Source organism: Populus nigra, chromosome 12 (genome assembly GCF_951802175.1).
Source record: "Populus nigra chromosome 12, ddPopNigr1.1, whole genome shotgun sequence".
NCBI lineage: Eukaryota > Viridiplantae > Streptophyta > Magnoliopsida > Malpighiales > Salicaceae > Populus > Populus nigra.
The window spans coordinates 12,673,686-12,745,774 of record NC_084863.1 but is presented as its reverse complement, the minus strand read 5'-3'; the positions used below and the strand labels follow the sequence as shown (position 1 = coordinate 12,745,774).

The following is a 72,089-nucleotide window of genomic DNA, read 5'->3' as shown; positions in this document are numbered from 1 at the left end:
ATAACATCTTTCAATAGTCATAGTTATATTGGAGATGATAAACCAAGATGAAGATATGAAGATGTCCTTCAGGTACATCTTTGCTCTCAATTGTTGTCGGGGTTTACTGGATCATAAATTGTTCTTGAACATCATTGCCCTTAATTGATCTGAATGTGCTCATTCACTGATTATCATTCTTTGATTCATCATTTGATCATCTTTACCCCCCAGCTGATTTAAATACTGTTTGTTTTCCTTCTTGAAGGTCATTGTATTGCCCTCAGCAGTGTCGAGGAGAATTGATGTCATTTCTGTCAGGAATTTGCAAACTCGGTCGATGTTTTTCTTGTTTGAAAATCTTTCTTATTTTGGAATCAAATCTCACATTTCAAAGATCATGTCTATTCAAGTCTGATTGTTGAATATGAAATCAGAGAGATGTCAATTTTTGAAAGTATTTTTGGAAATCAAGCTTTGTTGGTCAAAGATCCAACACACGCTATTCAATGTAGTCCTTTGATTGTCTTGTATTTTTTAGAGAAAAGAAATTGACTCGTTGTAAGATTAAAATGGCCTTTTCCATGGTTCTTTGTATCCATTTTAACTCTAATTTTGGGTATATCTTTTGATTGTCTGTGATGAGGTGACCTTTTATGAATTTCAAGAAAAACAAGGTACCCGAGTCAAAACTTGAGGCTTTATCAAGAAAGATTGTTTCTTTTTCTTAGCAACAATTTTATCAGCATGCATAATAATCAGTAGCTTGATTAATGAAGTCACGACCTGTATGAAACAACTCTTCAAGTTTTGAGATCGCCATTTATCGGTTCAGATTGCTTACTTGATTAAAAAGGACTTTCTAAAGCACGTAATGTAGGTTATGGTTCATGGTTATGAAAGAAAGGAATTTCACAATCTCAAAAGGTGTTTGAGGGTTTCAAGAACCTAGGATCACCATCAATTACTAATCTCTTTTCCTCACGTTGTCTTTGTAAAGACAGTGACATATAACCTTGTTAATAGGTCATAACGCAAATCCAACTTTTCTTTGATGAATAGCCAATCTAATCTTTTGAAGATCATAAAGGCTTTATCATAGACACACCAAAAGACATCACACTTGAATTTTTTCGGGTTAACTTTTGGCATTTGTTGTGTCTTTATCAATCTTTGGCTTTCTTCTTCTAGCCCTTTCTCAATCATTGGACTTTTGTTCTAAGCCTTCCCTTTATCCATCGACTCTAACATTGTCTTCGTCTTTTCTAGGAAAAGATTGTCATTGCCCCCAGTGTGGGGTGTGATCCTAGTCAGGGTTTTTTTATGAAAAAAAATATTCTATCAGCTCAAAATGGGACTGCAAGGGATATATATTTCAAGCATTGTGAAAGGATGAAACAAAAATGGCATTTTCTCATTTCAAGCAAGGTCGGTTAGAACCGATAAATTTTGACCTCATCCAATGTAATGGTTGAGACTTGTAAGAATCACAATTCACGAGTCCATAACTACTGAATCCACTACGTGTCATTATGCATACTGCTAAAACTTAGCTACATAGTGTATGGTTCAATTTCATATGTGAGCTCAAAAGTTTCTTGGTCACCTCATGTCATTTCAACAAGCATCGAGTCATTCAAGCAAAATAATTTTAATCTTCAAGATTGACTAATCTTAAACGCATGTTGGAGCTTGATCAAAATATTTTGTAAATAACCTTTGAAAGAAACATCTCATGCGTTCAGAACAACAAAGGGACAAAGAAAAGACATGTTTCGTTAAAAGATGAGATGTGATCCCAAAATAAAATGCAGAATGACAAAACTCATAACAAAAAGGATCGACAGCTTAACACTCTTCTTGGACCAGCTTTTCTGGCAATATCTGTGTTTTGCCAAGCATTTCGATCACTTGTCAATCTGAGGATGTTGAGGTGACAATATGGCCGATGACGTCATTTTGCACAAACTCAACTTGATTCTTTAAATTCTTGCAACTGTTCAACTGAATGGCACAAAATTCCCCAATGATATTCATGTATCTTTTACTAAGGGATGAGGGCTCAAAGGCGCACTCAAAAGGAATTGAGGGCTCAAAGGTGCACTCAAAATGGATTGAGGGCTCAAAGGCGCACTCAAAATGGAGGTAGGGTTAGAAAACATACTACCAAAAGGATGAGGGCTCAAAGGCACACTCAAAATGGAGGTAAGGGCTCAAAGGCGCACTCAAAAGGAGTTGAGGGCTCAAAGGCGCACTCAAAATGAGTTGAGGGCTCAAAGGCGCACTCAAAAGGAGGTAGGGTTAGAAAACATACTACCTAAGGGATGAGGGCTCAAAGACGCACTCAAAATGGAGTTGAGGGCACAAAGGCGCACTCAAAATGAGGTAAATTGGTGGAGTCAGGGCAATAAGTCCAGAGTCTAACAGATACTGGTAGACAAACTCGAGTGGTCGAGGTATGTCAATCTTAGCAAATGTATTTGAGCAATTGATGCTACAGTGAGACCTGGGTGGACCACATAATTAAGGCTTCCCATCGTCAGGGTCATCCTTTGATTCATCTCTCATTATTGTTCTAGAATTCTTGGTAGAATCTTCAATCATTCCCCTCTTCATAGCTTGTTCAATTCTTTCGACAATCCTCACAACATCATGTCAATCTTCCAATGTTATTGTGGTTATTTGTGGATTGGTAGAAACTTTCCAACAGCCAGTGATCTTAGGAACGCACAGAAACATGCAGCACCACCACTGCCGACGTGTGGAATCACGCGTTGTCTCAATTGGAAGAGAAAATGATGAATCTGAAACACTTTTGTCTCCTCTTTGATTTCTCACTGGCAGTGCAGCAAACAAACACCTATAGTGGGAATTCTGCTTTGTTAAAGTTTCAATGTTCGCTCTTGTTTTTTCTCAGAGCAGCATCCGATGCTGCGGGACCGGAATGGTGTTCACAATAGAGATGTCTGGAAAGAAGGCCAATGCACCAGGAACAGAAAGCTAGCAGTTATTATGTGCTCTTAGAATATGTGAAAGCTTTGAACGACTATCAGTGCAGTTGAACGAGAACAAGGGTTGTCGTCATTAATTGATGACTGAAGGCATTGCTGTCATTGTTCATGATGAAAAAGGAGAGGTGCAACTTCAATGGAACGTGGGCAAGTAGTGTTCCCAGCAAGAGACTGTGCAAATGTTCCATTTCCATTCTTGAGGCTCAACACTTATTCAAACAGATTTGTGAGTTGAGCTACTTCATCTTTACTGCTCTCAACTTCCTTTTGATAACGAGCCTCTAGCTAACCCCTGTCTGATTTTCCATCTTCGTCATTCCATTAGACCTCAGGTAGGGGAACGTATGTTTCAACCGTATGCATGCTTGATAAATGAATGAAATGCACAAATGGATGTAAAATGCCATATGTTTTATGCATGTTTGTTATTTGTTTCAAGGTTTCCTTATGACGAGGAATAGACCAGATCAGATTCTCTTAAGAAAGTTCTCACTGAGGACTCCAAACCTACAGGAACTTGAACCGATTTGGGGGAGAAATTTGATGCCATAAATCAGAATCAAAATAAACATTTCTCATAACAAAAAGATGATGAAATTGCCTTTTATTAATTGATATTAAAAGTACAACAAGTCAATCTTTCCAAAACCTTGGACCGTCATATGCTGAGATCTCATTAATTCCATCTCTGATCAAACCAAAAAACTGATGGAATTCATTTCTGGTCATTGGCTCACCATCTGCTACTTGTTGGGCTAGGCCTCGTAATCCTAAAGCATAATTCTTGGCATCATCTGCTTGTACATGATAGCGCATAGCTTCAGAAGCCCAACGTTCTGCTTCTCTTTCTGCATTTTCTTTTTCTGATGATAAGGTTTGCTTAACAGAAAGCAAATGGTCGACATGCTCATCTAAATTGGCAATGACTAAATCTTGATTTTGATGTTGCTCTTGAAGTGATTCATTTTTCTCTTCCAATTTTAATACCATTTTCTCAGCTTTTGATGCTCTTCTAACCCATCTCTTCATGTTGACATCTTGCTTCCTCTTGTCTTCTGATAAAAGTACATATTTTTCTTGTAATTGTTGGAACTGAAGTTGTTGATGTTGTAGCTGAGCTGACAAGTCATCCTTTTCTTGTTTTATGATAGCCAAAGTTGTCTCTCGAGTGGCTAGATTAGATTCTAACTTTCTTTTTTTAGCCCATAACTCTTCTACTTCAGCATTCAAACTTAGGTTATAAGATTCTTGTTGGGCGCGGACTTCTTCGTGTATGTCCTCAGCAGACTGAATCAAAGACCTGGGTGGCCCTTCAAAAGGAGGAACTTTGTACCCTTTCCCTCTCTTCTTTTGCCATATTGGATATCTTTCAGTTGTTTTTCCTTCTACTCTCTTAGCAGAAGTAACCCTACCAGGATGTTTCCATGCCATCTTCACTGACTCCAATAATTTCTTCGAGGTCTTGAAATCTTCATAAAATGTTCCCAGTTTGGTAGTCCTTGGAATAAACTGCTCAAATCCAAACTGTCGTAAGACCATGTTGGGACAGTAACTAATACAGCAGCGGGCTCCTATCAACGGGACCCATGGGTACTCACCACAGTATGCCAGATAAGATTTGAAATAAGAGTATCGACTTCTCCAATGAAATGGAGATTTACTTAGACTCAAGAACATTGATTCCCATGTGGTTCTTCCTACTTTATGCAAGTGTTTTTCAGCAAAATTCTCCAGCTGAGAATAAAGATGCCATGGGGTACCAACCAAACCTGAAATCTTCCCCTCAATCATATGACTCACAGTCCAGACAAACAACAACTGCAAGCAACATCTTAAACGACCCCTTCCGACTTTTCTACAATAATTCAAGGATGAGAAAGTTTCTGCCAATATTGCTGTATAATTTTAAGGGTTGCCATATTTTTGAATACATTAACAGCCTCAAAATCAATCATTCCCTCTGCAGATGGGAAAAGAACCAAACCATATATGCCTAAGGCCAAAATTCTCAATCGAATTTCATTGCTTTCATCGTGTAATCTCCTCTTGAATATGGCTTCTAGTTCATTCCAAAACCAACCCTGGCTATTTCCTCGTTTAATTGCATGTGATTTTGCTAGTTGACAGTCTGTCTGGGTAATCCAAGCAAAGTTAAAAAGTGCATGCTCTACAGGTGTGTAAAAGTACACCTTTTCTGACTTGGGACAATTTAGCAGGGACTCATACTCCTCGATAGTAGGAGTCATATCCACAGTATCAAATGTGAAGCATCGATATTCTGGATCCCAAAACCCTATCATGGCCTGAAAACAAGCATTTTGGACCCTAATATTCAGTAAATGTGATAGATCCCCATATTGTTTCTGAAAAGTGATTTGATCATGAGGGGATAACTTTTCCCAGCAGTCTAGTAGTTGTCCTGTACCAAATGGTCTGTCATCTAATTTAACATGCTCTGGCAACTGAGACTCAAATTCTGATGGCAAACAATCCCCTTCATCATGTTGGCTCAATTCTGATCTGGTCAAAAATTCCTCAATAGTAATGGGTTTTTCCATCTCACACTTCCTGTAAGGATCGGTGGAGACTTAATGAGCATATGAAATGTATATGAACATGTATGTTCATGCATTGACATTTGTTCGTGTCCTAATGGGTATATCCTACTTGATAGGATCTAACTCATAAGGTTTGACTCAGTTTAGTCTATCCTTAAAGATATTTTTTGGTTCTTAGATTGCCCGAATTACGCATGAAGTAATCGGCCTCTTAACCTTATACAACATGAGTAGGGGAGAAAGACTCCACAGTACTAGTTGCATAGGGTGAGTTACAATCCAAGCGAAAGTCCAAATGAGCATCAGTGGACATAAGTCACACTTGCCACTTGAATCTCTCTTTTCTAACCTTAAACAGGACGAGCTCGGGTCCAGAGCTTTTATGGGTTCACCGTGAAGTGTGTGAATACACAAATAAATAACATGTATGCATGTGAGATATGAAAAATTGAAAAAAATCATAGTAAATATTGCATAAAATAAATAATGCAAATAAAATAAATGCCCAAAAATAAATAGCAATAAGAAAGAGCAAATGAAAAGCAAACACAAGCAGTTGGCTCAACCCTAATGTCCCCAGTGGAGTCGTCATTCTGTCGATACACGACGTCGGGCGACGGCTCCCGCTTTTTTTTTTGTTTTAACAAAAATGGTTTTTTTTTTCAATTGGGGGAAAACAAAGATTTTATTGGAGTCGCCATCTAGTAATTTGAGGGAACTAGAAATCCTAAATTAGACACTAGTCCCAGAGATTCGGGTACAGGGTTAGTTATGATTAAGGGAAGGTAGACACCACCCTTAAAACATCCTTTCAAAAGAAAGGTTACCCTTACTTGTGTGTTTTTTATTTGATTCAAATGCGATTATATTTTGGGCTTATTTGTAATTTTTTTAAATGATTAACGTCGGTCCCTAAAAATAGGAGACACGTTAAAAATGACATCAGTCCCTAAAAATTAGGAGACTCGTCTAAAATATTGACGTTTATCCCTAAAAAGAAGAGTTACGTCTGGGTTACCAAAAGAAATAATGGATATAATCCATTATATTTTGGGTTTATTGGTAATTTGTTTTTTTTAAATGATTAACGTCGGTCCCTAAAAATAGGAGACGCGTTAAAAATGACATCAGTCCCTAAAAATTAGGAGACTTGTCGACTTTGGTTTTTGTATTTTTTTACAACATGCAAGAAAATTTACAAGCATTTATATAAAAAAATATCAAAAATACCAGTTGAAACCCAAAAAATTACCTGAGTGTCACTGTATGGGTAAAATACTAAAATACCCTCGAAGTTCTCCGAAAATTACGAAAATGCCACTGGCAGCGCGTGTGGCACACGCGCGGCTACTGTTGGCGGAGGGGAGATTTTACGGCGAGATTTCTGGCCAACCGATGGTCGATCCTGGTAGATATGATGTCGAGGGTTCTGATGGCGGTGGTCTCGACGGCCGTTGATGGCTGACGAGGGAGAATCGTCGGTTTGAAGCTTCGGTGGCCGACTAAATCGCGGCCCTTTTCCGGACAAATGAGGCGGCGAAATCAATGAAAACCACTGGGTATTTCTTTACATCAGGGGAGAAACCTTTCTGTGGTGGTGTGGAGGCTGGAGACGGCCGGAGATGGGAGATCGGGGGAGAGAGAGAGAGTCGCCGACGAGAGGAGAGAGAGACTCTGAGCTGTGCTATGGTGTGAACGCGCGCATGGTTCACCGGTGCATCTGAAGGCTGTGAACCGTTGGATCGTCGTTGAACTGATCCTGCGACTGCGATTGGATGGATCTGCAAGTTGATCGGACGGTCCGGATGAGAGGAGTCTTGATCTGGTGTGGCACGGTGCACCGAAAGCTCGGTACACCGTGTGACGTGGCGCCACCAGATCTAAGGAAGAATTGTTTTAAGGGCTGAGATTGATTTGGGTTTTAATTGGGTGTGGTAAGCCCTATTGTATCCTATTAAATCAACGGTTCAGATCTAAACACTATAGATCTAACGGTTAGGATATATTTGATATTTTTCAAATTGTTTTTTTTGAAAATCAATATCCTACTCGCATGAAGAAATAGTAAAAAAAACGTGAATAGTAAAGTTTTTTTTTTCTTTCTTTCTTTTCTCTCTTTTTTTTTTTCCTCCTCGCGAACTATCACTGGCTATTTATAGCCAATGACAGGAGACATGCAAATCTTCAAATCTTATTTTTTAAATCACCGTTTGCTTTTGGTATTTGTTTAATCGCCGTTTGCTTTCGGCGCAACGCGTTGCGCCGTTTGACAATTTATTTTATATTTTTTTATATATATTTTTTATTATGTATAATAATATATATGTATATAGGTAAAATTAAAAACTCTATTTAGTATTAGAAAAAACCTGATTCAACCACTAAAAATCCATTTTAATGACCGAAAATTATGTTGAAACACTGGGAAAAAAACTTTTGATGGGTATCAACCCAGTGAACCGGGTTTTGGTTGAAAATGATGGTTTTGACCCGAAACAGCTCGAAACTCATTTTTTTACCCTGGTCGACATGGTTTGACCCGTATTGACCCGGTGGACTCGGTTTTGGTTGGAAATGACGGTTTTGACCCGAAATTCATTTTTTACCCTAGTCGACATGGTTTGACCCGTATTAACCCGGTGGACTCGGTTTTGGTCAAAAATGACGGTTTTGACCCGAAACGACCCGAAACTCATTTTTTACCCTGGTCGACATGGTTTGACCCGTATTAACCCGGTGAACTCGGTTTTGATGGAAAGATGCGGTTGACTTGAGAAAAGTATATTTTTGAATTTTTAAACTTTTTTCTTAATTTTTTTGGATTTTTATAAATAATAATAGAAATAAAATAACATTCGAGAAAATCTTGGTGGATCCAAAATTGGGTTACAACAATGCTAATTTCACTTCACCTCCATGAGTACAAATTTTTTGTTGAGGCTTTTGCTTTTAAAATAGATCATAAAAATAAAAATAAGGTATTTGGTTATATTTAAAATATAGATACATGTTTGTAGGATCTATTAAAATTTATGTTAAACCACAAGTTAATAAAAAAACAGCATTAACATATTTTTATTGAGGTGCAAACTCAATCTAACAAAAAACAAATATTATATTTTTTTATATATATGCTATGATCATTTACCCTAACAAAATTGATATCTTTCTTTTTATTGTTTTTATTCTAATGTATTATAATTGTTATGCAAATTAAAAAAAAAAATTAGTATCTTTTTTAGTATTTTAAGTTACACTTTTAATCAACGTTTTTAAATCCTTTACCACCATTCTAATGTTGTTGCTACGCTATACAATATTTTTGTCTCTTTACCACTATAATTTGATGATCTCTCTCTCTTTTCTCTATTAAAAACTTAAAAAAATAAAATTTTTATACCACAATTGAATTGAAAAAATATTGAGGGATCAAATATGTAATATTTTTTAAGTATGAGGACTAAATTAAACTTTTTGTATGAACTTTGAAACCATCACCTATTTATAACACATTTTCTACTCTGGTCCTCTATCTTTTGATTTTATCTTTAGTCAACAAATTTGATTCAATTGCCCTTAAATTTGGTATAAAAATGATGCAATTACGCAAAAACAATTAAAGAACCAAATTGAAAACAAAGCAAAATTTTGAATTGAGGTCCATATTAAAATGTGACATTACGAATAGTGGTTTGTGCATTGGTAAAGTGTGGATTTGCATTAAGCTCATCTCTCATTTAAGCATGAGCATACTAGCTAAATAAAGCACTACTAAACTCTTCGTCATCACACAATAAAAATATAAGAGTACCAGAGTATATTTTTAGATGTTTAACAAGAAAATGTTCAACATAGAAAATTTACTCGAACCTATTGCCTTTAAAACCTAGATAAGTAAAATATACAATTATTATCTATGAAAATGACTATACAATCTTCTTAACATAACTCTTCTTAACATGAAACAAGAAATGGAGAACCATATTTGAGTAAAAGAAGCAAGTATGACCAGATATGTACACCTTTATTTTTAGAGAGCAAAATCTTTCTAACACCATCAATCTATTATGAGGACTTACAAAAAATTACTAAGTGATTCATTTATGATCGCATGACATTTCATAGGATCCTAACCATACCTTTTACCACAACATGTTATGAGGTATTGACTATCATTCAGAGAAAGGATTTTATGTGACATCTATCTTCTATAAAGAGTGGCACAAACACATGAAACCTAATAATTTCACTACGAAAATTATCAATGTACTAAGAAATTCCATGCCCTAAAAAAGATTATAGAAAGATTGATCTTTAGGGGATACCTCCAATAATTTATAAAGAAAGAGATACAACTTGAATAAATAGGAAAATTTCCCCATGATGCACTACCTGAGATCGAATAATTTTTAGAAATCATGTCTTTATTATCTTTTAAAATTTTGAATAAAATTATTAATGTTTTTCCATGTCTTTAATATCTCTAATGAAAATCTTTATGAGGAGATCTTTATATCTCTATAAAAAATCTTTTTTGAAATGTCTATATATCCAAGAGAATTCTTCGTATCTCTAAATGTGTTCCTAATATCTCTAACAAAAAACTTCATGGCAAGATCTATATTGAAATCTTTTTGTCTCCATAAAACATCTCCTTCCACAATGATTTAACATTGCTTTCAAAATCACAAAGCATTCTTTATTTTCTAAGTAATATTGTTCTCTACTCTAAGAAGAACACACAAAATTGATTAAACTCTCATCTCTCTTGCAAAACATTAAAAAAAATTACAAGAAGAACTCTTATGTAAACATGTAAAGGTAACATGATTGTATAAAATAGTAAATATTTTTTTTCTCCACTTTTGTTGGCCAAGGCTTCGAAACATAATTATTTAAAAGAATTAGAGGAGTTAATGATGGTATAGAAAAAAAAATCCTATCTGTTTAGGCCAAGCCTTGGCCTAAACAGATAGGCACCTTAGTTGTTTGGGCCTATAATTATAAATCTTAGCTATTAACAGCTAGAATCTCTAAAAATTGCTAAGAATGGTCATTCTCAATAAAATAAATGTCTTATGCATTTATTCTCTAAAATATACACCTCTCCTAATATATATATTTTTGCATAAGTCAAAAACATTTTGTATATAGATCTAACAGTAAGAAGAAAACAAACAACATCTAATGGCCAAGAAAATAAGAAAAGAAATGGGTTTGTACAGAAAATAAAGCAGGAGAGAAAAAAGAAAATAAAACTAAGAAATAATAAGATGTTAGAGACATTCCTAAACTTCGATGACTACACCCCTAATACCATAAAAAAGATCTTAATAAGACAAATATATAAGATAGTTGAAGTGGACCATACAAACTATCCAGAAGTAATAGTTTAGCTGCTTGCTTAGTGCATGCATTACATGTGTCAATAGAAAACCTATTAGCCTTTTGAGTGTGGTTCAAACAACTAACTATTCCAGTCATTAACGACTAGGCATTCTAGCTCGAATGACTACAAGTCTTTGTTATTCAAGCCTAGCTCAAATGACTAGAATCCAAGATATTCAACCTCTTGTTTGATCTCAAATCATCCTGGGTTGTCCAATACTTGTCTCAAGCACACACCTTTATACGTTTTTTTAGTTCCTAAGAGCTACACAAGTAAATTCTCTACGTAGGCAGAGCAAACACAACAATTTACTTTTCCTTGTTGTACATTATTTTTTCCTTATGCATTTACTAACTTAAACATTGAAGTGTCCTCTCTATTCCCATATTGGATTTGTTTTTGCAGGAGTTCATGAACTAGCTGTCAAGCCTAGTCCCTCCACCGGCCTAAGATCTTAACCGTCGAAAGCCCAATTTAATCTGAATTTTTTTATGACTTTATCAGAAGAAATTATATATTATCTATATTTAATCATTATCTAAATAAACCCAAACATTTATTATGCATTAAGCAAATTTATTCAATTAATTTTATTCAAACTTAATAATAGGATAGCCAAGACATCGTAAATTGAAAACATTTATTAAAAATTGACCATGACAAAATAAGTGGAGATTGTTCTAAATTTTATGATTTAGTCAATTTAGCGGCTAGGCATTCCAATAGTTATTAAATTTGGTTTGATTTGGCAATTCAAGTTGATATTTTATTAACATAGAGTCCAATGACCTATTTAAAAAAAATATTAAAAAAATATTATTTTAAAATTGATTTTAAATGACTTGGCAAACCCATAACAAGAGGTTTGGATCGATTAATACCTCGAACCTAATCCTAGAACAATGCACGCCCCAATTTAGCAGCTTCATGGTGTTAAATCTAATGAGTAGAAGACGAGGATCGAGTACCATGAAATATAGGGATTTAGGTGGGTTACAATAGCAGCCGATTGAATGCCATCGGATACCTAGCCTCCAATTGACAGGGGCAGTCATACTCATATGGGACTTTTCGTCTCCATTAACTTGGCTTTCAAGAGGCCCAAAGAGACATAAAAGTCAGTTTGGGCAGCTACTGATACGAGTGCTCAGTGCCACCAAAACCTGGGAATGATTTGCGGGTGGCTCCCTCTAAATTGACTGCTGGGGTTGGGTGCTTGCCTGCCTTAGGCTCCTTCGACGGGCGAAGGTCTCTATATATCACAGCGAAAATGAGTTGTCTAGGAAGGGCCTCCACATTTTGTTAGACAAGCACAGCACCTGCGTACAAGTCAAATTAAAAATAAGCTACACCTTTCTTTGGCAACCCCAATTAATATTTGATATCTCCATTGGGCTCTGATTTAATGTGTATTGCCTCACCTTTAAATCTTGACTTTTGAAAATCTCTCCCATTAAACAAACAGCTTATCTCCTTTACAAAATAGGTGAAATTAAGTGAAAGAAGTGTCCTTTAAAAAATATTATTAAACTTTCGTAATCTAGTTTTAGATTTATATTATAAATTAAATGGATTAACCTTAAGCATTGTGGATGAATCTAAAACATCAAAGCTATATTATTTCAAAAAAAATTAAACTTAAATTAAATTCTGATCAGATTAACTAAGTAATTGATTAACTTGTTTTGCCGATAAAATTTAACTAGATCAATTTTTATCTTATTTAATTTGAAATGTGACTTGAACTAACCAATTCCAGCGTAAATCACAAAATTAATTTACTAGGTTAGGTTAGATAAGGTTTACAAACAATAGAACAACTTTGATGTGTTGAAATTAATCGATACTCGATTGTATCAAATGAATTAATGTATTGATAAAAAGTTTCTTTTTCAAGATCGTCTTGAACATTAATAGAAAACTTGAAGATTAAATGAGAAGCAAACCCATTATAATCTAAACTATACAATAGAAGCTAATGTTGCTAACAAGTCTTTCAAGCTTCACCAACATCACAGGTTCCTTCAGTACTGCATTCAGAGTGCCTTTTCTTCCTAGCAAGACAAATTAGTCATTTAGATTCAATCTTCGGCGAGATCAAATCTTCTAAAAAGATCAAATGATATCATGCACAGCATTAGTTTTTGGGAAGCCATGAGAGCATATACATTCATGCAGAAACAATGCTAGTCAATATTATGAATATGGAACCTGTCTTTTGACATATACAAATAAAATTGGTCATATATAGCTTCAATCCATGCCTCATCTCATGTAGAGATCACAGAGAACTTGAATGATGAGATGATGCACACGAGATTGGCATACCATCTTCAGGCAAACAACTTTGGTAGAGAATAATTGAGCAAACGTTTACCTTAAAAATTTTATGCTTGTGTAGTTACAAGTTTGTTGAACAGAAATCGGGCTTGTGGAAATTAACCATGAATTCTAATGAGATTTTATTTCAAATGATTCTAACAATGATGGATATGGCCTCTCCATAATCCTCTCTGAAACTATAGGGGATATGCCTGCAATTTAAATTGATGAAGATGAAGAGGGTGGTGGAGCTGAGGCTTCACAAGTAGACTGAGCACTATCTTTACTGCTCAAATTCGTACTTGTTCCACTAGTAGAGCCTTTCATCAATGCCTTTGGTGCTGGTGGTCTTGCAATCTCTATAATTCCCTCAAGCATTTGCACTACTTTTCCCATTGTTGGTCTTTGAGAGGGATGCTCCTGAATGCACCAAAAGCTAACCTGAACAGCTCTCATCACTTGTTCCATGTCCACACCCTGATCAGCAAGTCTCTTGTCAACAATTGTCTCCACATTACCTTTCTCGAACTCCCCATAAGCCCACTCTGAGAACCTCTTTTGATTGATTTCTGCTGAGACTTCAAAGTTCCTCCTCCCACTCACAATCTCCAACAAAACCATACCATAACTGTAAAGATCAGATTTTGATGTTATTGGGAGGTTTGCTAGCCATTCTGGTGCCAAATATCCTCTAGTGCCTCTAATGGTAGTCAAGGACCGGTATCTTTGATCCTTTGTGCTTATAAGCTTCGCTAGGCCAAAATCAGACACCTTGGCATTGAAATTCGCATCCAAGAGAATGTTTTCTGGCTTTATATCACAATGAACAATGCAATCTCGACATTCCTCATGAAGATATGTGATTCCTCTCGCAGTCCCAAGAGCAATGTTGAACCTTCGCTTCCAATTCAATAATTTCCCTGACTGATCTTCGGTCGTGAACAGGAAATGATCCAAAGAACCATTTTTCATGAACTCGTATACTAAAAGCCTGTGACGCCCTTCGGAGCAAAAGCCAATCAATCTAACCAGATTCAAATGGTGAGTACTGCTTATAGTTGCAACCTCCATCCGAAACTGTCTCTCGCCTTGTTCAATTCCCTCAAGTTGCTTTGCTGCAACTACTGTTCTGTTAGCAAGAACTCCTCTATAAACAGCTCCAAACCCTCCTGCTCCAAGCTTATCCTTAAACCCCTGCGTCCAGCGATGCAGGTCCTTGTATGAAAACTGAACGGGAGCACCTGAGGCATATTCAAGAAGTGTATACTGAGCCCACACACCTCCAAATTTGGGACTATTTTTGCAACAAAACCACCAAAACAAACCCACTAAAGCTGCCAAACCCCAAATAGTGCCTGTAACCAAGACACCAACTTTCCAACCCCGCGATTCCCGGAACTTTTTATCTCCACCAATCTGGTAAGAAGGCAAAGGATTTGGTTGCACTGGTCCACAAACCTTAATATAAGAAGTACTAAGAAGCACTGGACCCTGATATCCACTAACAAAATCAGGTGTGTTTTTCATGTAACAATATACATATGTGTCTGATGTAGAAGTGCAAGCCATGCAAGAAGTGCTTGATAAACAATTCACTCTGCAAGCTGTTATCCCAATGGTAACAATTTGCTGAGCCTGGAAAGTAAGAAATTTAGTCTGCTTTAACTCCAGCATTGTTACGTTCCCTGCACAATCCTCCACTTTTCTCTTACACCCTTTTCTACTATCATTCACATCCACAGCCTCAAAATTCAGAGATGGGCATTTGCAAATCGGACTCAAACTTGACTCGTTATAACTACAGATCCCCATGTTTCCACAGTATCCATAAACCTGACACTGATCTGCTAAAGCAGCCCATGTCGTAGTTGTAGTTCCACCACTATACATTCTCAAATTCCCATCGCTACCTAACCTCAAAAATCTCATTACCTCACCCCCTTCTCCATAATCATTGCCAAAAGCAACAGACATCCGCGAACCAGCATCTAAAAGAGTTAAAATCCCATTTGACTGCAACTGCAAGGTTGGAGGAGTCGACTTCAAAGCAGAACTCAAGCCTTGATTCCAGTACTCAACACTGTCGTTCCATGTCAAGCTCATATTCCCACTGCTTAGAAGCCGGAAAGAGTATACCCCTGATCGCAAAGTTTGGTTTACAGTTAAATTCTGTGACGGGACAAGAGTGTCGGTTGGGTTTTGAAAACTGGACCAGACATTGATACTGCCGGCTTTCAGTACCAGGTTTCCAGTGTCATCAAGTGCAGCAGAAGTGACACCAAGGTTGCCAGTGTTGGAGGTCCACACGGTGGCACCTGAACGGTTGGTGAGAAGGAGATTTCCGTTGGGGAGGAACTGGAATACTCCACCGTAGTCAATGACAGCTGCAGAGGCAGTGCCAGCAACAACATTGTCAGTTGTCCAGATGGAAACTCCAGCAGTACTATGGGAGATGGAAACGGTGTAGGAAGTGGGATCCACTTGGGTAAAGCCTAGAAAGAAAGTGTTGTTTGGAGACGACCAGGTTTGGCTTGTGTTGGAGGCATAAAGAGAGGAGCCTGGTGGTATGTTTGCTGTGGAAGTAGTGGTGAAGACGAGAAGGAGAGGAAGCTGGAGTAGGAGAAGAGAGCAGAAGTTCATTATAATATTTTTTATTTTTGCGTGGGCACAATTGAGGCTGAGCAAGTGGTTAGTTGATTTCTCGACGTCTTATAAATGCAAAAGAAGTGAGGATTTTCCCATGTCTAATGTTGGACTCTTTTGTTTTTCCAAGAAAAAAAAGACAAAACAAAAGAAAAGTAAAAACATTGAGAAAATTCATTGCGTATGCCGGAAGGCCAGACAGAATAGAAGACTTTGAACAAGGAATACAGTCTAAATTAAGAACCGTAGGTCTCTGGTAGAAATTCTCCCATTTTCATGCTTATATTAAGACCAGTACTTTCTAGCTAGTGCTTGAAAAAAGAAAAAGAAAAAAAAAAAAAAAAGAGCTCGAAAGGAGACCTGTAATCAAAGCACATTCACACAAATAAAAGATATCTCCCGCAGATAGGTGAAACTCATTATGACTTCGAATGGACTAGACAAACAATATCTGCATTAACCTGGCCAGGACGGATGCATTGCATGGTTATTTTACTAGGCTGCCATGAAGAAATAGGTGAAATAGCTAAGGGTTTGTTTGGCTCTGCAAAGTCACGTCATTAGCACAAAATATATAGGATTGTAGCTGGATTGTTATGGTATAATTACTATTTTACTCTTGAATAGTATAAATAAGAGCCTTGGTGGTGGGGTGATTTGGTCTTTTCTGGTTATTACAAAATTGTTTGTGTGTATGTTAGTTTTTTTTTCTAATTTTTTTGCATAGTAAAATAATTTATATTTACTCCTAAGATTAACAATATTTATAAATGTTGACCTATGTTTATTTTTTCTTTTCATAAACTTTAAAGCAAATAAATTACTTATTTAGTTCTAGGGTCAAAAAAGTATTAATTGTTGACCAAGGGTGTTTTTACTTATTTTAGAATACAGTAAAAATATATTTTTATCCTTATAAAAAAACAAATAACAAGGCATACATCCAGGAGTATTTTTATTTTTTTACATAAGTTTTTTTATGATATATTAATTTTTTTTTGTTAAAGTTTTATTGCCACAGGGAAATAAGTGAGGGGTTTGTTTGGCTTTGCAAAGTCACATCATATTATGCCTCAACTTTCAATTAAATACAAATGTTTGGTAAAGTCTTTTTAAATATAAAGTAACCACTAAAAAGCTTTAATTTTAAGAACATGAGGTTAATTACCAGCTTCTATTAAAAATTTATTTTTTTTACTATAATTTTTGTTTTATTCTTATGTGGCAAAATTATCCTCCAACCTTTCAAAATAATTATGGTCGTATTATATATATATATATATATATATATATATATATATATCCCATTGTCTTTTATATAGTTGTATATAAGCTATTTGGTTGTTCTTTTTTCTTTTTTTCTTTCTTATTTCCATTGTCTTCGTTACTGGTCTAGATTTGGACCCTATCACTGTAATATTTAATAGTTTTATCGACGTAATTTTTTTGTTGGTGTAAGACACATATTCTGTCGGTAATTAATTAACCAACGAAATCATTGATAGTTTAATTAAGTCCCTAAACTTATCAATTCTTTTAATTTATACCAAAATTGACATCCAAATTTATAGTTTCATCTTTATTAGTTTTTAAACTTTCAATTGTGTTGTCTTGACCCAATTCTCAAATTACATTCATTCATCTTTATCGACGTAATTGCATGTTCCCAAAATAAAATATTTACTATTGGATCGTGTGAATTTAATAATACATGTTTGGTGGCATGTGCTCCATGCATAATAATAATAATAATAATAAAAGGTATAAACCATAGAAAAAATCGTTTAAAATCTTGAGACAATTTATTGCGCAGGCTTTCCCTTGTAGAAATTTACCCCCTTTTTTTGAAACCATTTTCTAGGGCATGGAAAGAAGATATGATGAAGATCATTACAATCTCAGATGAGTTTATGAATTTTGCAAGGCCAAAGTGGTAATAATGATTTGTTTTTGTGACATAATTGGCGAAACGATCCACAAACTCTCAAACCCCTGACAAAATCTGATGTTTTTTATGCAACATAACTTCTTAGAGAGTTGAATTGCTTAGCTTTTTTCCAGTTTAATGATCAAGTAAATTTGATCATAACATTTATTTATTTATTTATTTAGGATAATAAGATGGAAGGAAGGGCTATTTTTTTATTTAATTTGAATCAACTTTCAATTAAGGAAAAATATATCATTATATTAATTTTATGCTATATACGATTTACGTAATAATTGCATTGCAATCACAACTACAATAATTATCTTACTAAGAATTATTTGGAAGTGATGACAAATTATTAAATCAGCTTTATTTGAACTCAAGAACTTGAGTGAGCCAATTGAGATTAATGATAGAATTAATTATGCAATTATTGATTGATCAGATACGGACAATGAGTTTGATTTATATTCAGATATTTAAAACATTAAAAAAAATCAATGTATAAAAGAAAAAAAAAAGTCTAACTCACAGTCTCAATGGCCAAGCATGTCTAGATCTTTAAAAAAAATCAATTTCATTTTTTTATTTAAAAATATAATTGATGACGCCTTGTTTGATGTGATCCACGTATGTTGTGGTTTGCTAAGTTATACTCTTAGACTAGTTGTATGACCGCGCGATGTCGCGGGTCAATGATTTTTGCATAAAAAATATCAAAAAAATTAAGATCTAAAAGTATTGGTTTTTTTGTAAAGCTACACCCAAGAGTCTTGGGTGTAGCTACAACGCCTGACCCCAGAGTAATATTTATAATATTAATAATAATATTAAACTTGCATGACTCAAGTTTAAGTGGGTCTGACTGCAATACCAGACCCAATAATCTTAAATGTGGGTCTGGCTGCAAGGTCATTTCATAAAAGTGTGATAATTAAATAGATTAATTAAAAAGAAAAAAAAACTAAAAGGAAGAAAAACATTAATGAAGAAAAAGAAAAAAAATTGAATAAACTGGATTAACCCTTCAAACCAGGTTAACCCGTCAAACCAAGTTTGATAACTAAATAGAAGAAAAAAAAATTGACGGGTTACCACAAAATTAACTGGGCTAACCCGTCAAACCCGGGATCCGTGTCATGAAAATTTGATAACTAAATAGAAAAAAAATTGAACATTAACAAACTAAATTAAACGAAAATAATTAATTAAAAAAGAAAAAAACAAACAAAAAGACATTAGCTTTTTCACTGTGGACTCCAGTGTGCAGTCCACAATTAAAGGCATAAAAACATAAAACAAAAAAAACTAAAGGCATCAGTCGATAACTAAATAAAAAAAATTAATACTTATGAATTAAATTAAACAAAAAAATATTAAATAAAAAGAAACAATAAAAGAAAAAAAACTTATAAGAAGAAAAAAACTAATGAAGAAAAAGAAAACAAATCTAAATTAACTGGGTAAACCCGTCAAACCTGAGATCCGTGTCATGAAAGTCTAATAACTAAATAGAAAAAAATTTAATATTAACGAACTAAATTAAAAAATTAATTAAAAAGAAAAAAAGAAGGCATCAACCTTTTTACCGTAGACTGCACTGTGCAGTCCACAGTGCAAGGCATAAAAAAAAGCAAAAAAAAAAACTAAAGGCTTTAGCCTTTTCACTGTGAACTGCATATAATATTAAAAGATGAAATTGGAAGAACAAAAATAATGAGGAAAAAGAAAAAAAATCTGAATCAAACCGGTTAACCCGCCAAACCAGGTTAACCCATCAAACCTGGAATTCATGTCATGAAAGTGTGATAATTAAATAGAAAAATGATTTATTATTAATAAAATAAATTTAAAAAAAGATTAATGTCGAAATTGGGATCCATGTCATAAAAGTCTAATAATTAAATAGAAAAAATTTAATATTAAGAAACTAAATTAAAAAATATATTTAAAAAAAGACAAAAAAAAAACACTAAAGGCATTAGTTTTTTCACTGTGAACTATATTGTGCAATCCACAGTAAAAGACTTAAAAAGGAAAAGAGAAAAAAAAAAAAAAGGCACAAGCCACGGGTTAAATTTTTTTCTTGCATAAAAAATATCAAAAAAGACTAAGATCTAAGAGTGTTGGGTCTTTTTGCAAAGATATGCCTAAGAGCCTTTGGTTTAGCTGCAACGCTTGACCCAAGAGTAATATTTATAATATTAATAATAATATTAAACTTACATGACTCAAGTTTAAGTGAGTTTGACTACAACTCCGGACCCAAGAGTCTTGAATGTGAGTCTGGCTATAAGATCATGTCATAAAAGTGTGATAATTAAATAGATTAATTAAAAAAAACAAAGAAAAAAAACCAACAGGAAGAAAAAAAACTAATGAAGAAAAAGAAAAAAATTTGAATTAACTGAGTTAACACTTCAAACCAGATTAACCCGTCAAACTTGGGATTCGCGTCATGAAAGTTTGATAACTAAATAGAAAAAAAAATTGACGGGTTAACCCGTCAAGCCCGGGATACGCGGCATGAAAGTCTGATAATTAAATAGAAAGAAATTTAACATTAAAAAACTAAACTAAACGAAAAAAATTAATTAAAAAGAAAAAAAGCAAAAAACAAATTCCGGGTTAACTCGTCAAACTTTAAAAAAAGCAAAAAAAATATCCAGGTTAACTCGTCAAACCCGAGATCCGTGTCATGAAAGTCTTATAACTAAAAAAAAAATTAACATTAACAAAATAAAATAAAGAAAAAAATTCATTAAAAGAAAAAAAACACAAAGAAAAAAACAAAAAAAACCATAAAGTCATAAAAACCAAAATAAATAAATAAATAAAACAGAAAAAAAAATTAAAAATTAAAAAAAAAACAGTTTAGCGTTTCACTGTGGGCTGCAGAGTGAAACACTAAACAGTTTTATTATATGTTATTAATTAGAAAGAAAACAAAATTCAGGTTAACTCGTCAAATCAGGTTAACTCGTCAAACCCGGGATCCGTATTATGAAAATTTGATAACTAAATAAAAAAATTAATATTAACAAACTAAATTAAACAAAAAAATTCATTAAAAGAAAAATACACAAAGAAAAAAGCAAAAAACAAACCCCATAAAAGCATAGAAAACCAAAAACAAATAAAAACATAAAACAATGAGAAAAAAATAAAAACAGAAAAAAAATAAAAAAAACGAATAAAAAACAGTTTAGCGTTTCACTGTAGACTACACAGTGAAACACTGAACAATTTTGTTATATTTTATTATTTAAAAATAAAAGAAAAAAAGATTCGGGTTAGCTCGTCAAATCAGGTTAACCCGTCAAACCCAGGATCCGTGTTATAAAATTTGATAACTAAATAAAAACAATTAATATTAACAAACTAAATTAAACAAAAAAATTTTATTAAAAAAAATACACAAAGAAAAAAGCAAAAAAAAAACCCATAAAGGCATAGAAAACAAAAAAAAAACAAAAAAAAATGAGAAAAAAATAAAAACAAAAAAAAGGGAAAAAAAAACAAAAAAACAGTTTAGCGTTTCACTGTGGACTGCATAGTGAAACACTGAACAGTTTTATTATATGTTATTAATTAAAAATAAAAGAAAAAAAATCTGGGTTACCTCGTCAAATCAGGTTAACCTGTCAAACCCGGGATCCGTGTTATGTAAATTTGATAACTAAATAAAAAAATTAATATTAACAAACTAAATTAAACAAAAAAAATCATTAAAAGAAAAATACACAAAGAAAAAAGCAAAAAAAAAAACCACAAAGGCATAGAAAACCAAAAAAAAATAAAAACAGAAAAAATGAGAAAAAAATAAAAACAGAAAAAATGGGAAAAATAAAAAAAACGAAAAAAAGAAGAAGAAGAGAGAAAAAATGGGGAAGAAAAAAAAACGAAAAAAAATGGGAAGAAAAAAAAACGAAAAAAAAAAGTTTTGCGTTTCACTGTGGATTGCACAATGAAACACTGAACAATTTTATTATATGTTATTAATTAAAAAGAAAAAAAATTCGGGTTAACTCATCAAATCAGGTTAACCCGTCAAATCCGGGATCCGTGTTATGAAAATTTGATAACTAAATAAAAAAATTAATATTAACAAACTAAATTAAACAAAAAAATTCATTAAAAGAAAAATACACAAAGAAAAAAGCAAAAAAAAAACCCATAAAAGCATAGAAAACCAAAAACAAATAAAAAAATAAAAAAATGAGAAAAAAATAAAAACAAAAAAAAAACAAAAAAAAAAACGAATAAAAAACAGTTTAGCGTTTCACTGTAGACTACACAGTGAAACACTGAACAATTTTGTTATATGTTATTAATTAAAAATAAAAGAAAAAATGATTCGGGTTAGCTCGTCAAATCAGGTTAACCCGTCAAACCCGGGATCCGTGTTATAAAATTTGATAACTAAATAAAAACAATTAATATTAACAAACTAAATTAAACAAAAAAATTTCATTAAAAAAAATACACAAAGAAAAAAGCAAAAAAAAACCCATAAAGGCATAGAAAACAAAAAAAACAAAAAAAAATGAGAAAAAAATAAAAACAAAATAAAGGGAAAAAAAAAACAAAAAAAACAGTTTAGCGTTTCACTGTGGACTGCATAGTGAAACACTGAACAGTTTTATTATATGTTATTAATTAAAAATAAAAGAAAAAAAATCCAGGTTACCTCGTCAAATCAGGTTAACCTGTCAAACCCGGGATCCGTGTTATGTAAATTTGATAACTAAATAAAAAAATTAATATTAACAAACTAAATTAAACAAAAAAAATCATTAAAAGAAAAATACACAAAGAAAAAAGCAAAAAAAAAAACCACAAAGGCATAGAAAACCAAAAAAAAATAAAAACATAAAAAATGAGAAAAAAATAAAAACAGAAAAAATGGGAAAAATAAAAAAACAAAAAAAAGAAGAAGAAGAGAGAAAAAATGGGGAAGAAAAAAAAACAAAAAAAAAGGGAAGAAAAAAAAACAAAAAAAAAAAGTTTTGCGTTTCACTGTGGATTGCACAATGAAACACTGAACAATTTTATTATATGTTATTAATTAAAAAGAAAAAAAAAATTCGGGTTAACTCATCAAATCAGGTTAACCCGTCAAATCCGGGATCCGTGTTATGAAAATTTGATAACTAAATAAAAAAATTAATATTAACAAACTAAATTAAACAAAAAAAATTCATTAAAAGAAAAATACACAAAGAAAAAAACAAAAAAAAAAACCCATAAAGGCATAGAAAACCAAAAAAAAATAAAAAAAAATGAGAAAAAAATAAAAATAGAAAAAATGGGAAAAATAATAATAAATAAAAGAACAAAAAAAGAAAAAGAAGAAGAGAAAAAAATTGGGGAAAAAATAAAAACAGAAAAAAAATGGGAAGAAAAATAAAACGAAAAAAAAAAGACTACTCAGCATTAAACTGTGGACTTGCACAGTGAAACACTGAGCAATTTTAGTTTTTTCTTAATTTCAGCCACTATTGTAGTGGCCGGAAAAACAAGAAAGAGTTTTCTAGGTTGAAAATTTATTTTTAATTCATTTTTGTTTTTCAACTTAAAATACTCCCAAAATAATTTTCGATTCATTTCCATTTAAAAACATTATAAAAGCTTCTATAAATTACCTATCAACCTCAAAACACCACAAAAATACTAAAAAATAAATAAATCAAGAAATGAAAAATAAACTCGATCTTCATTTTCTTGGATGCCTCAAGAAAAAAACCACCACCATTAGATTTTTCTTGTTGACATTAAGACCTAGATGACGGTTTAGGTCATCCTAGAAAATACTAGTTTACCGGGTTATGCTAAGCTGCAAGTCAGGTCAAAAAAGAGTTGAATATAAACAAAAATGTTCAGCCATAGAAAATTATTTGGCATTATTATTAAACCTGACTCAGCGGGTTAATCTTGAAACTTCTTGACCGACTCTTTGCCTAGCCTGAATTTAAAATTAACTCACATGAAAGTTGTATTTACATGACCTAATCAACTTGTAAAGTCCAAAATCAACCTAAATGATCAATAAAAAGTATGGTTTGACTTTAAAAAAAAATCAAGATGACATATTTTTTAAAATTTTGAGTCAACGACATATTGAATCCACCTGACTTCCTAACTTAACCCGCCAAACTTGTAATCTAGATCATAGACTACACTAGATTTAACAACTTTGTTTTTTTAAAACTATTTTTTACTTAATGATATGATAAAAAAATAAACTCTTGCAAAATTGAGCACCAATCAAATAATAGGATGTGTTGTTTGAAACTATGATAATCTTATAGAAAGCATACTAAAACAAATTATGAAGACCAATTTAAAATTAACTAAATGTTGAAGGATGAAACTGAAAAAAATACAAAAAGAATTCAATTGAAAGAAAAACAAATGAAAGATGTAATTAAAAAAAGGGAAAAAGGGGTCCGACTCCTCTCGACTCTTTACCTAGCATAAGTTTAAAACTAACCAACATAGAAGTTGTTCTGACATGACCCGGTTGATTTAATTAGTCCAAAGATAACTCAAACAACCAGTAAAATGCTTGGTTAAAATGATTCAAAATAATATCTTTTTCTTGATATCAAAACGATGATATTTTAGATCGATTTAGGATGCACGACTTAACTTGTTAAACTCGTGATCTAGGTTATGGACTCCACTAAGTTTAACAACTTTGTTATTTTATTATTTTAACTTTTTTATGCTTAATAATATGATAATAAAAATAGATGCTCATAAAATTGAGCACCAATCAAATATCAAAATGTTTATTTAAGACTATAATTATCTTATAGAAAGTAAACTGAAACAAATTATAAAAATCAATTCATAATTAATAAAATATTGAACGATAAAATTTAAAATAAAACGCCAAAAAGGATTCAATCAAAGGGAAAAAAAGATGGAATATAAATAAAAACCTTTGTAAGTACAAAATTTGATTAAAAAGGAAAAACAAAGTCGGCTCGGGTACAACTAAGATAGCGTGAGACAGAGATAACATGATAGAAAATAAATAGAAAAAACCACAAAATCAATTTTTTAAAACACAAAAAAACTAATTTCAAACAATGATATCAAAAAATAAAACAAGCAAAAAAAAAAAAGGATATCAACCCGCATTAACTTTTTAAACCTGTGACCCGGATAATTAGACAAGAAGCGCCACACATGGAAAAACCATGAACCCCAATTCCCAACAAATCAAATGTTGCAAGATAAGACCAGGAAAAATAATCAATTACATAAAATGATCTAAAATAGAAAAAAAATGATAATTAAAAGAACAAGGATGAAAATTAAAATAAAAAAATAAATTAGAGGGCAGTTAAAAATTTTCAATTAGAGGGTTAAACTAGAAAGAAAAATAACTATAATAAAAGAAAAAAAATCAAAAGAATAAGGACTAGATTGGAAAAAAAAATAATACATTATAAACTTGGATTAAATGATAAAATTAAAAACCAATAAACGTTTTTTAGAAAGACCAAGGAAAAAATAAAAATTAAAAGAATAAGAATCAAATTGAAAAATATAACATATGAAAAATTGTAATTGAAGGACTATATTGAAAATAAAAAAAACATTTACAAAAGGACTAAGAATAAAAAATCAAAATCAAAATAATAAGATCTAAAGTTGAAGTATCAACAATAAAAAGGATTAACCTGTGATTTTTTGAGTGGGAGAGAGAAAACAAAAAAAAAAGCTCATTGGTGACAAACCGTCTCACCGTAACCGAAATGTGCCGTACTAAAAGGAAGAGAACGCGACATCACTTTCAACGACATGATAAAAGAACAGGTTTTACCACCGAGAGGCACTGTAGGCGCCACCCAAGATGCACAGGTGGCTTCCACACACAAACAACTTTTTTTTTATTTTAATATTACTTGATTATGTTTATAAGATTAAATTCCAATCAGAAATATAACCAAAAATTCAGCTTGAAAAGATGAAAATAACCTTGGATTGAAGGTAAGGTTTTTTTTTCTTACTTTAGAAGCATTTTAGTAACTTAAATGTGAATTCAAAAGAAAAAAAAAATTCAAAACTGCTCCTGTATGCAAGGCCCTTTATATATATATATCCAAGGACATTTTTGTCTTTATACTATTCATAAAAAAATATTAAAAGATCTTACTGCCCCGTCAACCAAGCCAAAGATTTTGGAATATTAAGGCAAGACTGTAAATTAATTGTCGCAATCAATTGTAAGGGTGGTGTTTGAGACAGAAAAAAATAAAAAAGGGTTGATTTTTAAAGTATTTCTTTTAAAATAAATATTAATATAATATATTTTTTAATTTTTAAAATTTATTTTTGATATTAATATATTACATTAATCCAAAAATATTTTTTAAAAATTTAATTTAAAAAAATACAATTTTTTTAAAACATAATTAAATTATATTTTAAAACACTCTCAAGTCTAAACGTATAATTATGGTAAATGATTACTGTTCAAGGTTTTTTTTTATAACTTGAGATATTCGGGTCAGATTATATATATCATGACTAATTTTAAATTCACTTAATATCCTGTAAATCTAATAAATAAATAAAACATTGCAAAAATAACAATTACGCACGCTGAAACTTTAACACAAGACACAGAGCAAGGAAATTTGCCAAAATCGTGAGTCCACAAGCCTCAATGCTTACTATTCAAGTTTGAACATTCAAATGTGTGTGGGGTTGATTTTGAATCTCCCACGTTTAAAAGTTTGACCATTCATTTTCCAAACATGTAATTCTACCACCAATACAATACAAATAAAATAAATTAACTTTAATTTAACCCCTGACATATTAGCCATTGTTAATTAGTCCTGAATATTTTGATTTTATTCATTTTACCACAATTATAATGGAAAATTAATAATATCATCCCTCAATCCATCAATTATTAATGGTAGCAAAAATGTTCTATATAGAGAATTATTCATTATGGAAGATTAGAGTTTATTTTGAGCTTTTATTCTTATGAAAGTATTTAACGAATACATGCGAGTTCATGGAATATTTAACTATTGCTTGAATGGGTAAATGACATTATATAATGTACATATTACATTTAAGATAGGATAAAATTGTTAAATTTAAAAGATTAAGAACTCAATTAACTATCAAGAAATACGTGAATGACAAGAGTGAGATTTTTACTCTTCAGAGTTCAGATTGACTGAGTCAAACGCACAAACCTGTAAAGATATGAAATCAAAGACCACCCGTGAATGACCCAGCTGCAAGCACTTAGAACAATCAAAGTTCATCTCCATTTTCCTGTCATAGAAGTCAAAAGTCTGCTCCTTTAACCTTATGCCGCACTCCTTCCTCTCGCTACATATAGCAATCCTACGATAAAATCTTCAGAACAGCAGACAGAGACCAAACACAAGAAAATGAAACTCCAAGATCTTGTCCCTTTTCTGTGTATCTTCTTCACTATCACAACAGCGCAGACAACAATCCAACCAGGCACCACTCTCTCTGCTTCAAACCCAAACCAAACCTGGTCTTCACCAAGCAGTACTTTCTATATAGGGTTTTCCCAAGTGGATTCATCTTCGTCTTACACCTTAACCATCAACTACAACGGCGGTGTCCCAATTTGGACAGCAGGCAACTCTACTACCACGGTGGATTCAGAGGGGTCCTTTCAATTCCTGTCCTCCGGCAACCTCCGCCTCCTCAACGGCTCTGGCGCCACTGTCTGGGACTCCAACACTGCTGGACTCGGTGTCACCACTGCTTCACTTGATGAAATTGGTAATTTAGTGTTAAAGAATGGAACTTTACCTGTTTGGTCATCTTTTGATAACCCCTCTGATACCATAGTACCCAATCAGACTCTTCGTGTTGATCAAGTTTTAAGATCTGGGTCTTATTCATTTAGGTTTCTTAGTTCAGGAAATCTAACTTTGAAATGGAATGATAGTATAGAGTATTGGAATCAAGGTAATGCTTCTATTAATGCTAATTTGACATCGCCTACTTTGGGGTTGCAACCAACTGGGATGTTGTCAATTTTTTCTGCTGCTTTTACAAGCGGGCCACATATTGTGGCTTATAGTAGTGATTACGGTGATGTGGGTACAAGGTTGAGGTTTCTGAAGTTGGATGAAGATGGGAACTTTAAGATGTATAGTACTGATATAGGTAGTAAAACTGCAAATATGGTATGGTCAGCTTTGACTGACCAATGTGAGGTTTTTGGTTATTGTGGGAATATGGGAATTTGTAGTTATAATGAGTCGAGTTCGAGTCCAATTTGTGCTTGTCCATCTGAGAATTTTGAGCCTGTCGATGTGAATGATAGTAGACAAGGTTGTAAAAGAAAAGCTGAGATTGATAGTTGTCCGGGGAATGCTACTATGTTGGAGATAGATCATGCAAAATTCTTGACTTATGAGCCTGAGTTGTCTTCTCAGATTTACTACATGGGAATATCAGCTTGCAGGTCGAATTGTCTTTCTCAAGGTTCAGCTTGTATTGCTTCTACATCTTTGTCTGATGGAACTGGGCATTGCTACGCAAAACCTCCGGGCTTTATCAGTGGCTATCGGAATCCAGCACTTCCCAGTACTTCGTATGTGAAAGTTTGTGGGCCAGCGCTACCAAACCCTCCACCTGGTGTGCTGACTGTGGAGAAAAGCAGAAGTGGGAGATTTCGCTTCTGGGTTGTTTGTGTTGCTGTTGTGATTACCCTTTTGGGTTTGATTGCCTTGGAGAGTGGTCTGTGGTGGTGGTGTTGTAGAAACAGTCCCAAGTTTGACAGTTTGTCAGCTCAGTATGCACTACTGGAGTATGCATCTGGTGCTCCAGTGCAGTTCTCGTATAAAGAGCTGCAGCGCTCAACAAAAGAGTTTAAAGAGAAGCTTGGAGCAGGAGGGTTTGGAGCTGTTTATAAAGGGGTTCTTGCTAACAAAGAAGTTGTTGCAGTGAAGCAACTTGAGGGAATTGAGCAGGGTGAGAAACAGTTCAGGATGGAGGTTGCAACTATTAGTAGCACTCACCATTTGAATTTGGTTAGATTGATTGGTTTTTGCTCCGAGGGTCGGCATAGGCTGCTGGTTTATGAGTTCATGAAAAATGGGTCTCTTGATAATTTCCTTTTCACTACAGAAGAGCAGTCAGGAAGATTGTTGAATTGGGAGCAGAGGTTTAACATCGCCCTTGGAACTGCAAAAGGAATCACTTATCTTCACGAGGAATGTCGAGACTGCATTGTCCACTGTGACATAAAGCCAGAAAACATTCTTTTGGATGAGAACTATAAGGCCAAGGTGTCTGATTTTGGTCTTGCAAAGCTCATAAATGCCAAGGATCACAGATATAGGACACTGACCAGTGTTAGAGGAACAAGAGGATACTTGGCACCAGAATGGCTTGCAAATCTTCCAATAACTTCCAAATCGGATATCTACAGTTATGGGATGGTTTTGTTGGAGATAGTGAGTGGCAGAAGGAATTTTGAAGTCTCAGCAGTAACAAACCGTAAAAAGTTCTCTGTTTGGGCTCATGAAGAGTTCGAGAAGGGAAATGTTAATGCAATTTTGGACCAAAGGCTTACAGACCAAGATGTAGATATGGAGCAAGTGACAAGGGCAATTCAAGTGAGCTTTTGGTGCATCCAGGAGCAGCCATCTCAGAGGCCAATGATGGGAAAAGTGGTGCAGATGCTGGAGGGAATTGCTGAGATTGAGAGACCACCAGCACCAAAGGCAATAACAGAAAGTTCTACCAGTGGAACAAGCATAATGAGCAGCAATGTCAGTGCTCTCTCAACTTTTGCAGCATCAGCTCCAGCTCCCTCATCTTCCTCATCATATCAGACTATGGGAGTTTCGCCTTTAGCTTCAGGTAGAAATATAGAGAGGGCATCTTCATCACTGTTGCATTCAGACCCAAACTGAAGTTCATCATTAAACACACCATTCGCCTCCAATACCTAGGAACTCTAAGGAGAATGAGATACCATACATTATATCAATGACAATGAAATCTTGTAAAAATTATTTCAACTGTACTATGTATATTGATTTATCAAAAATGGCCTTTAGCCGTCATAGATTATATTTTACAAAAGCCAGTTCATTCAAGAAGGTTGTAGTTAAAAATTTTCACAATTATTGTTTGCTGAAATGATGTGATCAGGTTCCACCACTTCATGGGAATGAATTTCTTTGTCCATCCATTTTTGTCAAAGTTTTGGTAATTGACTCCCTATCCAAGTTTCCTATGACAATTTAAATATTGCTTTGTGCTAGAGGACATCCCCTTTGATGATTGAAAATAGATATCAGACACGAGTGATTTAAATCCCAATACATGTTGTCGGTAAAATATATTCATGTCGGCTTAGTTAAAATTAAAAAAAAAAATTTGGTATTTTTAGATGTTTTAATGTAAAAAAAAAATTAAAAATAGAACATATTATTTTAATGCTTTTAAATGTACTAATTTAAAGCATCTCTCTTTGTGAGGTTGACTCTTGCCAAATTGCAACAAAGCAACAGAATAGGGCCTCTGTTGTTTGGTGAACCATCCTTTTCCATCAGTTCAAGTTAAAAGCCACACACTAAGCGCCAAATAATCTCAGTATTTCCTCCATGGCTTCTTCTTTTGATGAAATTCATCCATGTTCCAGCTTTATATTTCATCCAGGTCTGTTCATTTTGTTTGAACATTATACATGACATATGCCTGTGTTCTTTGTCTAGAATCAGCAACGACCATTTCAAAGAAACCAAGATTGAGAATGTGAACTCGAGCAACTTCCAGCTGTGTGAAAGGAACATGGCAACTACTAGTTGTTGAAGAACTCAACCCCTGCCCAACCATAGTTGTTTGTGCCTATTTTAAGGTCCGGTACTGAAGCGAGCATTGCATTTATGCTTTCCCATTTTCCTTTCCTTCCTGCCATTACTGGAAAACTAGAGGCCTCACCCTCTGGCATAACTGGGCTGGGTTAGAACTTCAATTCTTATAGACTCACACTCGCAGATGCATGTCATGAACAATACTCTCAAGACAAGTTCATCCAACTTTCCCCAGTGAAAAGTAGTTGGATCATAAGTTATGACAAAGTACTAACAGGAAACCCTGTTGGTCCTGTCGTATTTACTAATTGTTAAGTACCACTACAGGTATGCTATTTATTATCAAATCCTAGTACAGTTACTATATATAGCATGAGATATATAACAAGGATCTTGTTTCCATCAGAGACAATCTTTTAGGTGACTGTATACTATTTAATTTTACTGTAACTGTGATTGTCATAGCCCCTGTAAGATCAACTAAACAGAAACAGCAGATTTATGCAGTTTTTTCTGAAGAAAAATGGAAACAGATTTACCTGGTTTTATCTTAAATCAACTTAATATGTGTTTCGGAACGCAATTTTTCTTGAAAATAGTGTTTTTATGTGATGTATTAATATTAAAGATGATTTTTTTTTAAAAAAAAACATGATTTTAATATGTTTTTAAATAAAAAAAAATACCTTAAAACACAATAGCTAACAAACTTCTACCCATCCGAGACACAGAGTGTGATCCCTGATCAATGTTCCATTAATTCCTGTTGTATTCATTCTTTTCCTTAACCTATCACATGCTAATAATGTGCAATGTTGCCCATCGAAATGATTCCGATGAGAAGGAAAAGCATTATTGCCTACTACACTAATTAAAACACTTCGAGCTTGATGTGGATCTATGTACTTGGTTTTAAAGCTGTCATGACTCATGCATGAGCTTGAGATCATCAGCTGTGAAGGGCTCATGGGCTACGCCATTGCTCATTGGACGTGCATCTCTGAGTTCAAAATCTCTATTAATTTGTACAAATTAGCGTGTCTGTAATAATTAAGTTTTTTTGTATCACATCACCACCACTGTAAGGGCATGCCATTGAGAATGAAAGGCATCAAATAATATTGTACTTCTGTACTTATTTGGATCTATGCCACTGGCTTAAGCTCTTATCGAAGAGATTAAAGGCATAAAAGAGTAGCGGCCAAGTGCTTGGAAAAGGAGTGAATGGCTGTGCCACTGAACTAAACGCTTTGATCATTAGCTGGAAAAAAAGCTGTTTCGTTTTGCTCATTTCCATGATAGCGATGCATGCCTTGTCGCTTGCATGTGGTGAGAATTATTTGGGCGATTTCGCTTGGTGCTTAATTACTAGCTTTCAGCTTTAGAGCCAACAGCATTTAGTACATTACAATTAAATAAAAATAATTCCAGCTTTATGTCCTCAGGATCATCATTTTTACCATTAGTTCTTGAGGATTTCGATTCTAATGTGATGTCACTGTAGCAATATATATAAAGAAAAAATGACACCAAATATTGGAAAGGAAGGGAGGTTTTAGTTCTCTGTGTAAAAAGGATGTATTACGTACGTAGTTCCTCAGAAAAAAGATACAGATATACGATTCTATTAATAAACATTTTGAAAATGAGTTTGGCTGTAAAACAAATATCGGACAATATATATTACTATCACTACATAATTTACTATATTATGAGTTGAGTTAATTTTTTTAATATAAAAAAATATTTAGAAATTATTAACTTGTTTTTAAGTAGCGAAAAAAATTTTAATAGCAAACTTGAAATCTATATAGACATTTAATAAGATATATTGATGATTACATGCATTAATAAATATTTTAAAAAAAAACATCTTAGTTGTTACGGGGATATCTCGACGACTGAGTTATGTGAATGGGTAAATAAAAAAATAAATCATCACTTAGTTTTAAAATTATTAGAATCCAACTAGTTTTCAAAGATTTTTAAGGAAGAAGTTGGTTATGCTAAAAAAAATAAAAATTATTATAAAATATTTTATCTAAAATAAATTATATTACTGTTGATTTTAATGGTAAAAATATGTATTACAAATACATGGTAATATTTTGCCTAAACCAAATTCATATGTTAATTAATTGTGCTTGGAAGATGGTAGAATTCCAAACAAAAATTTTTCTTCCAAAGCTTAGTCCGACGCGCCACTGGAGCAGGAGGTGCATGAACAGACCGCAACGTGGAAGACTTCTTTCTCTTTCTATTGGTGGTGGCAGTGACGGTCACCTCCACCTGAGTTAGACTATAGGTCTTAAGAAATTCCGGCAGAAAGTTAGAGTTCCATTTCAATACTCTTTAACTGGTTTTTCATACTTTTGTTCCATGGGAGGTTGATTTTCTATAATACATGTATCATAGTCACAATCCATAATGCCCAAAACCGACGTAGTTTTGATCTTTTTATAATGAAATGATTTTGGTTTAGACAATAATTGAAGAAAAAAATCATCCGATCGACCCATTTGGATTATTTTTGAGTTTGACATAATTAATCTAGATTTGATTAAATTAACTTTTAATTCAATTAAAAATCAAAATTCAACCCGGGTTAATTCCGGGCTACTAGAATATCGAATCTACCACTAAATTCAACAATTATTATACATGTAATGGATGCTTCTATACTAGGAGAATATCAAATTGCTACGTCAGGAGGAAGATACAAATGATATGCTAGGAAGCATCATGGCCTAACATAATAGTAAGATTTTCCTGTAAAATGACGTCGGATCCCATCACACCCTAGGGTTGTGACAAAATGGAATAGTTAGCTTAGCAACCTATGCTAAACCCACCACAAACCATGTGTACGGACTGTACAAGGAAACAAGAACATAAGGTATCTTTTCCAACGAGAGTGTACCATTCTTGGCTGGAAAGAACCATTCCCTGTGTTTCTTGAATATTACAAACCATCGTAGCTGAGGTTCGATGATATTTTAAGAAGCAATTCCATATTTCTTTTCGTTTTCGTGCGTGTTATTTTTAAAAATTAAAATTTTTAAATTTTTAAAAGTCATCGCTACGCACTGCGTCGCGATCAGATGTAGCTTACAACTAGATTGACTGCCCGCGCTTTGCTGCGGGCGATTTTAGGTTATGAATGAAAATGTGGTTTTTTTACCAGAACAAAAATAACATCCATGAAAAATAATAATTGCTAGGCAATGATAAAAAGAACTGTAGCCAGGTATAGTATCAAAGATTTGATAATATAGATAAAATTATAAACAACAACAAAATGCAAGTAAGTTGATAGATTGTTGGGCACTAAAAAGACAATGTTGTTTGCAAATTATATTAAAATTGCAGAGGCAGCAATTACTTTATTGTTTTAGAAATCATAATCCAAGTCATTAGTAAAGAAATTGCTAGTGCTGGTAAGAAAATGAAATAAATTATGTCAAAAAAGAGAGGAAAGGATGTGTGAAAGGGGTGTGCTGCAGGCATGTGTAACATAAAATAACATAGAAGAATAACTTGTAAAATAAAAGAAAAAAGGTTTGCTATAATTTGATTTGATTCTTTAGCTAATGTCTTTTTTTTTTACATGTTAAATAGCTTCGACAAAAATATTTTTGGTTTTTATGAAATTTAAGGTTGAAAATTCCGTCTATATTTATGAATTATATAAAGTTAAATGTGTGGATGAGGCAAGAAAATAAAAATTTAGCATATTTATTTTTTTACATATTTTATTGTTAGACATCTTATTTTTATCGTTACACTAATATGTGTTGACAAAATCAAATCACATGACCGCTAATAAAGATAAGAAGAGAAAAAAATAAAGAACAACATAACAACCATTAACAAAACATGAAAAAGCTTTAAATCCAAGATCACAAAGATCTGAATTGATAATGAACATAATTTCAACAAAGACAAATTGACATAACCCAAAAGAATGTATTATGCAAGAAAAAAAATCAATAGCACAGTCAAAGCAAAGCAAAGTTGAAAGAAGAAGAAAAAGGTAATAAAGTGAGGCCAGTGCGTAAAAAAATGAAGATGAAAAGGTAATAAATTGCATGCCAAATAATGATTAAAAACTCCTACTTTTAAATCAGAAAATGAAAACACATTCTGGTGAACCTATATAAGGCTTACCTAATCCTATCCTAAATCCATAATTAAATTTCATTTTTCATAACTGCATCATCACAACACCACCCTCAACCTCATGACAACCCACGCTAGCCTGCGGCAAATCAAATCAGGAACAATCAAATATGTAATATTTTTTAAAACCCTTCAAATAAAAGGCCAAATAAGTAACGCCAAACAGTTTTAAAATCATAAATTTCACATTACTTAATCAAAGACCCTAAAATCTCAAACATTTAGCAGTGGACACCACAAACATACCTAGTTCCATCATCTTCTAACTGGGCCAAACTGACATACTCTCCATAATCACGTCTCGAACTGGAACTCGAATTCCCATCACTCCCAATCCCACCATCTCCTCCTCCTCCTCTAAACCCAACTCTCCTCCTTCTCCTCCTCCTGTACTCCACACAAACACAAACCATATGCAACACACATTGCAGCCCGTATCCTAAAATCCACAACCTCAAAGGCACATAGGAGAAGAACTAATGATAGAAAAGAAAAAAAAACAAACACATTGTAGTGTCCCTGCATTTTGCTGCTGGTGATCTTTGTTGGAAAGAAGTGATTGCTAGGTAGTGATGAAGAGAATTGAAGCCAACTCTAGTATGAAAGGTTTGATAATATAGATTAAGTTATAAACAACATCAAAAGTGAAAATAAGCTACCAGATTGTTAAGCACTTAAAGGACATTGTTGTTAGCAAATTATATTAAAATTACAAAGGCAGCAGTCATGATAATATAGATTAAGTTACAAACAACATCAAAAGTGGAAATAAGCTGCCAGATTGCTGAGTACTTAAAGGAGATCGTTGTTTGCAAATTATATCAAAATTACAGAGGTAGCAGTCATGTTCTTGGTATAGAAATCCAAATGCAAGTCATTTGTAGAGGAATTGCTAGTTTTCCTGCGATGCAAAGACAATAAAATAAATTATGTAAAGACAATAAATCCAAGTAATTGTTGTTTGTATTTTTTGGACATGTTAAAAAAAGAAAAACTTTTTTTCTCAAAGAACTCCAGCATCTCATTGTTGTGATTATTCCTTCAGGAAATATGAAAGAGGGGAGCATTTGAAATCATATGAGAAGAAACGAAACAAAAGTTTCTTGTGGCATTAAAACATAGTGAAGAAATTGAGTGCAGTGTATGCATGGATGGTGTGCTTTCAAAGCCTACAGCACCTGAAAGAAGGATTGCAGTCCTGCCTGAATGTGGATCATCCATTATGCATATCCTATGTCAGGAATGGGCGTCATGGTTCCCCAACCTCTGGGATGACTTTAATTTACAGCATTTACCAAGAAAGCAACCATATTTGTTGCAATTGTTTAAGTAACATATGCACATATATAATTGTAATGATTTCTTCTTTATATAAGTATTTATTGTGTGCACATAATAATTATGTTTTTTTTTATATCATATTCTTGTTAATATACATATATCCTTTACTAATCTATTGGTTTTAATGAAAATTATTAATATTGATATATAAATTAGCCAAGGAATGATTTTTTCTCTTTTAAGAATTGTATTCAATGTTATAATTAGCATGTAAAGAAGAGAAGAACTTATCAATTATAGGCTGTGAAGTGAAGAGAAACAGGTAAATGTAAAATAATAAAAGACAAACATAATTAGAAAATAAATAACAAATAAAAGGCATGTTGGACAAATTGGACAATGATTTATAAGAATGTGAGGTTAAAAACCAAACCTTTGAAGATGATGAGGATGTTGTCCGTTGTTTTTTCGAAGGTGGAAGTGAGTGATCAAATGTGTCGGATGTAGCTATGTTTCCCAAGTTTCCTTGGACTTCAATTGCTTTTTCATGCTCATCTTCAGGACTATTGTAATCAAAGGAGTGAAAGAGATGCATGGCAGAAGCATCATAGGTTAAGAACCATCAAATTTAGCATATGTCAAGGACAAAAAAAATGTAAAGAAAGTGTGGGGAAATGTAAACTTGCCTAAGTTGTTGTGTTGCAGCTTCAAAATCAAGTGCACGTCGTGCTTCACTGTTTATGCTTGTTTCCTTGTTTGGTGATATGTTCTGAGGTGGTGTCTCCAAGGAATTAGGAGCAATGCTGAGTTGTGTGACAGTATTTTGTGGAGTTGATGGAGCTATGAGAACCTGTTTCATAGAGCTTAATGGAGTAGATGTCTTGGATGTAGCAGATGATTTAGGTTCTGGAGTTGGTGTTTCTAAAGGATGGATGCTCTTATTTGTGGTGTCGTCAAAAATATTAGTAATGATAACCTCACATCTGTTGGTGATGGATCTGAAAGCACCAAATCGAAGCTGAAAAATCATGCTTTTGTTCAACTTTGCTGCCATGGCAGGAGGAAGAACTGAGGGATCAATAAATTTTTTATCATAGACATAATGGTGGGCTGATGATCCAAAAAAGTTCTCCGCAGTTTTCCCAAATAGAAGAAAATTAGTGACATCTTCTCCATCGGTAACAATGCATTCTAAGCGAAACCTATAATATAAAATTGATGACATGTTCATTAATAAGAAGTTTATGATAATGTATCCGAGGAATATTTTTTTTTATTTAACAACTTAATATTGCTTTAGTTCTGAAATTAGATGAGTTACCATGGAACTGGAAGAGAGGTGATAGCATCATGATCCATGCACGTGTAATTTTGTTCGCCCCCACTAAGTTTTTTGTTGCATTTTGGACAGCTTGGATACCACCAGCCATTGGGGAAATCAAAGTCAACAATCGAAGCTTGACAGGTGAATCTTAGATGCTGGTAATGGAAAGGAAATATATGTTTCAGGAGTGTGGCTAAATGAAATTTAAAAAAACTAATTATATGAATAAGGTAAAGCTTGTTATCAAAGCTAATAATAAAAGGGTATAAAAAATAACCTTGTGCTCATAAGGATTCATGCAAAGAATCTCATGTATTGTTCTCCTATTTTCTTTGATTTGTTCCTCTATCGATAAAACAGCATTCGATGATGAAGGGAGTTGTTGTATTTCAACGGGTAGTTGTGCAAAGCTACGTGTACAATCGATTAAAAAAGATGGTGAAAAAATAATTAGTTAGAAAAAAATTGATAATGGTAAAGCATAAGAGAGATGGTTGATGTTGGAATAACTTACAAATGTTTATATGCTAAGCATTCTGGTATGTCCGGATTGAAGTACCAAAGAGAGGCAGCTGTACTGTTAAGATTTGGTTTTCCTTGTGAACAAAAGAGTTTTTTGTAATAAAATAAAAAGGGAATTAGTTGGATCAGAATGACAACAAAAATCTTAAAAAATATATTTTTAGACAAAAAATTAAATGGAAGTTAAAATTACCCTTAAATTCTATGACACGAAATCCAGCAAACGCAATGATAACCGGAGATGGTAGGTTATGAAGAGCGAGTTCATCAAAATCTCTGGCACTATCACCCCAAAGAGTTATGCGAAGCTCCTCACCACTTTGAAAGAAAATACAAAACAAATTGGATCAATAAGCTTGATAAAAGTAAGGTAATTTGCATTTAATTTTTCAACTCACCGAATGTTCTCAAGCATGAATTCTCTCTTATTTTCGAGCGTCTGTCCACGAACCATAACTTGTTCAAGTGGCTGCAATGCTTTAAGTCTTCCAAGGACATCTTAAAAAACAGGAATGAATGCTTTTAAGTGATGTTATCAAGTTGAGTTCAATAATAGAAATGTTTTATAATAGGCTAAATGAATGAAGTAGATGGTAAACCTGTAAGAATTCTGGAGCCTTTTGACTTGGTCAGAATATGTGCATAGTCAATAAAATTGAAGTAGTATCTAGGAACATGAGGTGTAATAGCTTCAATGCCTGTAATTTTTGTGTTAGATTTGAGATCAATTACAGCATCATGGGCAGCAACTGTGTTTACTACTCTGTTTTCATAAGTATAGAATCCTTTGATTTCATAGTGATTTCCTTCAATAATTGTTGCTGCAAATGTTGGGAGATCCCTTGTTTTAGCTAAAGCTTGAATAGCTCCACCCTATATAAAAAAAAAGATTAATGTTGAAATGAAAAAAATAATTGTTCACCATTCCAACAACCGAATGAATTAGAATTTTTAATGCAATATGCAATAAGGTTTAGAATTTTGAATGCAATATGTAATAAGGTTTTGTAAATTATTTAAAGAAGAGTTTTGATGACATTAGAAGTGAGGTATTGGTACTACTTGAACATTAAGTTAAAGGACTGGTTTTAATAATGAATTTAAGAGATTTTATGTCTTAATATTTCTTAGAATGTTTAAATTGGTTGTTACGTATACAGTCTATCAATTTGAAGGAAGATTTTCTAAGTTAACAAACATGTCTTGAGGTGAAGGTAAAACATTATTTCTAGTAGGATGCACATATATTATAATTAATTATTATAGACCATTGTATAAATGAAAGCTGTATATAAAAGATGTATAGAATAAAAGATAAATATACTTCTTGGTTACTTCTAAATTCTTGTGCATAACTGGGAGTAATATACCTGGTAAACCGTGGCTCTAGTATAGAATTGTAACTGAGATTTCCATGGTGAATTGGTGTAGTTAGCAGTGAATGCATCATAAAATCTCTCAAACTTTTATATTAAATCATGTCAAGTAATAGAATATATAAAACTTGCCTGACCTGTATGAAATTTTCTATGGATTATAGAAAGTAAATGCAATGCTTGGGGTTTGTCTGGTTTTTTAAGCATGTAGAAAACAAAGTTGATTGTAAATTATAAATGGATGCTAAAAATTCATTATGTTATTTTTTTTTTACAATTTCAATATTGAAAAAGTTTTTTCCATAAGTTGAATAAGCAATTGCTGGTTTAGTGGTGAACTTAACTATAGCTTTATAGTAACAAATTAAAAAGGAAAGGAAACTTGGTTTTCCATGGGGAATCTTAAGAGCAAATAAGTACCTCTGGTTAAGTAAAAAAAATGTTAAATTGCCAAAGTAAAGAAAATATTCAGAAATGAGTGGACATGTATTATTCAAACATTTAAATATATAGAAAATAAAATTCATTAGTGGTTATATTTTCATGATAAATTATACCTGATTGTCAACAAAAACACAATTAAAACTGCTTGGCTGACCATTAAATTTAGCAATCCAAACTCGACAGGCCCTAGCTCGTAATGAAGGGTAGAAGTTGTATTTTTTAATCTGTTTTATAGGTAGAGCCATTGTCCTGCAAATGATTAATAAAAAAAAATATTAGGAGCAATGATAAAAACAGTAAAGCTAATATTAATAAAAAGAATGAGATGTATTGCAAATATTTAATTTAAAATGAATGGGAAAAAACAACAAATCGAAACATGCCCAACTTAAAAATGATAAATAAAAAAAAAATTTCTTTTGTAAAAAGCATCACCTTAGAAAAGAGAAAAAGACAGGGAGCAAAAGATTGACAATTAAATAAGATGTGGTTCCGAGAGATCAAGACACTGATAGAGAGCGAAGAACATCTTTATACACAATGTTTTTCACATAGATTGAATGATTTCCTTCAGCATCGCATGTGACAATCTTTAGTCCGTGTCTTGATGTAACTCGTGAAAGAGCAACATACAATTGTCCATGAGTGAAAACTTGATCCTTGAGAAAAACCCCAACGACTTTCAACGATTGTCCTTGACTTTTATTTATTGTCATAGCATAACACGGTCTTATAGGAAATTGTCTTCGTTTAATTGTGAATGGACATTTTGGATCATTTATTGGAAAAACAATCCTTGGAATAAATACACGATTGCCAATAAAAGACCCTGTTATTATTTGAGCTTCTATGACCCTCTCAGCAAGTTGCGTAACAATAAGTCTTGTTCCGTTACATAAACCAGCTGATAAATTAAGATTGCGTAAAAGCATTATTGGTGTGCCAATTCTCAAGGAAATTGTGTGGGATGGCACTCCATTGAACTCAAGTTGATTGATAAATTCAACGGGATACAAAATCTCTGCATTATCACCATCGCTCGATGTTTTGCAAACAATATCAGTACTTAGGTAAATCCGCTTCATTCCTGGCAACATGTTCAAGATAAAATCGTTGATTTCAAAAACTGTAGCATTTCTTGGAGTTACAATTGCTCTCTCTCTAAAATAGCATGGATCAATATTGATATCACGAATAGAGGGATACACTGCTGAAACAATTGCTAATATGGGGTTAGATCCAGGTTCAAGCAAAAGATCTTGTGGTATTTTAATCATGGATGCATCAGAATCATCAGGGAATAAAGCATCATGTTGAGTTCCATCACCAATTGCAAGAATCCAGTTGGCAAAAATAGCAAGTTCTTTCTTTTGATCGTTTGAAAGTCCATTGGATGATAGCCTCATATTCTCTGTAAGAGTGAGAACTTTAAATTTAGACCACAAAACAGAGCTGCAAAGAGATGCATGAACAATGTCTTCCTTTGTTCCTCCGGGAATAACAGGTAAAATCTGTCTGAAATCTCCTCCTAACAAAATTGATTTCCCACCGAATGGTTTATCATTGGGCAAGTCGTTACCATTTGCCAGGACATCACGAAGTGATCGGTCCAATGCTTCAAAGCAACACCGATTATTCATTGGAGCCTCATCCCATACAATTAGAGAGGTCATTTCTAGAAGTCGTGCAAGATCAGTTTTTTTTTTAATCTCGCACGATGAAGTATCAGAAACAGTAAGGGGGATCTTAAATCTTGAATGAGCTGTGCGGCCACCAGGAAGCAAAAGTGATGCGATACCCGATGATGCAACAGCAAGGACAATCAAACCATCTGATCTCAACCGATTAATTATTGTATGCCACAAAAATGTTTTCCCAGTTCCTCCATGGCCATGAACAAAAATTAATTCTTGTCTTTTTTCAAGGATAGATTTAACAACACAATCATAAACATTTAGCTGACATTGATTGAGTTGTGGGAAAGCTGATGAATGCTGACATATAAGATCTGCAATATCGTAGTTAAGCTCTTCTCTCAAAAGTTTATTCTTTATTTCTGACAATAAACGCCCATCAGGCATTGGAAGCTTGTGTTTTTCAAGAGATGTGCCAGCAACATTGAAGAGAAGCTCAAGCTCATATAGAACATAGTTTTTAAGCTCATCATCGAATAATTTAAGATTAGGCATGGCAAAGCTGGACTTGAAACGGGTGATAATATCATCATACATTGAGCGCCAGAATTTATTGAACAAAACTTCTGGATCAGCAACATCACAGAAAAGAACAACACTGACAAAGAGATTCCTAATTTGAGGAGATGTTGCAGTAGCCATGGCCTCACAAAAGACGTCTTCCCATTCTTTATCATCCCCTAAAAGTCCCAAGGTCTTGCAAGCAAGTTGAAATGTTGGATGCACAACACCCGAAACATTTTTTAGATAATCAAAGCTCAATGCTCCTCTTACATGGTTAAGGAGTAGTCTTAGAAAATAGAGCTCTCCTGAAGCAGGGTGAACATATGTTAATCGACCAAGACTAAAACCTTTTGATCTTGGAATCCATTCTTTTTTACCAGGATCCCAAATATATTTATGTGGAAATTCTGAGTAGTAAAGCTGACGTGCTTCATGATCAATTCTATTACGTGTGAACCATTCTGTGAGCATTGTTTTTTCAATACCTGGTTTTTGAAGTACTGATGGTAGACTTTCATTTCCTGAGTAAACTACATTTTGATGCAATGGCAAATGGATTTGAAGTCGTTCAACAGGAGGTGATCTTGAATGTATTGGAAATTGTAGAAGACGCCAGACCGCTTCATATGGGCATATAAAACGACAATTCATATACGCATGGATCTCATCAGCATGATCTTTTTCAACAACAACTCTACATCTGTCAGAGCCCTTGCTTACGTACTTAAAAAGATACTTAATTAACATTGACTGACAACATATCTCAATATTTATATGGGCATTGTATCGTAATAAGAGTTCCCTATTATATGGAACAACATATCTGTTATTGAGCTGAATGCCATTTTTTATAACAAAATTATCTTTAAGATCACGACGTCTGTAATAAACAAAGCCATTATCATCAAAAACAGTTTGTGTCTTGAATTTTTTTGGGAATCTTTTTGAGCAAATTCCCTCGTTCATACACTGAGATTTTGGATTTGCAAGACCACACGGACCATGTATCATGAATCTTGAAACAATTTCATAGCATTTTGGATCTGTAAATTTGTTAGGGATTTCAGCTGAAACAATGGAATCAACATCTTCAGGTGTACGACATTTAAAATTCGAGTGTAGCCAAATCAATATATGAGTGTGTGGCAAACCCCTCTTTTGAAATTCAATTGCACAAACATCTACAAAATAAAAAGAAAACTAAGCCAAACAATCCTAATAAGAATAGAAAGTTGTAATGTTTAGAAGAAATGGGATAAAAGATAAGGCACCTGCAATTATCTGACCAAAAGGCTTGCCTGATTTTATGAAGGCTAACATATCAATAACCTTCGATCTAAAAACACGTGTAATGATATCAGGCTTGTCTTCATGCTTGTAAATTCGACCTTTTGTAAGCTCCCTTCGTATCTCCGGCCAATTAACATTACATGTGAATGTAATAAACAGGTCAGGATTTCCATAGGCTCTACAAATAGCCATTGCATCCTGGTAATTATTGATCATATAACGTGGGCTACCAGTTAAAGAAGATGGAACAATGATTTTCCCAGCTGAGAAACCTTCAACATCCCCATTAAGCACAGCTTCATGGATACCTTTATAAACTTCTGTACGTAAATCTTTTTGATTAGCTCTGATATAATCAAGACGATCTTCTTCAACATTAACAAATGCATCGACCAAGAATTGTTGGTACAAACGACCTCCTTTAATGATGGTATTATCGCACCCAGGCCTTTCATTGATAAGGTAAGCATAATAAGCTCGCATCGGAACTCTTGACCTTTTCCTTGTTTTTTCATGTCCATGATCAACAAACATAATATTACAGGAGTAGCCATCTTCACCATAAGGAAACAAAAGAGGATACTGTAATGCCATGAATTTTGGATGTAATTTTGAGATCCTTTTTAAAGAACCTGAAAAGCATTCAATAATTATATCTCGTTCCGAGAAAAAATCTCCAATATCTCCGACAACTAATCCACCAATGTCATTTGATGTAGGATCATCATATTGGCGTGAATCATGGTTTCGCTTTCCAAGTAAGCGAAGTTTATAATCAACAGAGTGAATATTTTGAGTTTTGTCTCTAGCTTTGCGGAATAATTTGGCAAGCTCGTTCGTTTCATCAAGCATTCTTAAAAGATCCACAACAATATTCTCATCTAGAGATGATGATTTGGAGTCTTTTGTAAATGGTAAAAGTCTATTTGCAACTTCGTGAGCAGTGTCAAACACATAGAGCTGTGCAAACTTTGGTGATTCTCCATCAACAGGTAAGAGAGAGCCCATTAAATGATGACAATGACCGCTTATCTTGAACACATATGGAGCTGGTTGATCATTAACAGAAGTATCAATCTTTGCGCCCATTGAAGTGAAAGCAAACATAGAGTTATAAGCTCGTATATTGTCCCGAAATTTTTTTGAGGCAGAGCCATTGCTGGGATCAAGAAGAAAATCAAGAATTGAAGGAGTTGGTTGCATAGCTGGAAGGGAAACTCGACCATTAAGGCAACAAAGTGAGAAAGATGGATTCTTTTTGGATGAACGTGCAAGACGTTCTTGGAGCCAAAAAAGCGCATTACAATGGCGACATGTAAAAGTCTTATCACCAAAGTCAACATACTCGCATGTTTCCCCTAGAAATTACAATGAAAATAAAAGATAATTGAAAAAAAAGAACATGGATGATATAAGGTATAAAAAAATGAATGAGAGTTGGGGAAATTTCAAGGTAAACTCACTTTTTCGTTTTTTTTGGTATTCAGATTGGCCAAGCAATAGGCTTTGATAAGCAATTGGTCCATGTGTGGTGTTAGTCTCAAAGCAAGTATTGTTATTGACATTTTCATCGAAGGGAAATCCATATGCAACATGTGCCTGACTTGTTGATGCTATTGATAAAGAGGTATTATTATTCGAGATTGAATAATTTCCTTGTAAGGAAGTAGAACATGATGCACCATCATCAGTAGTATGTAAAAGCAAGTGATCATTGGTTAGATGATCAGAGTTGTACGGTGTTGCTTGTGTGAATGAAAAATTTTTGTCACTCAAATTTCCTTCACTATAAATATGGATTGTTGAGTTGTATGGTGAAGAAACACCAGGTCCAACATCATGGAATGGTTGTAATCTTTGTCGATCGCTAGTCATAAAGTCGTTGCTTCTAAAAGTTAAAAGATAAATTTAAATGGTCAAAAATAATCAATCAAGGCAATTTTAATAACATGGTTAGAATTGAGAATATAAATGGAAAAGAAATAAAAATTCCATGAAAGAATAAGAAATCGAGCAGAAAATTTAATCATGAAATAGAGGAAACATGAACACATGAAAAAAATCGCATTGATTTGAAAAAAAAATAAAGCATAGAATGGAAAAGACAAATACAGCAACAAAGAAAGCATGAAAAATGCAGGCCAAGTCTGAAAATAAAGGTGCACCTGTAGCTGCAGTGAGACAGGAAAAATCTGGTGTTTCAGCTTCCTGTAACGTGGAGATAGTTGAACAACAATTGGAATAACAGACCTGCAACAAAGTCACGAAGCAAATTTGAATTTGTGAGGTGGACAATAACAACAACAACAAAAATACATGTGATTACAAAAATTGCAAGCAAACAATTATGAAAAATATGTTCATTCTGCTGTAAAATTCAGAGTTGTTGCAATGGAAAGAAGCAAATGCAATAATAAAGAAAGTGTGTGGCATTTGTTGCAATAAACAGAGGTGGTATGAAATGAACATTTTTTTTCTCAACAAATTCTCGGTGTAAACCAATTAAGCCACAATTTATATGCAATCGAATTCAAAGCGTAAAACGTGTTCATTATTCCGTAAAATTTGGAGTTGTTCCAATAGAAAGAAGGAAATGCAACAAAATAAAAAAATGAGTGGAAATTGTTGCAATAAATAGAGGTGCTACGAAATGAACAAACTTTTTTCACACCAAATTCTTGTTGTAAACCAATTTAGTCACTAATTATATGCAATGCAATTAAAAGCATTAATTCAGCCACCAATTACATGCTCAAATTAAAATCATGGGAATTAACAACATAATTTTAACAAAGAAAATTTTTTTCATGCAAGCATTGTTGAAAATAAAATTAGTCGGTCACATATGTAATTGAATCGAAAAGCCTTGACATGAGCAATGTATATTGTTGTGGAGAAAATAGAATAAAAAAAAATAATGGTTAAGCACAATATTGTCAATGATTCCAACCATATTATACGCAATCAAATCTAAAGCGATAATTCAACTGCCACTTATATACAATTTAATTTAAAATCCAACTAAAACTAAATTGTAAGGGAATGGTTTATAATTAAAACAGTGAAGTTGGAGATCTGGGTATGCTTCTTTTTTTTTATCAAACCTTTGTGAGATTTTGCTGGGGTTGTTGATAATAACATGTAGTCAAATAAAAAAGGTTTTTGACCTACTGACTGATTGATTGTCTTCTGTAACTTGGATAATTTTTAAAGTAAGTTTATTTTTGGTTAATGTTTCTGGTAGTATTGTGATTTTCCTTTTCCAGTTATTTGGTGAATTGAATTGTCTGTGTGGATGCACTTTCTTTGAATTGAATTTGAATTTTGATTATGTTAATGTGAATGTGACTTGTCAGGTAAGTTGTTTATTGTTTAATGAGAATTTTTTATTCATTTTTTATTAGTATTTTAGTACCTTTGATCAATTAATTACCATGTTTGAAATGCAATGCGGGGCAGCTTTTCATGGGTTGGAGCTGCTGAGCATTATGTCTATGTGGGGATTTTCTCTCGTTGTTGTTATATTTTCTGATGTTGGCATTATGTGATCGAATAAGGTTTTTTGATTGTTGAAAAGTGTGCTTATTTGGAGCATGGTTAAGTGTTTATTACAACATGACTGTTACACCAGTTTAGAAATTTTTTGGTCAGAATTTTTAACTGGTTTTGATTTCGATAACATGCTGGATTTAACTTAAAGTTCCTTCATAAACTGGATCACTGAATTTGAATTGGCTAAATACCGGTGTGATTAAAGGATATAATTACCCAGAATTCTGCCATGATGTTTCTGGCATATTTGATGTTTGAGGTATTATGAGTCTTCATAACTCGGTTATGGTCAGGTTAGGATTTGGGACTTGGGATACTGAAGACATGATGATTATAGTACTTCAGGGAATTTATCGTGGTTTTCTCTATGATTTCTAATAATATTGAGGCATTGGGTGTTTCATTACTATTTGACAGAAAGATGCAATATACTATTGTGGAAATTACATAATGCAACCTGGATGTGGAGTTTCACTTTCACGTGCCCAATATGCATATAATCATTATTTGATGTGAATATATTGGATTCTTGATGTGCATTTGGAGGCTTATGCAAAAACAAAGTTAGCAAGGGGTTGCTGGAGAGAACTTTTATATACAGTTTCAGGGGAAGGTGAACTGATGTGTTTTAATTAGTACCTAGCAAAGCTTTATGTGCTGAGATTTGTTGCATTGTCATTTGTGCTTTTTGGTGGTGTCTATTAAAAGCAATTAAAAAATAAAAGCAAACTATTTAATGAAAGAATAAGATTAAAAAATTCAATAAAAAAGTTAATTATGTAATAACGGAAACATGAACATATATAAAAATCCAAATTAATTCATAAAAAAGCAAGCATATAATGGAAAAGAAAAATACAATGACAGTTGCAGGCAAAAAACAGGTCAAGTTTGAAAATAAAGGTATACCTATAGCTTGAGTGAGACAGGAAAAAGGTGGTGTTTCAACTTCCTACAACCTGGAGATAGTTCAACACCAATTGAAATAACATGCCTGTAACGTATGGTGAAAAATAGAAAGTTAGCAAGGAAATTTGAACTTTAGAGATGGACAATAACAATAATAAAAAAATATGTATGATTATGAAAATCAATAGAAAATAATTATGAAAAATGTGTTTAATCTGCTGCAAAAATAATAGTTGTTGCAATGAAAAGAAGCAAATGCAACAATAAAGAAAGTGAGTAGAATTTGTTGCAATAAACAAAGGTGATACAAAATCAGCAATTTTTTTTCCATCAAAATCTTGTTGTAAACCAATTCAACCACTAATTATATGCGTCCACTTCAAAGTAGTGACAATTCAACCACCAATTACATGCAACTGAAATTAATTAAAGTCATGGCAATTACCAACATAATTTTCGAAAGAGAATTTTCTTATGCAAGTGTTGTTGAAAACAAAAGTAGCTAGCAATCACATGTAATTAAAGTCAGTGCAATATATATTTGTTGAGAGAATAAAACCTAATAAAACAATAATGGTTAAGCATAAAGTTGTAAATCATTTTAGCCAAAAATTATATGCACTGAAATTTAAAGTGATAATTTAATTGCTAATTATATATAATTTAATTCAAAGGCCAAGGAAAAATAAAACAACATGTCAAAAATCCTTTATTCAACAGTAGCACATTAAATGACCATGCCAAATCAATAAACAATTTAATTTTATATTTTCAAGCATAGAAGTAATAACCTTGATTCCCTGCATTATTTCATTAGCTAACCTAGCAATTAACATCCAAAAGGGAAAATCTTCAACATAATGTTATTTCTTATTCTTAAGCATATTTCATTTCGGAATGCATCTCTTTAAATAACCTCCAACATGAGTTCAATCAACTCTTTTTTAAAACACATATCACTAAGCATGAGTTCAAGCAACACCTTTTAAAAAAAAACACATATCAGCAAGCATATATTTTTCAGCAAAGCAAAACAACACCCTAATCTCAAGCTATGATGCAAACAAAGAATAAGCATTGATTAATTTAACTTAAGTTCTTTCAACAACAACAAAGATATTTTAAAAAATTTAGTAGAAAATAGCTTGAAAGAAAGAATGAAACAACTAAAAACCAGAACATTGTTTTAAAAAAAAAAAGAGGCATGAAAATACCTTGTTAAACATTTCTTGAAAGTGGATAGCAAAAGCAATAGCCTACACGATTAAAGATTCTGAGAAGTTCCACAAAAAATAAAGCAACCTGTAAAACAAACATTTTCAGATGCATAAATTCACTAATCAGCCAAATCAGCACCTAAAATCTAGGTGGAAAAAAACCACAAACAAATTGTTTTTCTCATATCTGAAGCACCAATCAACCTCAAATGCCTTATCTCAAATAACAATTTTTTTAAAAGGGAACAAAACAACGTGAAGCCTAACAACAATGAAGCAACCTTAGGCTTTGTGTGAGCATAGTGCAGAAAAAAAATGTTATTAGATAATGTATGCACTATGCTGATCATGTTACAAAGGAATGAGATAACACAATACAACTCACACATTACCTAGTAAATTGAAAAAAAAAAAACATGGAAGCCATTCAAAGGCATACAGATAAGATGACAGGAAAAGGAAAAAAAAAAACTACAGAAGCAAATGAAAAGAATAAGGGGAACTGTAGTTACTGAAATGAAAAAAAAACAATGCCACATGACAGCCCTTGCCAATTAAAAAGACCACATGGATTAGAGCAAAAAACTCTCAACTATAAAAAAATATGGACCCAAAATCAAAATCAAAATTGCATGGATAAAGTAATAATTAAATAATGATGGGTTTCAGTATAGAGTCGGTGTTTTAATATAATGATGGGTTACATTAATTTTGTATGGACAAAGAAATATTTAAATCACAAACATGTATTTATTTGGCATATGTGGTTTTACAGCTTATGGAGCACAACCTTTTGTTCTTGAAAATGGATGATCATGACATGCAATTTTTTTTTTTACCTTTATTTCAATATATTTCTAATACTTTATCAACAAAGTATTTCAATATATTTCTAATACGTCAATATATTTCTAACATTTCAAAAAAAAACAAAAAGAATTAATCTGTAAAAAATGAACATAAAATGGAAAAGAAAAATACAGCAACAAAGTTGCAAGGAAAAAAGAGGTAAAGCCTGAAAATAATGGTGCACCTGTAACTTGAGTGACACAGGAAAAAGGTGGTGTTGCAGCTAGAGATAGTTCAACACTAATTGGAATAGTATGCCTGCAACAAATGGTGAAAAATAGAAAGCCACCAAGCAAATTTGAACTTGAGAGATGGACAATAACAACAATAAAAAAAAGACATGCAATTATGAAAAACGAAAGGAAATAATTATGAAAAATGTGTTCATTCGGCTGCAAAAATGATAGTTGTTGCAATGAAAAGAAGCAAATGCAACAATAAAGAAAGTGAGTGGAATTTGTTACAATAAACAGAGTTGATACCAAATGAACAATTTTTTTTCAACCAAAATCTTGCTGAAAACCAATTCAGCCACTAATCATATGCAATTCAATTCAAAGCGATAATTCAGTCATCAATTACATGCAACTAAAATTAATTAAAGTCATGGCAATTAACAGCATAATTTCAAAAAGAGAATTTTCTCTATGCAAGTGTTGTTAAAAACAAAAGCAGCCAGCAATCACATGTAATTGAAGTGAAAGGTCTTGAAATGAGCAATGTATGTTCGTGGAGAGAAAATAGAACCCAATAAAACAATAATGGTTAAGCATAAAGTTGTAAACCATTTCAGGCAGAAATCATACATAATGAAATTTAAAGTGTTAATTTAATTGCTAACTATATATAATTTAATTCATAGGCCAAGGAAATATAAAACAACATGTCAAAAATTCTTAATTCAACACACAACACCTTAAATTACCATGTCAAATCAATAAACAATCTAATTTTCCGTTTTGAAGCATAGAAGTAATAACCTTGATCGCCTAAATTATTTTATTAGTTAACCAAGCAATTAACACCCAAATGGAAAAATCTTCAACTTATTATTATTTTTTATTCTTAAGCATCTTTCATTTCGGAATGTATCTCTTTAAATAACCATTAACATGAGTTCAATTAGTTTTTTTTTTAAAAAAAAACACATATCACTAAGCATGAGTTCAAGCAATACCTTTTTAAAAAACACATATCATCAATCATATATTTTCCAGCAAAGCAAAACAATACCCCAAACTCAAGTTAATAAAATTTAATTAGCCTTTGAGTGACAAAACTGTTCAAAGTAGAAAAGACAAAAGTGAAGATGGTGTAGTTGTTCGTCTCAACCAAAGCTTTTTGGTAACACAAATTGTCTAAGAAAATGACAGCGAGAACTGAAATTGCAAGCAAAGCTAGTTCTCTTGATTGCACACAAAATTGGAGGGAAGAAATTAAGGAATAAAGCATCAAGACCAATTGAAAATTAAACAACAAATCCATTCATTTTATGGAACAAATAAATTAATTAAAAAAAATTGTCATAGAATCAAATGTATCCAGTCAAGTCAAAAACCTTAATTGCAATTAAAAATCAATGTTAAGAGAAATTACAATACGATCTTGCAAGGTTTCGGCTTTTTCAGCCACGACTTGATCGGCTTGGTGAACAACAAAGTTGTTCCCTACTTCCACTGCCTTGCTCACATAGAGAGAATTGAACACAAACTGATACAACATACTTGTTTTTCAACGAATGAAAACTTAAGCACAAAAAAAAAAAATTAAATTGTCCCTGGTGCTATTAATTTGAATAGCTATGACTGCAAAATATTAAGATTCAAAATATGAGCTGAGCTCTTCCTCTTGAGTCCATGAAAACTAAATTCTTATCCAAGACTGAGTTTATATTATTGGGCTTTTCTTCAAGGTAGAGCTTATGAACAGTTGGAACCGTATATATTGCGTGAGACTTGAGTTTCTAGGTTTTCGAGGGGTTTTTTTATATATAATTAAATTTGAATTTAGTTTTAGATAAATTCAGATTTAGCTATTAATTCAACTTAAGCTCCTTCTACAACAATAAAAATATTTAAATAAATTTAGCAGAAAATAGCTTGAAAGAAAGAACAAAACAACCATAAACCATAACACTGTCTAATAAAAAAAAAGACATGAAAATACCTTGTTAAACATTCCTTAAAAGTGGATAGCAAAACCAATGGCCTACACGATTAAAGATTGTGAGAAGGTCCACAAAAGGTAAAGCAACCTGTAAAACAAATATTTTCACATGCATAAATCAACTTATCAGCCAAATCAACACCTAAAATCGAGATGAAAAAAGCCACAAACAAACTGTTTTTCCTATATCTCAAGTACCAATCAACCTCAAATGCCTTATCTCAAATAAAAAATTCATTCATTTCAATTCATAATTCTTTTTTAAAAATAATTTTTTAATCCAAAACCAGATGGAACAAAAAATACTTACCCTAAATCTCCTGTGTTGTTGATGGAATTATTTTTTTTTAGGTGCTAGGCTTCTAGTCCAGGTTATGGAGAGGCGTTTTAAAAAAAAAATTAGTGAAGATATACTGAGGTTTTTCGCTAAAACTCTATGAAAATTTGGTGGTCTTTCCATTCTGCTGCAATTTTTTTTTTAATTCCCTAAAGCATGCAACACAATTGTCAAACTCTACAGGTTCTCATGGCCAAACAGTGTTAAATGTTTTAGAAGATTAGGCTCTATTTTTTCTGTCCCAAATACACGAACCATTTTGGGAACAAAGTTTGTTTCTTTTTCTCTAACCCCCCTCATTTATATCCCACCAAACACAAATATTAAACGAAACTCTTTGGGGGCTGAGAGAAGGCTAAGGTAATTTTTGTGCTTGGAGGGTTCTTGGGGGCTAATGCTATTAACTTTGATTTGCTGAATGTTTATAGTCAAATGAGATAATAATCAATTTTAAAAAAATTAAAATATATCATTTTAAAAAAGTCAAATAGAATTTCAACCTGATAATTCAACCTATAGTAAATTAACTCATTAGATCTAAGCCAATTTCATATTAATTTTTTTTTAAAATAAAAAAATTCAGGCTAGAAGTTGAGGCGATGAATTCTCAAGTCGTCATTACCAAAACTCTAAAATATATGGGATTTCTACCATGTCGGCATTGTGCCCCGCTTTTCATCTCTTTTGATTATTACTCTGCTTTTTCTTTAAGCTTAAAGATGCTCTGCTTTTTCTTTAAGCTTTTTTAAGTCATTGGCTTGCAAAGAGTTTAAGAAACAGGAGAAGAGGCAATTAGCTTGCACAGCCAGCTTGCATGATTGGTTTTTAATGCTACAAATAATCGTTCAATAAAAGTAAAAAAAATTAAAGACAACTAAAAGGAGCCGAATCTTAAAAATACAGTAAAGAGACAATGGACAAATCTGGCTTTCAGCATTGACATGTCTAAACAAACCTCTCAGTACAAAGTTTATAACTTGCAACCCAAATTGATTTGAAACTAAAGTTGAGGAAAAGCATAGAATAATCTTAAAAAACTAACCTTTGTCTTAGTAGAATACAGGGAAAAAGTTAGGAGCCAGCACATCCAAAAGCAGAGCTTGAAACATTATATATCTTTGCAGGAAAAAGGAAAATACATGCCTACCAACATGATAAAAAGCAACCAACTGGATGTCACAAAACAAAAGTGATTGCTATGACCAGATATGAAACAAAGCTCTTAAAAAATATTCTAAGAGGACAACCAATCACCTACCCAAGTCAGAACAAAACTAACAAATCAGCCCCCTCACCTTGTTTCCACATTTCCTGCCTAAGAAAAAATGATCAGATATGAAATAGAGCTCTTAAAAAATATTCTAAAAGGACAACCCATCACCTACCCAAGTCAAAACCAAGCTAACAAATCAAGAAAAACACTGCACATCACAATGGCGGCAACATGCCAACCTCAACGTGCATTAAATGTCTGTCAGTTGAAACAGCTTAAAACCACACTCCTTTTTTCCTTTCATCATCATGTTGAACCAACCCACTCCCAACTATCTCAACTGAGACATCCAAATGCATGCCCACACCTTAATTCTTGGAAAGAAAAACGTACCAGCACAGAGAAATCCAAGCAGACCAGCCATGTGTAAATAAGAATTATAAAAAGCCTTTTAATCCATGCCAAGCCACCTAATAAACAAAGCTTCACTGTCAAGTGATATTTTGTAAAAAAGACAAACTGAAAATGAAATTAATTTTAAAAAAACCAAAACTGGTCAGTCAATCACTACAACAATATATAAAATCTGACCAAATTATTAATCACAAATAAACTCACCTGCTCTCTCAATCAAATCTAACCAAGTGGGCGTTGCATTTAATGTAGCATAATAAGAACACATACAATCCAGAAGAAAGGACTCCTAAAAGCAAGCCAGATTTTCTGGTGGCGGCCACGTCTCTGCAGACTAAAGTCCCTTTCCCTTATAGCCTAAGCCATCATGAAATCCAAGCCATCATTCACCCTTCATATCCCAGTCTTTCCTTTTAGGAGCTTCTGTCCACATACCCTGATTTTTCCACATGTAATTATAATATTTGTCTGTGAGGGCCCAACCAGCAAGAAAAGGAAGGAGCTAAAATTCCCTGCCAGACAAAGCTCTATAAGGTAAGGAAGAAAATCAGTCTTAACTAAAAGCTTATCGAAGCCACTTACGGATCCGGATCCCATTCTTTTTTAGTGAACGAAGCGCAAGCTCCGCCCAAACCTCCTGGTGAGAACTGAAATCCCGATGCAAACTGAGATCTTGGAGTGAAACCAAGACGATGTTCCTCCTGGATAAAGCCACCAGCCGAATAAACCAACAGGGATAAATCTCCATGAATCCCAACTTAGTGCGAGAAAACACCAAAGCAAACCTTCAAGCGATAAGAATTGCTCGAGTCCACAGTAATTAGTATTTTTTTTAATTTTAATTGAGATGGATGAACGTGCTCTCTGATTTGTTTTTTAGGCGTTCTCTGATGCGTTTGTATCAGAAAAAACAAAGACATGGAAAGATGTAACCTGAAAAAAGAAAAAAAAAGATACATGGCAGGGATACTGCCACGTATCCAAGAAAACAAATGAAAAAATAGTGAAAGAAAATTGGTCAAAACCTATCGCAAGAATGAATTCTAAACATAAACAGTGCAATCTACAGTAATTCTAGAGACAATCTACAGTGATTCACTGATCTCTTTTAGTTTTTTTTTAATATTATCCTGGAAATAAAAATTAATTATGCCGAAGATATGAATGTGTAGGCAATGGAAAACACATGCAAACATAGCTAGGTCCTCTCTCTATGAGCATCTAATGACTTCAATGTTGAGGACATTGCTAATTATTCTAGCCTTTATAGGATTATTAGGCATATAATATGACAGCACTTGATTTATTGATCAGATTATGATTTATTTTTGGGAAGCTTGGGATAAAGTTTGTCTCTTTGGTTCTTTTCATGCAATAATATTTCGTAATCTGCTTTATCTTCCATAATAAGATGCCCATTTTGTATTGTTGAGCACAAGTTCCATTCCTTGCAGAACTAGCCTTTACCTTTCTATAAAGATTTAAAGGGCAAAAAAAAGGAAGAAATTATAGATATAGCTGCTAGCTAGCTAGCCTCTTTCCTAGCTCCTAGGGTATATTATGATTACAAACGTTTTGGAATGATGTTGGATATAGCTATTAAAAAAAATCAAAATAATTGTAATAATAAAAGATTTTTTGGGTAATTTATAAAAAAAATTTGTTTCAAAGTGTTTTTAAAAAAAATTGAATTTTTTTTTAAATTAATATTTTTTGATGTTTTCAAATCTGTACTGATGTCAAAAATAATTTTTAAAAAATAAAAAAACATTATTTTAATGCATTTCCGAGTAAAAAACATTTTGAAAAATAACTACAATCACGCTTCCAAACAGAAAATAATTTTCAATACCTTATGGCTGTTTAAGAATTCAGTTTTAATAAAGAAAAAACAAATATATAGTTATATCTTTTTTTATTTATTTATTTAAGTTAAGAGTTGCCGTTTAAGAATGAGTCTTTTAATTTGTTCTTCAATAACCTATTTTTAATCTCAAATATTTAATTTCTTTTACCTATTTCTTCATGTATATTTCATAAATTCTAAGTCACTTTCTTAGAATCGCTTCATTAATTAAGATAAAGCACAAGCTTCATGAACTTATTCACCACTCAAGCATGAAATTATAGACCAAAGTTTCCATGTCTTGTCTATCAGAAAAATATTTATTTCTTACAGCTTAAGAAGATTTTCTCGCTTCTATCTCTCTCTATTCATTTATTTTTTGTATGTGAAAGTTAAGAAGAGCTTCGCTTGATTATTTTTTCCATCATTGTGGTATTGATTTATTTTTTTTATTATTAATGTGAATGTCTAGGTCAACTTGCGCATACCTCAACTAATCTCACCAGCTCTAAAATTAATAACTATATAAATTTTTAGTGGTCATCATATAATATTTGATATTTTTCATCAGTAAAGATTTAATATCACAATAATATAATTCTGAAATTCTAAAAATACAACAAAAATTTGATAGTAAAATCCCAAAAAGTTAAAAGGGATATACATATTCGAAAGTAGAATAATGATTTTTTTTTGAATTCTCACAAAACTCAAATATATACTGAAAAATAAAAAATAAAACAGTAAAACACTAATAGTGTCTTACCATGTCATGTCATGTGAGACAATTCATTGTGGGTTAGCACAATGAATTGTCTTTTTTTGCCTTTCTCTACACATAACAATTGTCTAGCTTATAGGATAAAATTATCTGTTTCAAGTGATTCAATGATCATTGGTAAATGGATTGGGGATGATTTAGTCAGTTTGCTTTTTTTTTCATGATAAAATTACTTTAATGTCCTTGAAAGCAAAAACATTAGGTTTTTATTATTAATTTCATCATTTTACATCAAGTTATTGGACATTGATCTTTGTAATTTATTCTGTTTTTTTTTTTATGGGGTTATCCATATCTCATATCTCAGGTTGTGGGTTAGTCGAATTAACCTAGCTAGGTTGACTAGGATTTTTTTTAAAATTAATTTTTTTTCAATTTTATCATTTGACATTAAATTATTGGGCTTGAGCTTAGTGATTTTTTCTATTTTTCTTTATGTTGGGTTATCTTAAGTGAGGGTTAGTCAAGTTAATACGTGTTAGTTGTTTTTTTTTATTTAACTTTGATCTTTTATCTTGGATCTTTTTATTAATTTAATTTTTTTGATACCGGTCTCATATCGTGCAGGTTAATAGAGTTTACCTAGGTTGACTTGGATTTTTTTATTTGATATTTTTTTTATGAAATTGATTTTCTTTTTTACTTTTATCATTTGAGGTGAGTTATGAGGTCTTGAGTTTTATAATTTTTTTCTCTTGTTTTATAGGGTTATCCTGATCTTATATCATAGATAACGTGTTGGTTAATTTAACATAAATTTACTTTATTATCATCTAAACATCTTTATTTATGTTAAAAAAAATTTAATCTGACCCGTAGTATAATACAAGTCACATGAGTTCTATTGGAAAATGATTCTAGATTGAAATAAAAGATCATACAGTGAGATTGATGATGTTTTTTTTTTCTGTGTATTTTATATTTTTTCCCTTTTCAGAAAAAAATGAAGATGGTTATTACGTGGGGGTAGCAACACATTATGCTTATCCTTGTCTTTCTTTAGAAGGTTCAACCTTTTCTTTTGATAAATCCAGATCAGAGAATCCATCGAAGTCATTCATTGTTTTTCTTGAATGCGGGTCTCCATCTTAGCTTTCATTAATATATATCATGTGGCTACTAAATCATATAAAATCTTTATTTTAACTTCAAAGGGTTGATTTATTGCTTAAAAATATATATTTTTTATTTCTTAGATTTAAATTCTAAAATCAACATTTGAATATATGAAAGGTGTATTCTAAAAAAATAAAATGAAAAACTTAATCTTAGCCACGTATATAAAATGATTTGAAAATATAATTAATTTCTCGTCAAATAAAAATACTTTTTTTTTTAATCTTTAAACATAACATGCCAGTAAATGATGTGAATCCAAACTAGTTAGACTAGCTCAAGAGAACTTGAAAAACAATCTTGTAATTGTTTTTTATTTTATAAAAGAAAAGACAGAACTACAAGGGAAAATAACAGTTCAAGAATCCACCTACAGAAATAATTTGGTACAAATTAGAGTCATTCACCATCAGAATAAGCTTTTTTAATTAAATATGATTTTAATTTATTTACACATCAATAAAGCTGAAAATCCCGTGTGTCTATATTTTCTTCATCTATATGGATTTCAAGAGTGCTTGCTTAGATGAAGAGCATGATAGGTAGTTATTATAGTAATTATTTTTTAAAGTGTTTTTATATTTTATTATTTTTAAAATTTTATTTTTGATATTAACATATTAAAATGATTTAAAAACAAAAATTATATAATTTAAAACAAAGAAAAAAAACTTTAATTTTTTTTTAAAATACTTTCGAAACACAAAAACAAATAGTTTGTAATCCATCATCAATCTGACCTACTCTCACTCCACCCAGAATTTGTTGTAGCCAGATTCCTGATATTAAAAGTAAATATTGAAAAGCTTTAAATCATTGAGTGGCATGTCTTTAAGGAATCTAATTTTTGCTCATATATCAAACCTTTTCATAAAAGTTATTGCTTAATTGCTTGTACCCCATTCTATATTCTGTCACCTTTATGCATATGTATAAACAAATATATGCATCTCGGATTATGTATAAGCATATCGGATTGCCACAACATCCTCCATGTTTATGATCTTTCCTTTTCGATTGGGAGGTTCCTTCCCCATGGTATAAAGGGAGAATGCGTGGTTCGTCATCATCAATACCTAGAGAGAAAGACAGAGACGGATCCTACTGAGAAATTCCCTGCTTTCATTTAATTTCTTCTTAATCTTCAGGGATGAGTAAAAAAAATTAAAAAATCAAGAAAATTAAAAAAAAAAACAGAAAAACATATTAAAATTTTAAAAAAACCAACCGGTTCGGTTAGGTTTTGGTTTTATAAATCTAAAATTAAAAAAAAAACCAAGCTAAACCGGGAAAAACCGAACCGAACTGAAAATGATCACCCCTATTAATCTTACTATAATTTCTAGTTTTTTTTATTTTTTTTATTTTTTGAGGGGGTGGGGGGATCCTGTGATTTCTCTTTTTGAATTTTATATAGAGAATCATGTGCTATAATATTTTGATCATAAAGGATCATATTCATAACATATATTTGCTTTAATTGAAGTGGTGAAGTAGGGGAAAAGAAAAGGAAAGGGGGAGGAGTTAAATTTATATATACCTAATAAATGGTTGTGTGCGCAATTTGCTTTCGGGTCAACACATTGGTGGTTCTTTGGAGTTCATTTATAATTATTTTTTATGAATGTATGTTTGTTGTTTGGAAATTTGATATGGAGAAGTTAAAATAATGATAAATAATCAGAAAATTTTATTATTTATTTGACTTCTTATGTCATAATTAAAATATAAAATTTCAAGTAAAATAATAAGAAAGAAAATTGAAATGCATCAATTTGGTTATGAGCAATTCTCACATAAAAACATCCTAAGAAAGGTATGAGCAATTCTCACATAAAAACAAAAGGTGTGGCAAAATCAATAATAATCCAATCTCTAATTAATTAAAACCTAAATATAAATAAAACATCCTAAGAAAAAACTGAAAAAATAAAAAAAAACAATTCTAAATAAAATATAAAACAAATCTTAAATCAACTAGGAAACTAATATAATTTCCTTATAATATCGATCTTATGGTCTTTATCGGAAAACCTTTCTAATATCTGATCATTATGAAATGCCAATTCTATAAAAAAAACAAGGTCTTTATAATCATCTAGAAAATTCTAGTTTGATCATATGCTCGGATCATAAGTTATGATTATTAACATAGATGTGCATATTAAAAAAATAAACTCAATCCGTGTGTATGTAGGAAGACAAGTTGAACCTGCAAGTCTTATAGGAAATAAGACTTAAATATCTTAAATTAACTCATTGAATATTTATTTAACCTTTTTAGCTTTTGATCTTGTAATTTGCATGGTCGATACATGTAATAGATCTTATGATGTTGCTTGATGATTTTCATCATTTCTCCAGCTAAAACTTACTTCTTTATTATATATATAAAGAATCATGTGTGTGTCTATATATATATATATATATATATATAAAGACTTGTCATGATTTGAAAAAGCTTTAATCTTATTTAAAAAGTATGGTATTATCGTATGATTTTTAAAATATCATTGTAATTTTCTTATTTGAAAAAAAAGATTTTATTTTAGAATATTAAAAAAAAAAAGAAAAAAACCAACAAAGCCAAGTGCATGGGTGTTGGCATGCCTAGACAAGAAGGCCAACATGTTTGGCCTGAAAAAGATAAAAGCCTAGACTCATGCATTTGATCTTAAGAAAGAAAAAGCCCAAGCGCACTTGCGCACCTGTTTGAAGTCCAGGCCCATACACTTTTCTTTTTTTTAACTCAAGCATGCAACACATTATCGACTTGTGTTTTTTTCTTTCAAAAATAAACAAATGGCGTGTTATCCACTATAATATAACCAGCTCTAATTTATTGAAAAATTAGTGTTAGATAATTTGAACCTCAAATTTCAATCTATTTCTCGTTCAAAATCACTTTAAAAAATTACATTATTCACCTCAATAACCTTATTCTCAATTACAAAACACTCTTTCAATGCCTTCGAACTCAAAATCATTCGGAATATAATCAAAGTTTGTGGCTTTTGATATGTTTTTCACATCATGATTAAAGATCCAATCCACATTCATTGGATTTATATTTTCAAGACAAATTCATTGACAACACCACACATTTATCTTAATCTAGACATGCAACATGTTGTTGACTTGAGCTTTTTCTTTTCCTTAAAAAATGAGCGAACAAAATGTCATATACCACAACAAATTTTGACCACCTGTGATGGATGAAAAATCGATGTCCGATAGGGGTGAGCAAAAAAACCGATAAATCGATTAAACCGAGAAAACAGACAAAAAATAACTGAAAAAACCGAACCAAAAAAAAAACTGAATTAACCGATTAAAAAATACAAAAAAAATCCGGTTCAGTTCGGTTTCAGTTTCTGAAGTCTGAAACCGATTGAACCGAACCGAACCGAACCGGTTCAACCAGTCAACACTTAAAAAAAAAAGCAAGTATAAATACAATCTTTTCTAACCCTAGAATAAGGCATTAAGCCATCAGCTGCCGCCCCCCCCCCCCTCTGCATCTCTCTCATTTCACTCACTTTACTCTCCCCCCTCCCCTCTCTTCTCAGTTCTCTGCATCTCTTTCATTTCACTCTTTGGCTGGTGGGCCGCCCCCCTCCCCTCCCTTCTCTGCATCTCTTTCCCTTCACTCTCTGGCTGGTGAAAAATCAAAGCAAAACAAATTGGTCATCGTTGGCTCTACTAAGACAAAGAGTGATGAAGAAGAGTACTTGGCTGAGTTAACTCATCAAATGACTCACTCCACCCTTGAAGATGATTTCAAGAGAAACGACCTCCCTTGCAGCACCGAAAAAACTAAGGTATTGCTTTCTTTATGTTTCTTTTTAAAGTAGGACAATCTGCTCTAGTTTCTGTGATTATGTTTTTTGGGGCTAATGTTCGGGTCTTGGGTTTTTTGCCTGATTTGCAAGGTTGGGTGCAGTTGTAGACAAGGATCTAGCCATGGAAGCCCGAATGGGTCTTCACCTCCAGCAACTTGGGATTTGTTGTATGAGATTGCAGGAGAAGTAGAGAGGACCATTGGGTTTGAACCGGTTTGGAAGGGAAAAAAACCGAACCGAACCGAACTGAAATTAATCGGTTTGAACCGGTTTTCGGTTCGGTTCAGTTCAAAAAATTAAAAAAAAATAATTCGGTCTGGTTGTTTATTTTGGTTCAAAACTGGACCGAACCGGAAATGCTCAGCCCTAATGTCTGATAATTTGAATTTAAATTTTAATCTTTTTTTTGTATGAAAACACCTAAAAAAACACCTTAAGAACCTCAATAACCTTATCCTCAACCTTTAAACAAAAACCTTTAATCAAACTCCAAACTCAAAATCAAACTTAATTTAAACAAAGTATGCAGGTTTCAATATGTTTTTCTCATCATAGTAAAAAGTCAAAATCACTTTCATTGAATTCTTTTTTTTTTAAGATGAATCTATTGACACTAAGATTGATCATTTTATTATCAAAATGTGATTGATCAAAAATTTCTCTCTCCTCTTCTTTTTTTTAGGACTCTCTCTCCCATCAATATACAAGGACCAAAATGTGATGAAAAATAAAATTTTAAAACAAAATATAAAAACTAATAATTATAAGCACTAAGATGAAATATAAAAACCTTAAGGACAAAAATATTTTTTTTTTCATGTCTCATTAATAATTTGAAAAAATATCGTGGATGCACTATTAACAATTCACATCATAATAAGATGATATAGTGGATACACCGTAACAATTCACAATAAAATAGTGAGATAAGCTATAATGAGTGTAATAGTAAAAGAGTTATCTCTTATAGATTTTTTTTAAAGTAAATTTTAATTTTAATATTTAGATGGCACTAAATGCACTATAAATAGTTTTTCTCACTGCATTCTTTTTAAAATGAAAAATCATTATTGTAACATCTTTATGTCTTCGTCAAAGAAAAAGCCTATTAAATTGGGAATCTAATAAACATGAATGAAGAAGGTATATTAATCATTTTAAGAAAGTCAAATAACAAGGATTAACCTACATAAATTTAATACCTTTCAATCTTGTTGGATTTAGTTAAAAAAATATTATAAAAATCTATGTTTGATTAATAAAAACTTTCTTTACTGTTTCAGTAAAAAAAGAAAAGATAAAAACTTTTCTTCCTACTCCATCAAAACAAAAGGCAATGTTCATTTTTCTTAAGATGAATCACAAAAAAAAATTCATTATGTATGTACTCATATTTCACTATGAATATGAATTTGTGTACTTAAATGATCATTTTCCCTCCACATTAACAACCAATGAAGTGAAAGTGGAGGGTAAAATAATGTTTTCACGAGGTTTATTTGTCATTATTAAATGATTTAATTAGCATTAAAAGCAATAAAAAAAATTGGCTTCTAGTAAGCTTTTTATTTTTTATTTTTTCATTTTTTTCAAAACAATAAAATGATTAAAATGCTCGATAAAGCAAAATTTACTAAACTAGCTTTTCGGAGTTTTTTTTTTATTCTTATAATGATTTTTTTTTTGTTATGATCAAGTACATTGAGAGACAATTTAGTATTTTTATAAATATAAATATTATTAAAAACAATAGTTGATGCTTGTATTGAACGCGTCAACACGTTAATGGTTTTCATGCACTCTAAGTGGTGCAGTTTGACATTGACAATCTTTTTTTATTTTTTTTTTCTTTTCTTTATCCTCCTTGATTCCTGTGCCAAAACATCTAATTTTTTAAACCAACCATTCAATTTTGTTTTTATTCGAATTTGATCTTTATTCTTTTGATTATTATTTGTTTTATTTAAAATGGTTTATAAAATTTGATTTTTTTTCATTTTCATCCTTCTTCAATTTTCTCGTCAATCAAATTTCATCTCAATTCTTTTAATTGCTATTTATTATTATTATTATTATTTTCTTGATTTTTTTTCAATTTCATCCCTCATTGTTTTATTTCATTTAATTTTTATATCAGATTTAGTTCTCGTTCTTTTAATTGCTATTTGTTTATTTTATTATTGTTGTTGTTATAGATGATTGAAAATTTTACTTTGTGATTTTTACAGGTTCGGGTTCTATAAGGTAACATGGTCTTATGATCAAGGTCATGAGTGTTGAAAACTAACTTGATTTGATTTCAGACTTTTTTAGGTTTTTTTTTTTTTTAAAAATTCATTTTGTTCTTTGAAATTTGGTTATTAAGCCTTCAACTTTGTGATTTTTGCCACTTTCTTTTTTATGGGGTTATGATAATCTTATATCTCAAGTTAGTTGAGTTAACCCCGGTTGAATCATGTTTTTCTCTTTACTTTTTTTAATTATTTTTTTTTCAATCTTATTATTCATTATTTAGTTTATTTGAAAGTTGATCTCCATCTTTTTATTCATATTCTTTTATAGAGGGCTATCATGACCTCACAAGCATGCCACAAGTTTGACATGCTAACTAGAATCATGTTTTTTTTTTGTATTTTTTAAATTTGATTTTTTTTCAATTCATCCGTCAATGTTTCAGTTGCTGGTAATTGAGTTTCAAATTATGTTTTTCTCTTTATAAGATTATCCTATTCTCATTTAATTATTTTTATTATTATTAAATAAGATCGTTGAGACATTTTAAGAATATTTTTAGACTATCTTTTTATGATATTGACAAATTTATTTTTTTTACTAGTCATTGTCTTTGTTATTTTTTTTGTTGTTTTTTTATATATAATTATATTATTAAACATATTTGAATTAAGGACCCAATTCTCAATTTTTTCTTATTCCTTTAAAAACATCATTATCATCTAAGTATTTTTTTTATTCACAACATAGCACAAGTCTATCTAGTGAAAACAAAATCCACTCAATATTTCTATTCCTTAAATAAAAATACCCTCCATAAAATTTGCCTCACCTTGTGGATTAAAAAGAAAACATTATTGTTATGATCATCATCCTAATTAGTAATACCTTGAAAAATTGTGGTTCCCAATAGGATGGTTTTTTTTTATAAAAAAAACATGATTATAAGATTCTTAATTGACTTCTAGGGTTACTTGCTCATTCTATCATAATAGTCAAACATATATATATATATATATATATATATATATATATATATATATATAATAAATCCTACCGCAAAAAAAAAGGAGAGGTTAATTAGGAACTTTAATTAAGTCGTACCGTTATTTAAACCCACGATTTTTCTAAAAAATTAATACACTTGGAAAGTTTCACTTATATAATAATTAGATCAGGTAAATTACATCAATTAACGCCTGTAGGGCACATATTAGCAAATATTAGAAAAACCAGATAAATATTATATTGAACAAAATATTCATAGAATTTACTCTCTTTTTTTATTCAATATATTCTTGTAAGAGAGCACCCTCACATTAGCACAATGAATTAAAAAAAAGAATTAATAAACATTTATTAATACTAGTCTCAATGTTTGAATTTCAAAAATCAAGAAACACCTATTAACTATGAATAATATCTTGAAATTAGATTTTTTTAGGGCATGTTTATTTTTGTATTTTAAAAATATTTTTGTATAGATTTTTTTAAAAAATTCTTCAAATTAATATTTTTTAAATAATTTTGATGTATTATATCAAAAATAATTTTTTTAAAAAAATATTATTTTAATACATTTAAAAAAATTTCTGCACTTTTAAGTACTATTAAATTATTATTAATAATTTCATTATGAAGATAAGAATTTAAGAAATAAAAAGTTTAATTAGGCCATGAAAGGTGCCCAAAACCGACCTTGTCTACTTTCCCTCTCTCTATTTAATCCCAAAGACTTTCCTTTTCTGCAAAAACACACCCTCTCACCCCCCCTCTCTCTCTCCCCCCCTCTCTCCCTATCTCTGTCTCTCTATGATACTGACCTTTCCTTTCATTTTCTACTCCTTTTCTCTCTGCTGATTCTAGCCGCCATTAGTAGCTACTGCTCTTTTCTTGTCCTTCTATGTAATAAATACTACCCTATGTGCTTGGAAACCAAAGACTCTAAGAAAATATTGTTGCAATATTATAAAGCAAACCAAAGCATACTTTTGTACTTGCCCTAGTCTTTGACTCTTGAACACACACACAGATAACACAGATACTTATGCCTGTCAACCATCTTTATGTTGCTACTCTCCTATTTATTGCCTCTGTTCCTCTTCTACTTCATGCTTTCATACATTATATTTTCTTCCTCCGTTAGTAGACAGAGTTAAGTGGGGTTTGTCTACAATCTTTGATTTCTCCTTCATTTCTTGCTCTAATCATCACAAAAAACAGAAACTTGGATCACCCTTTCAACCTTTGAAGAAAGTTCTGTGCGTCTTTCATATCATTTGAGCTTACTTTCTTGATATAGTCTTCATCAAAATAAGCAACTTTGTTTTATTTATTTGTTTCTAGTTTACATGCTAGTTTAGAAACAACAACAACGATGGCAGAGAAAGAACTGGATTTCTATTCTCACAAACTTCCCTCTGCTTCTCAGGTAACCCCGGAAAACTCTTTTCACTTTAGAACATGTTCTTGTCTGATATTGATGTTGATATAAATGTTTTCTTGGGTTTAACAGGTTGTTGAGGAGCTAAAAGAGTTATGGGGCATGGCTTTGCCAATAACAGCAGCTCACTTAATGGCCTTTTTTAGAGCAGTGGTCTCAGTTATGTTCCTGGGCAGGCTAGGCAGTCTAGAACTAGCTGGTGGTGCACTTTCCATTGGGTTTACAAACATCACTGGTTACTCTGTCCTTGTGGGCTTAGCTTCTGGGCTAGAGCCAGTCTGTAGCCAAGCTTATGGCAGCAAGAATTGGGACCTCCTTTCACTCTCTCTTCAACGCATGATCTTGATACTAGGCATTGCAATCATACCCATAAGTCTCTTGTGGCTTAATCTTGAATCAATCATGAATTTTATGGGCCAAGATCCAAATATTACTGCAATGGCTGCAACTTACTGTATTTACTCTCTCCCAGACCTTTTAACCAACACTTTATTACAGCCCTTGAGGGTTTTCTTAAGGTCACAGGGGGTGACAAAACCCATGATGTATTGCTCTTTATTGGCCGTTATTTTCCACGTGCCGTTGAACTATGTTCTTGTTGTGGTGATGGGGTGGGGGGTCCCTGGGGTGGCTGTGGCATCAGCTGTGACTAACATGAACATGGTGGTGTTGATGGTGGCGTATGTGTGGTGGGTTAGTGGACAGTGGGAGATGAAATGGAGGGTCGAGATTGGAGGTGTGTGTGGTGGGGTGGGACCACTTTTGAAGTTGGCAGTCCCTAGTTGTTTAGGGATTTGCTTGGAGTGGTGGTGGTATGAGATAGTGACTCTCTTGGCAGGGTACTTGCCTAATCCCACACTGGCGGTGGCCGCCACTGGGATACTAATCCAGACCACTAGCATGATGTACACTGTCCCCATGGCACTTGCTGGCTGTGTCTCTGCTCGGGTAATTCCAAAAACTAACTTCCCACTTTTCATAACAAATAATCTAGGATTGTTACTTATGTACATATATTTATGTGCATACATGTTGATGGGTCACTATAACATAGATTCTTGCTATGCAGCCCGTAATTGTGTTTATTTTTAGCTGCGATGTTACCCTTCAGGAAGTCAAATATGGCCCATTTTTTTTCTTAGCCAAGTGGTTCGGCGGTTGAAAGAATGATTGTTGCATGCCGAGAGATTTCTGACCTAGGAAGGGGGGATCCCATAGAACGGGAACTGCCTTGGCTTGGTGTGTTGAGCATTTAACCCATTTTCCAACATAGGTTACTGCTACTTCATACACAACTTAGGTTACTTTGGTCTAAAGAATGTTTACGTAAATAGTGTGATGTTGAGATTCCTACTTTGATATGGTAAGGATTTTCTTTTGTGCATGAGGAACAGCTTGTGAAAAGACTGGTATCAAACAAGTTGATGAAACAGTATAAAAGCTTCTTAGCATGCTCTATTTATTTGTTAGGTGATTGCATCATTTTGGAGGACCCATCTTGGATCATACGCGTAGTGTGATTGCACAAAATTAGTACATGACAAGCTTTGCTTTTGCTTACTTTCTATCAAATCTCAAATTCCATTGGCGTGTGACGATATGGTATAACCAGCAAAAGTGAACCAATTAAGTGGCCTCTTTCCCTGGAATATCATTTCCCCCCTCTGCCTTTTTCTTGGGTTAAAGCTCACAAATATCTACACGTATCTGTTGGGATATACTGCAGGTAGGGAATGAACTTGGAGCTGGAAAGCCGTACAAAGCCAAGTTGGCCGCCATGGTTGCACTGGGTTGTGCCTTTGTGATTGGTATTCTCAATGTGACATGGACAGTATTCCTTAGAGAGCGATGGGCTGGCTTGTTCATTAAAGATGTGCGTGTTAAAGGTCTTGTAGCAGCTGTTTTGCCAATAATAGGCCTCTGTGAGCTTGGCAACTGCCCTCAAACAACTGGCTGTGGCATCCTACGTGCCACGGCACGGCCCGCTGTCGGGGCTGGTATAAATTTGGGCTCATTTTACTTTGTGGGCACCCCAGTGGCAGTGGGGCTGGCCTTCGGGCTAGATGTCGGGTTTTCTGGACTATGGCTAGGGCTCTTGTCAGCCCAAGCGGCTTGTGCTTTGTCTATCCTTTATGTTGTGTTGATCCGTACAGATTGGGAACATGAGGTTCTGAAGGCCAAGGAGTTGACCAGCATGGAAATGAGTGCATGCAATGGCGTGGGTCGCAAACAACATGAAGAATACGAAGAAGAGAGTAAAGGGTTGTTAATGAATGTTAATGGTAACATGGTAGATGATGTTTGAAGGAGAGGATGAGATTTGAGATGGTAGCATGGTGCTTGGCTTTGTTAGATTTCTTTTGAATTTTTAGTTGCTTTTTGGGGAGGATATGAATAGTTGGAATTTTGTGTCGCCTTTTTTTTCGTTGTTTTGATCGGGTTGTCATGGAGAACCTATTCGTGAAGGTTGTCATGGAGCTCTTTTGTGGCCAGAAAGAATGGCACTCCGAATGTAAAAGCACTCTTACTTTAAAGAGGAATGGCCTACATCTTGCTTCTTCAAAGTCGCTTTGTCTTTGTTGTGTTTCTCCTTCTCTAATTGCATGATTTGCTCTTGGACCCTACAATTGGCAAAGGAAGAACCCACTAATCAGCAAAACATTTCAGGATTAAGATGCATGACTTAACCAAAAATGGGAAGAGAATACACGAAGATGTAGCGTTGGAGCTTGCAAGAGAATGGAAGCTAAGGTAGCAATTCTCGCATCCAGGCCTGAGATCGCTTGCAGGATTCGTAGCCAGAAAAGGGCCGAGGAACAACACGAGAATGAATTATAGGGGAGGTGCGCAAAAGGCTAGATGCATGTGTACGGGTGCCAAAGAAAGTTCCTCCTTATTGGCCTACACAAATGGGTTCCACACCTCCCTTCTCCAGACAACTACTTGGCAGAGAGTAGGAATCATTGCTGTATTGATTAAATATTATTGAAAATTCTAGGCACAAAAGCTGCAATTTAATGTCAGAATACAATGGAACAAGAAAATCCTGCTGCCTTTTCTCTTTCATTACATAATTGCTTTCTGATTCTATCAAATCCAGCGGATGTTGTCCTTTTATTTTATTTGAGAGATTACACTTTGTTACTTAGCTCGTGTTTTAAAAATATTTTAAAAAAGATTTGAAATTTATTTTATTTGAAATTAATATTTTTTTTTATGTTTTTAAATTATTTTGATATGTTGATGTTAAAAATAATTTTTTAAAAATAAAAAAAGATATTATTTTAATATATTTATGAGTAAAAAATAACCGTAACCACACTTCCAAACACGTTTCGTGTTTTCACATGCATCTTCTTTTGCTTTGTTTTCATTCGTGTGGAATTAAACTTGAGATTTTCATATTGAAATGTCTAAACTCTAGATCAATTAGGTTTTTTATTGAGCCAGCTGAATTTTGTTTTTTCAACCTGAACTGATACATGCCTTGGTTAGCCGAGTTTTGGTTTGACCTGTCTTTTGCTATTTTAGGTTTTAAAACAATACTTTGAACATGTGGGAATGTTATGGTACATGGATTAGCTATCTGACTCATGCTTTGTCTTGGGTCAGATAATTGTTTTTTAAATAAATATAAATAAATATGTAGGTTTTTTCAATCTTTTTTTAACATAAAAAAATCATAAGTGTAAATTAAAAAACTTATACATACATTTAATTAAATAAATTGAGAATCTTTTGTGTTAACAAATAAAAAAAAGTTGTTAATGATAACGAAAGATTAAACTGGAAGAATCGAGAGATAGATAAAGATCAAGATATTTGATCTTTCAAAACTGGTCACTTACATAACTATGTGTTAATGACTTGTTTATTAAAATAAATTTTTTATTTAATCAAATGATAATAAAAATGATCACACACATGAAATCAATTGAATAAAATCAAAGGAAAAAAAATATAATGCAAGAATGCACATATTAAAAAAAAGGCTATCATTTTACATGAAAATCAAGTAAAAACCAAATGATATTTAACCAAAGAATAAATTGGAAAGTAAAGTTATAAATATGGATGTAGAAATATGATCTTGACACAAAGGTGATAGACTTAATTGTATTTAATAACATTATTTTTTAGAATTAATTTTTTATTTAATTAAACAATAATAAAAACACACACACACACAGAGGCGATTTAATAAAATTAAGGAGAAAAAAAATTTAGGATTGCACAAAAAGAATGTCTATTAAGATCATGAAATTTTTGAAAGCATGATCATAAACAAACTAAAATATTAAATAATTTTTTATTATTAAAAAAACTTCATAAAAAATTGTAAAAGCTAAAAAAAAACAATAAAAACCCAAACACAAATGGATGAAATTATAAGGGAAAAAAAAAGAGAACAAGAAAAAACTAATAGACCCTAAAAAAAAGACCTAGGCTCGCGGCTTATTTTTTTGAAAAACAAATATGTAGATGATGTGTCACTTGCTTTGGCAAATGACGCGTCGCCTGCTTCTTCCCATATTCTAGCCACTTTAGTGGCTGAAAAATCAAGGGTGTTGAATTTTTTTACCTAAAAATCCATTTCTCACCTAATACGTTTATAAAACACTCAACACACCTTGATAAACTTATATATGATCTCAAATAACCCGAAAACCAATCAAAAAACCCAAATCAAATTGAAATAAAAAAAATATTATCGAGCTCAGATCTATCATCTCAGGTGATAGAAGGGTAAAAAACACGTAGGAGAGACTCCCCTAATTGAATAAAACCTATTAACACTAAAATTGATCCTTTTCATGGGCTAAATCAATGTCAACTAAGACTCTCTCTCTCTACCATCAAAATTCGACAGCTTCCTCTCTTATCTTTTAAACAAAGGACCGAAAAGTAAGAAGATTAAAGTTTTATACCATAATAGAATTTTTGAAATATTGAAAGACCAAAAAGTTATAATTGAAAAGGTAAAAAGGACCAAAATATACTCTTTACCCCATTTTTTAAATTGTCGCCCTTTTTCTTGTTGTTTCACACTTTGGTCTTTTCTTTTTCAATCTTGTTACTCCTTAACAATTATTGATAAATTGGTCATGAATCTGGTAAAACGGATACAATTGAAGAGAAAAACGGTTTGAGAACTAAATCATATATAAAAAACAAAATTATAAATTGCTACAACATGTTTTAGTATTGTCTATAATAATTAGGTGTACATTCTTTTTTTATCTTTCTTTACACACACACACACACACACACAAAGAGGTCTCGATCAGAAACTTTTCGAGAAGAAGGATGTGAATGATAGTTGATTTAAGGGGTATTTAATAGTGTAGTAGTAGTTGTGGTTCAAAATGTTATTCACTTAGAAGTATATCAAAATAATTTTTTTATTTAAAAAAAATTATTTTTGACATCAGCACATCAAAATAATATGAAAACATAAAAAATAAATTTTAAGTAAAAAAACAAATCGTGTTCCCAAACACCACCTTACAAATTTACTGAATATGTATTGCGTCCACTAATCCAAGGAAAACCAATTTTTATATATTATATAGTTCCAAGTAACAATATTTAATTTAATTTTCAAATCTAGTCTCATAGCTCTTGCACACTTATATCTTACATTTTATGTTTGTTAACTTGGATGGCCATTACGGGCCATGTATAATTTATGCCCCGTATTCTTAATCTATAAATAGGAAAATGACTCCATACTACTTGTATAATGAAGTAATTTTTAATATATTCTTATATTTTTAATTGTCTTAATTTAATTTTAACAGAAGAATTTTTGTTATTATTTATTACATCTATTTTTTTTATTCAAATTAATAAAAAAAGTCATGTGACTTGAACA

General features: G+C 32.4%; 6 protein-coding genes across 8 annotated transcripts; 2 read left to right on the top strand and 4 right to left on the bottom strand.

Moving 5' to 3' along the window:
* Window positions 1-13,110: 13,110 nt before the first annotated feature.
* Window positions 13,111-16,130, bottom strand: LOC133669344 (G-type lectin S-receptor-like serine/threonine-protein kinase At1g34300). The gene has a single exon (XM_062089440.1). The coding sequence runs from the start codon at window positions 15,897-15,899 to the stop codon at window positions 13,479-13,481; it is 2,421 nt and encodes an 806-aa protein (XP_061945424.1). The 5' UTR covers window positions 15,900-16,130; the 3' UTR covers window positions 13,111-13,478.
* A 10,948-nt stretch (window positions 16,131-27,078) lies between these two features.
* On the top strand, window positions 27,079-29,949 carry LOC133670013 (G-type lectin S-receptor-like serine/threonine-protein kinase At1g34300). Its single transcript, XM_062090404.1, has one exon. It carries the CDS (start codon window positions 27,264-27,266, stop codon window positions 29,775-29,777), a length of 2,514 nt encoding a protein of 837 aa, XP_061946388.1. The 5' UTR covers window positions 27,079-27,263; the 3' UTR covers window positions 29,778-29,949.
* A 5,494-nt stretch (window positions 29,950-35,443) lies between these two features.
* Window positions 35,444-38,143, bottom strand: LOC133668979 (uncharacterized). 3 transcript variants are annotated; one of them, XR_009833834.1, is made up of 7 exons: window positions 37,982-38,143; window positions 37,745-37,877; window positions 37,465-37,622; window positions 36,830-37,345; window positions 36,577-36,706; window positions 36,041-36,128; window positions 35,444-35,763 (listed from the first exon to the last, which is right to left on the bottom strand). XR_009833834.1 is itself a non-coding variant. In XM_062088995.1 (7 exons), the coding sequence occupies exons 2-6, from the start codon at window positions 37,763-37,765 to the stop codon at window positions 36,076-36,078; spliced, it is 843 nt and encodes a 280-aa protein (XP_061944979.1). In that variant the 5' UTR covers window positions 37,766-37,877; window positions 37,982-38,143; the 3' UTR covers window positions 35,444-35,763; window positions 36,041-36,075. The 3 variants fall into 3 exon arrangements, 2 of the variants coding, with proteins under 2 accessions (XP_061944979.1, XP_061944980.1); XM_062088995.1 differs by having other exon boundaries at window positions 36,041-36,093; XM_062088996.1 differs by lacking the exon at window positions 36,041-36,128 and having other exon boundaries at window positions 35,451-35,763; window positions 37,982-38,142.
* Window positions 37,978-52,568, bottom strand: LOC133669016 (uncharacterized). Its single transcript, XM_062089032.1, has 10 exons — window positions 51,991-52,568; window positions 50,009-50,082; window positions 48,973-49,060; window positions 47,759-47,843; window positions 45,463-45,547; window positions 39,923-40,058; window positions 38,589-38,862; window positions 38,388-38,487; window positions 38,183-38,307; window positions 37,978-38,063 (listed from the first exon to the last, which is right to left on the bottom strand). The coding sequence occupies exons 6-10, from the start codon at window positions 40,052-40,054 to the stop codon at window positions 37,978-37,980; spliced, it is 717 nt and encodes a 238-aa protein (XP_061945016.1). The 5' UTR covers window positions 40,055-40,058; window positions 45,463-45,547; window positions 47,759-47,843; window positions 48,973-49,060; window positions 50,009-50,082; window positions 51,991-52,568.
* On the bottom strand, window positions 40,310-45,172 carry LOC133669015 (uncharacterized). The gene is made up of 3 exons (XM_062089031.1): window positions 44,761-45,172; window positions 43,279-44,655; window positions 40,310-43,188 (listed from the first exon to the last, which is right to left on the bottom strand). The coding sequence occupies exons 1-3, from the start codon at window positions 45,170-45,172 to the stop codon at window positions 40,310-40,312; spliced, it is 4,668 nt and encodes a 1,555-aa protein (XP_061945015.1).
* Window positions 52,569-65,537: 12,969 nt separating the features above from the next.
* On the top strand, window positions 65,538-68,778 carry LOC133669412 (protein DETOXIFICATION 54). The gene is made up of 3 exons (XM_062089532.1): window positions 65,538-66,202; window positions 66,287-67,162; window positions 67,941-68,778. The coding sequence occupies exons 1-3, from the start codon at window positions 66,149-66,151 to the stop codon at window positions 68,517-68,519; spliced, it is 1,509 nt and encodes a 502-aa protein (XP_061945516.1). The 5' UTR covers window positions 65,538-66,148; the 3' UTR covers window positions 68,520-68,778.
* The last annotated feature ends 3,311 nt before the right edge of the window (window positions 68,779-72,089 follow it).

Bases quoted from the DNA above. Each gene is read 5' to 3' on its own strand.
- LOC133668979 (XM_062088995.1), bottom strand. From the start codon at position 37,765: ATGAATCCTTATGAGCACAAG. The intron at 37,623-37,744 runs GTTATTTTTTAT...TTCCATTACCAG, and splicing joins TGAATCCTTATGAGCACAAG to CATCTAAGATTCACCTGTCA. The intron at 36,707-36,829 runs GCAAGTTTACAT...TGATTACAATAG, and splicing joins GCTGCAACACAACAACTTAG to TCCTGAAGATGAGCATGAAA.
- LOC133669344 (XM_062089440.1), bottom strand. From the start codon at position 15,899: ATGAACTTCTGCTCTCTTCTCCTACTCCAGCTTCCTCTCCTTCTCGTC.
- LOC133669412 (XM_062089532.1), top strand. From the start codon at position 66,149: ATGGCAGAGAAAGAACTGGATTTCTATTCTCACAAACTTCCCTCTGCT. The intron at 66,203-66,286 runs GTAACCCCGGAA...TGGGTTTAACAG, and splicing joins AACTTCCCTCTGCTTCTCAG to GTTGTTGAGGAGCTAAAAGA. The intron at 67,163-67,940 runs GTAATTCCAAAA...GATATACTGCAG, and splicing joins CTGGCTGTGTCTCTGCTCGG to GTAGGGAATGAACTTGGAGC.
- LOC133669015 (XM_062089031.1), bottom strand. From the start codon at position 45,172: ATGACTAGCGATCGACAAAGATTACAACCATTCCATGATGTTGGACCT. The intron at 44,656-44,760 runs GTGAGTTTACCT...TGTAATTTCTAG, and splicing joins ATACCAAAAAAAACGAAAAA to GGGAAACATGCGAGTATGTT. The intron at 43,189-43,278 runs GTGCCTTATCTT...TTTATTTTGTAG, and splicing joins TTTTGGTCAGATAATTGCAG to ATGTTTGTGCAATTGAATTT.
- LOC133669016 (XM_062089032.1), bottom strand. From the start codon at position 40,054: ATGGCTCTACCTATAAAACAGATTAAAAAATACAACTTCTACCCTTCA. The intron at 38,488-38,588 runs GTTTACCATCTA...CTGTTTTTTAAG, and splicing joins AGGCTCCAGAATTCTTACAG to ATGTCCTTGGAAGACTTAAA. The intron at 38,064-38,182 runs GTAATTTTAACT...TTTGTTCACAAG, and splicing joins TCGTGTCATAGAATTTAAGG to GAAAACCAAATCTTAACAGT.
- LOC133670013 (XM_062090404.1), top strand. From the start codon at position 27,264: ATGAAACTCCAAGATCTTGTCCCTTTTCTGTGTATCTTCTTCACTATC.